Source organism: Dermacentor silvarum, chromosome 2, assembly GCF_013339745.2.
Source record: "Dermacentor silvarum isolate Dsil-2018 chromosome 2, BIME_Dsil_1.4, whole genome shotgun sequence".
NCBI lineage: Eukaryota > Metazoa > Arthropoda > Arachnida > Ixodida > Ixodidae > Dermacentor > Dermacentor silvarum.
In genome coordinates, this window is record NC_051155.1 from 159,561,851 (window position 1) to 159,633,939 (window position 72,089).

The 72,089-nt window shown below is 46.1% G+C and overlaps 1 protein-coding gene across 1 annotated transcript; it reads right to left on the reverse strand.

Annotated features, from left to right (window-relative positions):
- Nucleotides 1-7,100: 7,100 nt before the first annotated feature.
- LOC125943555 (uncharacterized) lies at nucleotides 7,101-19,857 on the reverse strand. The gene is made up of 6 exons (XM_049662949.1): nucleotides 19,392-19,857; nucleotides 15,747-15,958; nucleotides 12,825-12,936; nucleotides 8,616-8,700; nucleotides 8,216-8,307; nucleotides 7,101-7,303 (listed from the first exon to the last, which is right to left on the reverse strand). The coding sequence occupies exons 1-6, from the start codon at nucleotides 19,759-19,761 to the stop codon at nucleotides 7,101-7,103; spliced, it is 1,074 nt and encodes a 357-aa protein (XP_049518906.1). The 5' UTR covers nucleotides 19,762-19,857.
- Nucleotides 19,858-72,089: the final 52,232 nt, after the last annotated feature.

The window sequence follows — 72,089 nt, forward strand, 5'->3', positions numbered from 1 at the left end:
TCACTTTGACGTGATGAGTTTTCGCGATTTTGTGAGGTCGCGTGACAGACAGGCGAAGTGGGCGTAGCCAGAAAACATTGGACCAGTAGCAGAGGACTAATGGTGAAAAGGCGTCGATTCAGGAACGATTATTTTTCTTTTGTGCGGTTTAATCATGCATAATCAGTGTGTGCACGTTATATCAGATGGAGAGCTATCGTGGTTTTCGTGAGGGTCGCGTGACAGACAGGCGAAGTTGCGAGTGGCCCGAAAATGTTTTGACCAATCGTGGAGGCTGATTGAAGAAATTGGAATTCAAAACAGTTTTGAATCATTTTACGTTATAGCGCTCCAGGCCGTGCACCGTCGAGATCAATGTAGCATCCGCAACCGCATTCGCACCCTTTCCGTTTGTATTTCGACGACGTGGTGCTCTCTGTGCATGTTGGCGAGTGTCCATATGCATGCGCGTAACCCGCGTTCACGAAGTGAAACTCATGGTAACTTTTCGTGCCCTATGGTAAATGGCGGTGGTCCGGCATTCACTTTTTCAACTGCATGGCTTTGTCAACCTTGTCGCTTAGCCTCGGTTTCCCTGATCAATCTGCGCCGGCCTCGGGCGCCTCCGGCAGGGAAGCTGCAGCGTGCGCCCCACACACATCTGGACCACGAGTGGTCCGGATGCCTTGCTTCAGTGTGATAAGCGTTTCACTGGAGCTTCCTCGGCTGTCGTTCTGACAATTGACGGGGCATGTTTGCGCGTTGTGAGGGACGCGGTGCTTCGCTGCACAAGGCCCGCACCAGCATGTATTACCATGGCTACTATACGTGTGGGAAAACAACGACACAAGCCGGTAGAGCCTGCATACGCTGTGTAGCAATCCGTTCCAGCAAGCAAAGCTGTCTAGCCTAAGGTCTCAGAATACAGCTTATTTTGTGCACTTGTTGGGGTGATTGGAACGCGAGCACGCCTAGAAATGTTTTGCCACCTGGCGTTCAAGTTCTGATGCAATAGAAAACCCTACTTGTAATATGTGCAATGTTCTTCATAAAATGTAATAAAATTGAAGAAATCAGCATTTTTCTTTGCAATTATAGACGACTGAGAAATTGCGTGGAGTGTTCCAATAATTTAAAACCCAATAAAACATGCCAAGCGTTGTAACACAGCTGGATTGAACGCAACAATTTCTTAGGGAATGTCTATTCCGCCTACTAAGACATGCGCTCTAGGCCTAATGGTTATGACATCAGGGCTGCAATGCTAAGGGTTGTCTGTTAACATTACGGCAACCATGGGTGGATATCCAGTAGCTCATCATCATCCTCATCGCCCTATATTTATGTCCACTGTAGGATGAAGGCCTCTCCCTGCGATCTCCAATTACCCCTGTCTTGCACTAGCTGAGTCCAACTTGCGCCTGCAAATATCCTAACTTCATCACCCCACCTAGTTTTCTGCCGTCCTCGACTGCGCTTCCCTTCTCTCGGTATCCATTCTATAACTCTAATGGTCCACCGGTTATCCATCCTACGCATTACATGGCCTGCCCAGCTCCATTTTTTTCGCTTAATGTTATTTAGAATATCGGCTATCCCCGTTTGTTCTCTGATCCACACCGCTCTCTTCCTGTCTCTTAACGTTAGACCTAACACTTTTCGTTCATCGCTCTTTGTGCGGTCCTTAACTTGACTCACCAGAACAGGAATTGGCCTCCCTGGCGCAGTATTCGGCCACTACCTCCCTGATGACTCCTACAATTAACCGGTAGCACATACCGGCCCACACTTTTAGGTTGCACAACCTCCGGGATCACCGACGAAAGACGCTAGAAACATATCCGATGCAGAAAAGTTGGGGTAACTCGCTAAAGAAGACCTTGGGCGGAATTCAATAAGCTGTGCGATTGTTACGCACTTTCTTAGCGAAAAAGTTCTCACGCTAAGATAAGCGTGTCACCGAAGTGGCAGCGCAGTTAACTTACGACATCGTATGAGAGCGAGGAGGAAGCATAGCTCGAAATTAACGACGAGGAATGAAAGAAGCGTGGTTGCCCGATATCGCGTTTGCACATCACGCGTCTGTAGTTGAGGCTATGCTCTCCCGACAAATCACTGCACACTCCTATTCGACAGCTTCTTTTCCGGGCGTCTGCTACAACGTCGACAAGCTCAACCGCGCTCTCCCGTTCACCGCACCGCCGTCAAAAAAAAATCGCGGTGAAAGTGTTACGCATTCTGCTCCCATTTCTGCGAGACAGGACTGCTGGACACATGGCGACATATTTGGCGCAGAAAGAGACGCAGTCGGAGCAATTGGCGGCCAGGTCTGCCAGGCTCACTCCGCCTGTATACATCACCACCTCCACCACCCTATTACAAAGCTACTAAATGTATTTATTTCGAAATTAATAAAGGAATTAAAAACAAAAGTTCCATAATATGTGGTTCGTATGGCCTCAAGGCAAAGGGCCCACCACCCGTACGTTCATTAGTATGGTATGTGATCGCGCTGCACACTCTTGCAGGTGCAGTTCTACTACCGCGCATAGGCTCATATTATCAGCTACCTGGCCAGCCCGTACTGTCTAAGGGAAGGGACTGGTCGACGACGTTGTCAAGCGCCAACCGACGACGAAACGCGCGCTCCCTTCGCATAGAATCACTGTCGAGGCCACGGATAGCTATTAAAGTAGCCCTAAAAAAGAAATGCTGAAAGAAGCCGTGACTATCAATACTCCCAAGAAAAAAAAAACTGCCCTATATGCCATCCACACCTGCAAGCTTCCCTGCCTATCAATACTTTGTCATCGCTTCAGCGCTCATCGCTTCTTCTTAGCTTCTCCTGAGCTGATAAAACACGATAATGCCTCGCTCCAGGTCGAGAGTTGTTCTTGCCGGTTCAGCTGACCACATTAAGACCGAGGCGCAATGCACAAAATGGCGTACAAATCAATTTCGGAGATCGCTGATAAATCATAGGTTCGCGATGTCAGAACCTGGAGCCCTTAATTACACTGTCTGCCATAGCTCAAGTGGCCCCCTCATAGAAGTCGAGGCTAATCAGTCAACATCATCACGATGCCGAGTTACACTGTCTGCCATAGCCCAAGTGGCCCCTCATAAATGTCATGGCTAATCAGTCGAGATCATCACGATGCTCAGTTACACTGTCTGTCATAGCCCAAGTGGCCTCTCATAGAAGTGAAGGCTAATCAGTCAACATCACCACGATGCCCGGTTGCACTGTCTGCCATAGCCCAAGTGGCCCCTCATAGAAGTCAAGGCTCAACAGTCAACTTCATCACGATGCTGAGTGCCATCGTTGCCATAAATTTTCAAGTGCACTCCAGAATACTACACAGCACCGTACTCGAAGCACATAGCGGTTCCACATTCTAGCTGGTTTCCGATCAAATCGGTTCCACTCGTCGATCTTGCGACACTGGCGCACTTTGTTCAGAGCAGTCACTGCACATATAGTACGATGCCAAGGTGGTATGGTGTGTGCCGCTTGGGTGGTAACCATGCGGTGCCCGACGCCCTTCTCTAAACATGCGAACGCGGCCTCGCAGTACGAAGCGAAATGCGGCTCAAGAGCAACAATCCGTGAAAATTCCGCACACATTTTGTATGTTCTTAAACGTCATCAGCCTACTTTTATGTCTACTACACGGCAAAGGCCTCTCCCAGTGGTCTCTAATTACCCGTGACCTGTGCTAGCTGATTTGAAATTATGCCTGCAAATTTCCTGATTTTATTACTCCACCTAATTAAGCGGCCTTCCCAGCTCCGATTTGTCCTTTTAGTTTCTAGACTACCCCTGTTTGCTCTCTGATCCACAGTGCTCTCTTCCTCTCTCTTAGCGTTATATAGGCAAAACATTTTTCGTTTCATCGCTTGTTTGAGTGGTCCTTAACTTATTCTCACACTTCATAGTTGACCTCAAAGTTTCAGCCCCATATGATAGTGCTGGAAGAATGCAATGATTGTACGCTTTTCTTTTCAACGACAGCGGTGAGCTCCTGGTCACGATTTGGTAATGCGGGCCGTATGCACTCCGACCCATTTTCATTCTAATGTAAATTTCCGTCTCATGATCAGGTTTCACCATGAGTATTTTACCAATATAATCTTACTCCTCTACAGACTCTCTAGCCTGACTGTCGATCATGTATTCTTGTTCGCTTGGCAGGTTATTCAACATTACCTTTGTTAACCTAGTCTCACACTTTCTCGGTTAAGGTACTCAATCAATTGTTGCAATGTGTCCCCAGCGTTGCTGAACAGGACAATGTCATCGCCAAGCAGTAGGTTGTTGACATATTCGCCGTTGATCATCGCCCTCGACCCTCCCAAGTCTAATTCCTTGAATACTTCTTCTAGGCATTCAATTAATGTAACTGGAGACATTGTGTCTCCTTGCCTGACAATTTTCTCGATAAATCTTTTTCCACGTTTCTTGCGGCTAATTAAAACTCGTGAAGCCAAAACTATCACTGAGGCAGAGTCGAAGCCTGAGAAGTTGCGGATACGTGTGCTGTGTGATGGCAAATATGGAAGTTAAACATAAATGAAATAATTATGAGTTGTCAGCCGTATGCCGCAAGCATCTGGGCCTTTATGTGAAGTTCGTTCAGTCCTTCAGTACGATCCCTACGATATGCACTTACACCGCTAATTAAATAGAAATGTCGTAGCTTTGTCCAATCGCACTGAATTCAGTGATCGAACTGTGCGCCGCCGGGAGAGCGCATAAGGCAGCATAATTCGAGCGACGTCAATGCTGATCTTGCTGATACGACGCATTTTAGTGACCGCGCTTAGCGTCGGGCACGCTCCACGTTGTTCGCTTCACGATACCGGGCCACTGTGACCGGCTTTATCGCGCCGTCATGTTGACCTGACTACTGCGCAGCAGGCGCGGAGCATCGCAAGACTGTTGCCGCCTGAACGAAAATTCTTGCGCTGGATTCACAAACGCCTATCAAGGGTTTCTTAGGTAAGAGTAAGTGAGAGGAGGAAACTATGGAAAGAACATTGCACGAAGCGACTGAAAGACGTGAGTGACGTCATTTCACCCAGGACGGATGTGTCTGGGTTCTTTTTTTTTTCTTTTTTTTTTGTCATCGGCTTTTACCGTTGGCTGTTGCCTGTACTGGCTTTGTGTATGCAAAACAAAACGTCGTGGTGTCTTTATGAGCGTTATGCTGCACTCGTTTTTGCCAAAAACAGGTGTCTCCGGTTATGCGCCTCTTTGTGGTTATAAAAATAACCACAAAGTGGTTATGTGCGTGTGTGTGTGTGTGTGTGTGTGTGTGTGTGTGTGTGTGTGTGTGTGTGTGTGTGTGTGTGTGTGTGTGTGTGTGTGTGTGGTGTGTGTGTGTGTGTGTGTGTGTGTGTGCGTGTGTTTGTGTGTGTGTGTGTGTGTGTGTGTGTGTGTGTGGACGCACGCAACAATTATTCGCTTCGTTCGAGAGATGCATTTTATTTCACATCATCACAATGGTGGTGCGTCATTTTATGTGTCATTTCTTCTTTTTATATTTCATCGTATAGACACGGTCTCTCCACTGGGTCCTAGGTGGGAACCCAGCCCAGCAATCTGCCGGAAATAAATAAAGTTCTTCTCTCTCTCTATTGACGTCCCGCATCATATCCTAGACAGAATTGCCATCCGTCGTACACATACGTTGGTTCACACCATAGGCCACATAATGAGCAACACCATGGGCACCGACACCACGTCACTTCAACTTTGTCCTGAATTAAAGCTATGAGCTGTATACTAGGCACAATACAGAAGACGACAGCGAATTGTGCAGCAGCAACAAGTTTTGATAACGAGAAACGTTTAGGCGTTTTTTCATTGTTTCATCTCGCATGGAGAATGTTTCATCTCGCCTTCAAAACGTTGGAAAAAATAATCATCCGCAGCCCTATGAGCAAGGGAAAGCTCAAACTAGAAAAGAAAATACGATAGAATTGGGCTCCAAACACATCAGTGACAAACTTAACGGTTGTCAGGGACGGACACTGCACTTATTTTTGCTAACACCGAATAGAGTGTCATGACGACTATGAAAATTCAGGCTACTGCGCGCATACAGAAACACAGTCTATCAGACGTAAGGTAAGAGTAAGAGTAAGAGCAGCGCGTGGGCGGCTTCCTTATTCTTCGTAGCAAACTCGCCACACAGCATTAATGTTACTGCCTTCCACAGCAGCCCACGCTCAGTACAGTTATGCACTGAAACAGACCAATGCACTTTGGGATGACAAATCACAGTGCGCCCAAATAGATAAGCATGCGCCATCCTCAGCTATCAGTTGGGGCCTCGGGTCAATTAGCCGCAACAGCGCGTTCCAACGCTTGCCTGCGTCAGCACGAGCGGCGCAGAGAGACATAATGATGTTCGTAAGACTGCTGCACACCTGTCGTAGAAATCTCTTCTTAAGTCGCCACCTGCGACGGCTGTTTAGGTTTTGTGAATCGACTTACGCTTACCATTGGTGGAAGTACTCAAGTTGGCACCTGTGCTACCCTTACATAGATGCATTTTTTCGACTACAGCACTTGTCTTTGCAGCGGCGATCAGCTTACTGATCTTACGAACAGTTTTAGCTTTGTGAGTACGCTTTTTTCGACAGATTTTTCTTACGCCAAAATTTGCTCGTTAGTTCGCTTAGTGAATTACGCCACTTGTCTTTAGGAAGCGAAATTTCTGGCGTTTATTTGCTCCTCCCCTCGCTTACTGCTTCTAACGATGCTTTTCGGCTGCTTCAGCACGCGATCATTTTCGTCAAGCTCGTTTACGCAGAGCCCTATCATCAGCGGTCTAATACAGAAAATTTGTTTACTTCAGAATTGGGCTCATTACGGCATCATCCGGCTAGATATAAATTTATTAGGCGATAGTATGCGTAACAACACGCTTTCTTGCTCTGCAGATGCACTCGGGCGCATGTGCGCTTGTGGTCTCAGGAGCGCGAGCATTTCTTCAGCGAGGTTTCAGTCGTGTTACGATCGACAACCACCCCACTAGCAGTCTGCCTGGTCTGGCTAACGCCGGTATGAAGGTAAATAAACAAACAAAACCAGAAGAAAGAAGAAACAGAAGTCAGGCACGCATGACGTACTCACACCACGTGTCAGACATTACTGCGCCGCAGTGGCCGAGGGCAATGTGGACGATGGCGTAAAACCGCATGCCGTGCAGAAACTTCAGGGCGTAGTGGTCTGGCTTATTCTTGTCAGCAACCTTGAGCAGCACGCGTGTGTTGGACGTCGCCGAAAAGGCCGTGATGAATTCCAACAGAGCACCTGAAATGAAGTAGCACGCGCACCCTTCTGTCAGGTTGGTAACGAAATGCATCTATTAGAACGATCAGAGCGCTATAAAGGCTTGCACGAGCCGTTGAGTTACGGCAATAAAACAGGATTCACAAGACCAGGCGGCTCGCGCAATCAGTCCACAGAATGGCGTAACGAGCGGCAACGAATCCCGCCGCCAGCAGCGCGCGGGCGGCTTCCTTGCATGCGGCGTTATTCGGCGGCGCTGTAACTAGATGGTGCTCGTTCACATGACTGAGCGCTGTCGTGTGAACCCCGCTTAGTACCAGTGGGATGGATTAACAAACAAATGAATGGATGGATGGATGGACGAATGCATGACCTTAGGACTCCTATAGATATATTCTATCGGCTCTATTTATTAACCTATTCAGCGTCAATGACGTACCAGTACGTTTCCGCGTTTTGGTCCCGCCGTATTCCTTTAGACGTTCCTTTTCTCAGATAGGAATGTGATGACCAAGGGAGCACTTGCCAATATCCATGTCATACTTCTTTTTATTTCTGCACAACCAAATATAAACCCTTGTGTTTGTTATATGGTAAATCTACGTTGGTTATCTACAAATCTACGCGGGGGATGCGTCACCTCTGAAAAAAAAGAAAACTGACACTTAAAGGGGTAACCTGCACGCATCTCCCTTATTACGCCTCTCCTTTCTTCAAGGCATGACCTACAGCGCCACTAGTACAAACATAATCGATGGTTACATCGATGCGAACTGGCGTCGAATTGGACTGTGCTCTAATAACATTCTATCCAGCCGAGAACACTGCCTACAAGTACAAAGCACCAAGTCGAGCAACATGCTTCTCTAAATGTGTTTTTCACAGCCCTCCCTTTACGGTGTCGGGAAATATAGAAAAATACACTGTACGTACTGCGATTTTTCTCGCTCTTGGGCACTCGGTTCATGAAGCAGTCGACATAGGTACCAGCTGCGACGGCGATGAGCAGGAAACCTAAAAATATCCTGTAAGTCGGGGCACCGTATATTTAGTAAAGTGCTTCAAAAGCGACAGCTTTGTTCCTGTGCCAGCAAAATGATCAAATGTTCATATGTGAGCAAAAATGGTAAACCTTTATGCGGTGATAATGTAATAAAGTTCAAATAGATGAACTAAATAGTCGTGCGGTTATTATCTTATTGACAATGTACTTCATTGCCATTTCTTGAATTACGTCACAATTCAGAGTTGCCGACGGCCAAACAAGTTCCTATTAGGTATTGTGTGCTATCAGCACGTAGGCTCCACACAAAGTAAAGTTCAGTCGAGGTACCAAATTCCAATTTCTCTTCTGCTCCACGGTTCCGGTTCCCCCGTTACGCAGTCAGACACTTCGATGCGTATGAAAGGCGGCGTCACTGAAAAGGGAAAAAATGAAAAAAGTTATGGGGCAGTACGCACGCACTGCGAGAATTGATGTGCTCTGTGAAAAAAAGTCCCCTTCGTAGGGAAAAACACGCTATAATATACTGCCATCCTCCATCTCCGTAATTAGAAAACATAAGAGTTAGGACAACAGATAATCGGTGTTATGGAATGTCCTTTAATGTCGCCTAGCAACCGTATTCAGCAATACTGACTTATACCGTAATTTACAAGACAGACATGCGCGCAAGTCACTTTACTGCTTCGAAAGTTCATGGTTGTGACAAATACCGTTGTAACAGATCACACAGTTACAGATAACAACACTATACCGGGTTTTCGAAATTAAGCTTTACGGATTTTTTTAAATCGCCTGATAGCATTATTCTTATCGTTGAGCTAGGTTATTCGAAAAGGCGGACATTAGTAGCACGAGAAATTGAAACAAACATTCCAAAAATTAAAAAAAAAATTGTAATTCTCAGTTAACTACATTGCCACACATATGGCAATTTACGAATTGTACCGATCAGTAGAAATTGTTGCTGGGCGAATTGGTTGACATCTGAGGAAAGCATGGTTGCGCTAACAGGAAAATAAAGACTTGGAAAGAAACCTAGGAAATGATAGGTCAGTGGGTACTCATCGATAAGTACAAGCTCATCGATAGGTACCGATGAGCTTGTCAGGCGTAGTCATTGGAATGAATTTACAGAATGACAGCAGTTTGGAGATATGCGCCATCAAACTCGCCGTAAAAATGCACTGTTGTTCTACTTACTTTTTTACCAAAATGCTGTTTTATACATTGAATCACAAAAGTAAATGGAACGCCCATGTATTTTGTCCCACACTTTGGGAAATAATATCTCGAAACTGGTGTCATCCTGGAAATACGTGATAAACCTGTATCCTGTGAGAAACCTATGAGAAAGGTTTCTCGTGTCATCCTGTAAATACGTGAGAAACCTATGAGAAGCGAAGGACACACGTCACTTCCGGATACATACCAAGAGCCAACCCTACAAGTACATACAGCCATGCTCTGAGTGGTATTGACTGATCCACAATGCAGGTCGGCTTATTTTTCAAGAATTGAGGCTAATTGCCGGGTGCATATGAAATATGACTGCCTCGATCTACTTGCGTTGGGGTGATGTAGCTGCGCTCAGCCGTTAACTGAGGATAGTTGTGAAACAAAAGAGTCTTCGCAATAGAAGGGCGGAAAAGAGGGTTTATTACCCAGAGAGCCATTAACATACGTCCATATAGTAGCTGTTGAAATCAGTCGTAAATCGCGACGCACGAGCGCACCAGTTGCTCTCACGCGCTAGTCCACGTCGCGCTCTTCTTCCTCTAATATTTACTCATAGTAAAGAAACAAGCGAAAATGACCTCGATTCCAGTATTCACAGATGTCGACGTGAAACGGACATAAATTCCGTTTTCAGTTATACAGAGGGGCCCGTCCATGTAACCAACACATTTCTTATTCAGTTGAAATAATAACGGAGCAAACACCCCACGAATGCTTGAAGCGGAAACATTCCGTGCTTTTACACGTATTATGTATTTACTCACAACCGCCCCGCAGAAATTCAGCCATCCTTGCGGCTTAGGATGTAGAAGAAGGTAAATGGTCATGGTAGGAATTGAGACCCAGCACGGGGTAGAGGTGACGTCGACGCCGTCGCACGTCGTTAGACGGAGTGTATTCATTTAAAGTGGATAAGTATTGCAAACTCAGGTGCTGCAATTCGTAAATTGGAATTTGTGCCGTGAAGTAATTAAATAAGAAGATAATTAGTGAATTATGGTCTATTAGTTGAATATGTGTTTCCATTTCTCATGCTAGTAATGACCGCCTCTTCGAATAATCGAGCTCAAGAACAACAATAATGCTTTCTGCCAACGCCGATTTAAAAAAAAATCCAGATAGCTTAAACATGATCACCCTGTATAGGCAGTAAGGCGTATGAAATGCAGTTTTCTGGCGATCGACCTCAGACATCGGGGCCTGACAGAATGCAAATCTAAGGTTGACAAGAATTGTGCTCGTTGAAAACTTCAAGGCCATGGTCAAAGCGTGGCACAGGGTAGACGTCTTTCAAGATTATTTGTACAACGGTAATCGATGCAAAAGGAGCAAACCCATCTTGCGAACAAAAACGACAGTCGATGCTCAGGAAATGTTAAATGGTTGAATGACGCCGTGACAAAGGGGGAATATCGTCGAACTGATCGTCAATGACACGGCGCTCTTCGAAGAGCGGAGACATGCTACGGTCTTTGACGCAATGGCAGGTCTAAACCGGTGCTAACTTCGACGTGGTGTGCCCAGTCGCTGCTGAGAAATAACTCGAAGGGGTTTTGAACTTGTGGTAAAGGTGTAGCTCAGAACGTTGGGCACGGCACCTCCACCAACTGTTACTAGGCTCATCTGCAGCGTGATGTGGCAGCGACGCTAGGAATTGGAACGATGAGGCAGCGTGATGAACAGCCTCAAAGCGACACCAGCGATAAGAAGGGCGCGCAGCACGTTCGCGATGCAGCTGTCCTGGTTGCATCGTAAGTAAATCAGGTGTGCGCTCGTGTTCTTCCTTACACGCCCATCTCCAAAAAAAAGGAAATTTTCCATACGGAAATTCTCGTACACTTAACATGATACCCCATTTACGTGGGTCGAGCTTCTGTGGAAGCAACTCGGCGATGAAAACGACGCCGTCTCGGTCGAAGTGAAACAGGCTACAGAGCTGTGAATTACCGAACACGACCAAAGGTTGAGTACATTTCATAAATACATGCTCGCGTTGCAGAATCAGATGGATGCTCACAGAGAGAGAAGCCCCCTGTGGGAAATGTTCCGCCCACTGGGAGCGTGTGGACGGTTTCGTTTTGTCCCCATGCGTATGAGCAAGGGAGCCGCACAAGGTCACGTTGAGTGCCCAACGCGCGCTTGCCTGGAGGTGTCTGGAGGCAGCGTCGTTCCAACTTGCAAAGGCACGGAGTACCTTTTTTACTGATCAGTAAATATGCACATGGGTAAAACGATTTTTGCCAGCGGCTCCTGTTCTTTTTTTTTCTTTTTTTACAAACATTTGTTTTGTATACCAGAAATTTTGTGTTTCAGTGCATAATAAAAAAAATTCTAATGTTATCACGTCTCTAACATTGAAGACCTGTGTCAGCTCTGTATCATCATCCCAGCACTACCGTTGCCTTGAGAATAGCAGAATCCCTACGCTTGCAGAATAGCAGAATCCCTACGCTACGCTTGCTAATAGCAGAATCCCTACCCTGGCCTTGAAGGATTCACCAAAGACTTGACTGCTCAGGTCAGAATAATAGGCATGTATCTATAAGCTGTGAAATTGGGCAGTGCATTTCCCGTCGTGCCTTTTTTTCTTATCATGCACTTGCATAACTTGAACATGATATGGCAATGTGCAGTGCGGTGCACTGTTTCAGGGAACACACTGACTTCCAGCACATACAAATTTTACCCTCTGGTAAGTAAACAATCACCCATCCTTGCAGCAGCTGACTTATGGTTGGCGGCGCTTGTACCTTTCTACAGCCCCGGAGTAGCGCATGGACATATCTTGAACAGGCACTTGCCACTAGGCCGCCAACAGCGTAAGAGCTGTACATCAGAGTGTTCCATTTTACAGTGAACCACACTATATATATATATATATATATATATATATATATATATATATATGTATATATATATATATATATGTGTGTGTGGTGTGTGTGGTGTGTGTGTGTGTGTGTGTGTGTGTGTGTGTGGTGTGTGTGTGTGTGGTGTGTGTGTGTGTGTGTGTGTGTGTGGTGTGTGTGTGTGTGTGTGTGTGTGTGTGTGTGTGTGTGTGTGTCTGTGTGTGTGTGCTGTCTTTTTGTTTTTATTGTTGGCGATTTTCGGAACTATTGTATACCGCAGACTGCACTTCACCTTGTATGTGATAGAAAGTTACTTTGTGGCTTCCTTCAGCCATGTCTAAGACGCATTGTAGCAGTTGCTATGGACACTAAAAGAAATGCTAACGTTAAACACAACATTTTTCAGCACCCATTTCTAATCGCCGCGTAGAGGACTGCGTATTGTACGCACCCGTGGCCACCAAGGCTTGCATGTCTTGTTGGTTGCAGTCGTCTAAAGAGCATATTGCCAGGCGACCCATAGGAAGCTTCGTGTAGGTAAAATACTTCCTGAAATATTGTAGCTGAAAACAAAAGGCAGAAAATGATTGTGAGAAACAAGAACTCATACATGAAACCAGGGCCTTTGTGCGGCATGAAGGCACACTTCCCTATATTATAGCTTCACAAAGTAAGGGGCCTAATAATTTACCGACCACCTCTTAAGCAACCGTAACGATTGGAGAAACGATGGTAATGTTTTAGGTGAGTTATTTACGCTAATTTGTTAATCTTAGCTGAAAAGCTAGCTCCGACACTACATTTATTGGACTTAGCGTTATCAGCTAGCGCAACATTTTCACTGGTGCTACCGGCTTTCCACCAGCCTAGCGACGAAAAGTGTGACACGGCCACTCGTTGCCTGACATGTCGCCTGTCAAAATCCTGCTGACGTTGCTATTCCTAGGTTCTGTTTTTGATGTTGCTCTCCCGTAACCTCTCATGAGAAATTACTTGAAGTCCATCTACTGCTCCCTGCTTTACGGCGCTTCTTATATGTTTCAGAATGCAGCACTGTATACGAAGTGGAGCGGCAGCTCAGGGGTGGGAGCACGGCATGGCTTGCAGAAGTTTTCACGTGAGTCTTCGGTGCACTGTCACGCGTGATAACACAACCAAAAAGAAAAAAAAGTAAAACCATCAGTAAACCGCGCAGAGAAAGGCAAGTTATCTTTCTGCACAGAGTCCCTCGATCCGCGGATATGTTAGAGAATTGCCAGCTATTCACTGGCAGCTGGCACTTATGTAGCTGTTAGATGACAATGTTATTTGATCACAATGGCACGGCGGCTACGGCGTGATGTCAGTAATTTGATCACGGCTGTATGACAACGACGGTGTATGGACTATGGCGTGACAACAAAGGGATGACGAACGTGGAATCACGACGACGATGTGACGACAAAGATAGGATGATAATGGGTTAACGACAATGCAATCGCTACGACAAAATGACGACGCGCTATCGATGATGGCGTCACTATGATGGAACCATATGACAATGCAATGACTGCGGGAGAGTAACAGAGAGATATATATAAAAGGAAAACAGGCATGTTAATCAGTGAAGAGTCCAGTTGGCTGCCCGACGCCGGAGGAAGGGAGAAGGTGAATTGGAAGAAGGCAAGGAAATAGGGATATACAGAGACTTCAGAGATAGACAGACCTGCACGGACACCACTACAAAGTCAAAGGCGCTCGCACAAGCCAGACGTTCTCAGAAAGTATAAAAGTGCCTTCATTGCCTTCTGAGCCGATGATTGGTGGGTACGGTGTTCTACTCTTTTCTGTTCAGTCAAAAGACGATCACCTAACTTCCTAAATTCGTTGGACATAGATTGTATTAGTGCTCCAAATCGAGGACAGCGGCACAATAGGTGGTCAATGTTCTCCTCGTAAAAGCAGACGTCACAAGCAGGACTTTCAGCCATTCTAATTTCTGCTGAATTAGCTTTCGTGAAGGCAACTCCCAACCACCACTGACACAGAATAAACCTTTCCCGTCAGTGCAGTCCGACCGCAGGTCCGAATTGCGGCGAAGGGTTTATTCTGTTCATTCTGGTGCGCCTTGCATGGCCGGTGTTCCACTCGGCTCACGAGAGTGTGCGTGCTAGAATGCGAAGTTGTCTCGCAGCGTCTGTTCTTGAGATAGGAATGGGGACTCAGCTGTCTTCTCGGCTGGACGTCTGAACTTATCCTGCATTTTTTGCATAAGTATTCACATGTGCATTCTAATTACTGCACACGTTATAATCTTTTATTGTACTTTCCCCCCAATACGATGCATCTAGGGGTCTGTAAGGTATCTTTAAATTGAAATTCCTAAATGAATACGGCAAATTCCGGTCATGTGTTTTTTTGGCACATTATCCACATGAGGGGCCAAGGAAGTATTTCTGTCAATAACGACCCCCAGAAATCTGTTACATGTACTGTACGAGCTCAGCTGTCCGTCAACGTAGATCAGATATGAAGACATTGGTTTCCTCGTAAATGCCTGCATACGTTTCACGTGATATTTAAAGTCCTTGTTCCCGAAGGTAGGATGATGTACATGTGGCTCCCTTCTGAAGCCATGCGCGAAGCTGAAGTCGCGTCACAATCGCCGTCCAAATGCATATGTCGTCGGCATAGATGGAGAGCCAAACGGTGCACGGAAGGATGTCGACGACTCCAATAAGATGTTAGATTGAAGATTGAAGAGCATTGGGCTCATTATTTTGCCAAAGGCACCTCACGGTTAAAGTAACGCTGGGAGGTTGGGTAATCCTTGGTAAGTATGAAAAAGGATCTCGTTTGTAGGTAGCTAGTAATCCAGAAATAAATCTTGGCGTGAAGCCCTACTGCCTCTAACGTGCTGAAGATCGCTTCGTGTGTTACGTAAAATGGCGGACAGATGACGACGACATGACAATGAAAGTATGTCATGAAGCCGATGAAATGAGGACGACACAACGACGGCATGCTGCTGTTAAAACGCACGTCTACGCACATGTGCATCTCCTGCAGCCACGCACAGCCCTAATTCGCACTCTAATCGGTTTTATTTTGTGCCATGCCCGATGCTGGTCAATCGGGTCGCCCTAATTCATACTGTAACCGGTGTTTGTTTGCACTATGCCCGTTGGCTTTTCTAGCTTCCCTATCACTTGAATCGGCCGACATCTACCGGAGAAAATATTGGCCCGTCATTGCAAACTCATGACGGGCCAATACGGTCATTGACCTTGGCAACGACTAGACAAATAATTGCTTCGCATTCAAAATAAAACGCATTATTCCGTATAACGTGGGCCTCTGGAATATCACAGGAATAAAAGTCAGTCTCACTTACTCTTGGGTGCAAAACATCCGAGAATGAGCGAAAGATCTCCTCCACGGCTGAGCCGTTCGTGACATAAATCATCAGGTTGCAATACTGCCCTCGCGACAGCATGTTCCCATAGCTGTCGCGTACTACAGTGCGGAGGCACTCGTCGAATGCTCCCAAATCAGCGCGGGTGCCCTCGAACAGGCCCGTGGGGTACTTGCCGGACGCGTCGAACACTGCGCATTGAAAAATTACACTATCAGTGAGATGACAGAGTTGTCTGCAGGACTGGCTTGTATCGCTGACAGTGGCAAGTAAAAGAGGAGGGCGGTCACCAGTCCTGCCCATCACAACTCCAAAGTATTTGTATACATCCGTAAACTCTCCCAAGCCTGATAGAAAACAAAGTGGGAAGGGCTCCCCTTCTGCCCTAACCCCAGCACTACCAATGTTTCAGTAAGTGTGTGGGCACCGTTTGGCAGCCTTTTAACTGGCATTACTTGTTGGTAGGAGAGGTTCGTGGGCCAGAAGGCGTAGAGTGGCATCTGATCGAGAATGCTTTGCTCGTTGCTTCAAGCACTGTCCGCAGATGATTCATAAGACGTTAGTGCGGAGTCCTCAGCGGGGAACTTGCGTCCGTTCGCTGCTTTATCTAATCGTAACTGGCATGACCTGTGCCGCAACTTGAGCAACAATTATCGTCTCCTTTTAGCTCGTTACGATAAATATTTCTGCGGCTTTGTAGTACGAGATTAAACCGGACCCGCCGTGGTTGCTCAGTGGCTATGGTGTTGGGCTGCTGAGCAGGAGGTCGCGGGACCGAATCCCAGCCAGGGCGGCCGCATTTCGATGGGGGCGAAATGCGAAAACACCCGTGCACTTAGATTTAGGTGCACGTTAAAGAACCCCAGGTGGTCCAAATTTCCGGAGGCCCCCACTACGGCGCGCCTCATAATCAGATCGTGGTTTTGGCACGTAAAACCCCCTAATTAATTAGAGTAAACCGGCGCGGTATGCTGAGTGGCTACGGCATTACGCTGGTAAGCTCGAGGTCGCTGGTTCGATCCCTGCCGCGGCGGCCGCATTTCGATGTGGGCGTATGGCAAAAAAACATGTGTCACTTGGATTTAGGTGCCTAATAAAACCCAGCCGTCAATATTAATTCGAAGTCCTTCTCATCGGTCATGATCATATCGCACTTTGGGCACTTAAAACCCCTGAATTATAATTTTAGGGTGAGAGCACGATATAAATAGCTGCAACAATGTACCTTTAACCGTGCCTCGAATTTCACAACATTGAAAGCAGTTCATTCTGTTTGCAGATTTGAGCACGTTTAACTGGCGCAAAATGAAATTGGTGCATCAAAAGCAGTGCTACCAGGTCAGGATACAGAGGTCACGAGCAGTCGAATGTTATGGAGGTCCGTGAAGCCGGTAAACCGTTTCCGATCCTTTCCCGATGAGCACCCTACCTTGGTTGGGATTCCAATTTCCATTGCTAGATTTACAGAAGCAATCAGTGCATGTTACAGCGTGGGAATTAGTTTGCAGCGAAAAAAAAATACTGTGAAAACATTTAGAAACAAATCAATCAACAATGAATAAAGTAATCGCCGGAAAATAAATATAAATTCTGGGGTCATAAATGCCAGAACCATGCTCTGATTATGAGGCACATGGTTATGGGGATTCAGGATATATTTTGACTATCTGGGGCTCTGTAACGTGCAACCAATGCACGGTATACACGAACGCGTTTGCATTACGCCCCATTGAAATGCAGCCGCCGCGGCCAGGTTTTCATCCCGTGACCTCGTGCTTATCAGCAGTGCAACTCCGAAGCTACTAAGCAACCACGGCGGCTTAATCGCCAAAATTAAGACGGAGAAATCTCAGTACTGAAATAAATAAACGAACCAAAGAACAAGGGAACATTTTTGAAATTCTGAACAGGCACTGGAGTTATCCGTGTAGGAAATAGCAGTTCCGAAACGTATTCCGCCAACACTTCTACCTCAGCCGAAGGGAATTTGCTACACCACATCCCACACTCAAGAGACCACAAGCACTCACTTTGAGACTACTTCAAACCAATACATACCCCACACCCAAACGCCTACACTACTACATGGCGGAACGATTCCCCTGTATACAGTGCGCGAACTGTAATGAAACACTTGACCTCAAACATATGCTCTGGCCATGCGACCGAACTACCAATGCCAATTACACTCAGGACCTGGCCAGGTTCGAGGCTGCCATTCGCACTCCGGATCTGGTTGAACAACTTTGGGCAGTCCAGCAAGCCCACGACGCGGCCTCGAAGCTCAGTCTTCCGGTCCCGACGTGGGATTAGCCCTTCTATGGGTCACCCCATAGCCTTGCCGGACCAAATAAAGTTCTCCATCCATCCATCCATCCATCCACCAAGCAGTCTGACTCGCGCCGAATGCTTCTGCAAGGAAACTATACCATTTGTAGTACTTCTCCAAATAACAGTTCTACGCTAAAGTCGCAGGTCACTCTTTCATGGCATCAGTAATATAAATAAAGCTTTACGTTGGCCCAGTGAATATATCGAGAATTCGCAACGCAATGATGTGGTCTATTTCTCACACGCAGCGATATCCATCTGCTTCCTAGAAAAATACAATGCCTGTTATTTACAAGTTCCCATTTTCTAATACACGTGACATCCTTCCTCCTTCCTCAACGCTGACGCCATGGACATGTTTGCGGCTGCTTTTGACAATTGTAACACGTGCATATTTTGAGGAGTTACACATGCAGGTTGTTTTGTTATTCTTGCTAACATCCAACTTTTGTTGCCGACCATTTGAACATCTCTTATGCTCCGTATTAGAAAGGGTCTTTTTTTGTTCGGTTTTCTCAATTCGTGCCGTTTAAGGTATTGCCGTCATTCGTCCTTCTACCAAAACGGCCAGTTGGGCCAAATGGTAGCTTAACGTTGTTTAAAACAAACAGCGCGATGCAAAGAGAGTAATACAACTATTCAGGACGAGCACTTTTTGACTCCGTTCCAGCTGTCTAGTAAGTCCGTTCAGTTGAGTTTTTTTCCCATTTGCCACGTTTCGCCTGGCGAATGCAATAAACATTTAAGTCAATCAATTTCGTTCTCAATTCTCACCGGCAGGAGTCGTGCCTCCTTTTGGAGGTAGTTCTTATCTTCAGATAACCAACACTGCCGCCTAATAAGAACGAAGCACGAGAACCATAGTGAATATTATCGTTGAAATGACCAGGTTGCGCAAAAGGGTTCTGCGAATGCATTTAAATTCATGCACAATGGAGCAAGCATGCACGGTTAGGAGAAGGGAACGTGAAAACTGCGAGAGAGTGAATTTCTTGCTTCGCACTTAAAGAAGCCATCGGTGCCTGCTGGAGGCACTCATCGTGCAGAAACGTACAACTGTCTCCAAAAAGAATAGAAACACAACATTTTTCTTTTTTACGCATATCTATAGTGGCTAAACACAGATGCCCTCCATAAAAGTGTTCAACAAAACTCAAAGTTCATCAAGAAAACCTTGTTATGTATGAATTTGTTAAATTTGAGGCCAAGCATCACGCGTAATCGTCGTTCTTTAAAAAATTCGATGTTCCTTTTCATATTGAAGACGACTGTAGCGTTTCCGCAAGCACTCACATTTCAGCGCCCATGGTTCGAGGTTCTGGAATCCACGCACAGTCCGCAAGAGACCCACCGCGCACTCCAGCCGGACGTCGGCTTCTAGCAACTTTCTCCGAAGGGACGTCGGCACGTTGGCGATAACTCGGGCGATCAACTCGCGCGTCACTTGGGCGTAGTCACTCGCACCCTGATCCTCCGGAAAAGCCGTAGTCGACGTCGACATCACGGCCTCCACTCTGTCGACGCTCGAAACATCCGTTGTTGCATGCAGTGCTAACGCAGCTTGTGCCAACCATTTTGATGCTAACAGGAATAGCAAAGCGAGCATAAGTCCCTCGACTGACGTCTGCCGAAATCGAGTTTCGGAATACCGCCGAGAGAACATAGTAGGATGCAATACAGATTTGATAGGTGCTCGAACTGGATCACTCACACCACGCAGACAGCCTAGCCTGTCAGGTTGACATCGGCGCTCCTGGACAACAAAAGCATGTTTCTCTCTGCGCCTGAAACTAATGGGGACAATATTACGGGACGTCGCTGGACTAGACGTTTGCAGAGGACGCGTTCTTTTAACTCGGAAATAGGTATTCAGAAGGACTGTGGCGCAGGAGCATGCCAGCTTCTCCTTGGGGGCACAGCGAAGATCGTCACAAAAGAAGTGAACGCCAGGGGGAGGCGTGGAGCAACCTTTCTTTGAAAAAACAAAACTGCGCTCGATCAAGTCGCCTATAGAGACGAGATTGGTTCAAAGAAGCCTTTCGCATCTCAAAGAAAGAAAACAGAAGCGCCCTTGCCCTAATATCTCCGGTGCACAAGGACTCCCTAACCCTCTATTCGACTCGCGAACTCATTACTAACGGACAAAACAAAGAGAGTATCGAACAAAAAGAAAATCCTAAAGGGAAAGAACTACCGCCGGGTCAAGGATTGCACGTACTCTCACTCAAGTCTCCCCTACAACAATGCGGTAAAACCTGCTGCACGCAGAGTTTTGCTTTTTGTGCAGTGAAAAAGAGTCGTGCGGGGATGGCGCTCCAGAACAGTTGGTGACAAGCGCACACACGAGAAGCAGTTCAGGAAAAATATCTATGATGGGCATCTTGTTTCTCATAGACCCCATTACGTGTTGTAATTATTCTGGTAAATGTTACAAAATGCAGAATAGGACCACTCTGTGCAAACTGTGGAATAAACTCTTAATGGTGAAAGCTGTACTTTGTCGTTGACAGGATTGATAAATACAAGGGTATCAAAAGCAATCAAAGCAATTGTGACAAACTGCAAACAGTCACGAAACGCAAGAACACAATCACAGTGATGACAGAAATAGTTCGTTCGAAGCTATTTTTAGGCAATCGGTTCTATTCTATTATAGATCTAGGAAATAATTACTCTTGAATTTGACTGTCCTAGAAGAGATTCCCTTAATTTTAAGTATATGTATTTTATGCACAATGATATATAAGTTGGTTCAAACAAGCTTAAGCCATGGTTTAGGCGAGATTTACAATTAAATCGCTTATGCTGAAATCTAAGTCTACGCAGGTCCCTAGGATTCGCGAGTCCCTAGGCGCGCTCCTACGCTTGGCTTCTCCTGCAAAAGGTACCTGCACTTAGCAGGAGACACTGAATTTTTTCTAATTATTACTTACTTTTTCTAATTATTATGCACGACAGCACTCAAAAAATGAGGACGCTTAATCCATTCATCTTGATCATGCAGATGGTGCAGGACTTTTTCAGCTTGCTGCTTTCTGCCGACGACGGAAATGACATGCTGATCATGGATATATGGACTGCGCTGGCCTTCAGCGCACCGATCCCTCACGTGCCAAACACCCTGCCGTTCGCGACAGTGGAACCTGCGATACGTCACACATCAAGCACAAGTTGGGCGCATGAACTGCAAGCAGCGCCACCATTGAATACCACGACTAGAAAAGCGCACGCACCAGTCAAACATGCTATGGGCACGGCAGCACTCGAACAATTTGGACGCAATGGGGAGGGTGGTGAGGAATCAACATGGAACTTTTTTGTATTCGATCGAACAACCGTTTCTTGGTCGTGCTGCCGTGCGCGCAGCAGTTTTGTGGGATTGTGTCAGATTGTGCAGACATAAGAAAATTATTGCTTCTTGGGGACGATATTGAAACAAATCCTCGACCTGAGCTAACCCTAATGGCAGAATAGATAAAGCAAATTGCAGCCGACATAAAAGAGCTAAAAGAGAAGCGCTTGACTGATATTGCTAATAAGCTTGACGTAATATCGGAACTAGAAAAGAAGGTCGATTCCTATTAAGAAGAAATATTAAATATGAAGCACGTTATCGAAACTATGAAAAACAGAATAGGTGACCTCTAAAAGCGGAACCGCCGGCCCAATCTCATTGTTTACGGTTTAGTAGAATAGGAAGCAGAAACAAGCGAACGCCTGGAACAAGCCATAAACAATTATGTTATTGGACAAAAACTCGACCTTGAGCCAGTTGCGATTGAAAGTATACATCGATTGGGCTATGCTCAGCCAAACAAGACCAGGCCAGTTATTTTTAAACTATTGCCCTCCTGGGCAGTAGTTTAAAACGTTATGTTAAAAAATATTGCGGTTGTCATAATAAAAAATATTGCGAAAAGCGCAATATTAAACAAAGGTTACAAATTTAGGAATATTGGTCTGTCTATTGGTGAAGATTTTGCACGTAAAATTTGGGAAGTCAAGATAAAGCTTTTGAACAGCGCGAAACAAGACCGACAAAAACACGAGAAGGTATCACTCGCTTTTGACAAACTATGTATTAATGGCCAAGCCTTCGTATGGCTTGATGTGAAAAATGACCAAGTGCTTCTCCAAAAAAGGACGTCGCTAGACGCCGACCTTTCACTCGCCGAAACGCACAGCCAAAGAAATGCCTTAAATAAATATAAATGGCAGGAGTATCTTAAAATCGAAGCTCTCAAAAATCTTTTGCTTGAATATGAACCTGATATTGTGGTAAGTACTGAAACAAGGCTCACACCGGATATCTACCACCCCGAAATCGCGCCACCAAATTACTCCGGTTTTCGCAAGGGCCGTCTAACACGTGGCAAGGCGTTGCTACACTGGTAATTTTTTTTTCTTTCTTCGTTTTGCCATATGATTAAGAAGCAGAGGCTGTGTTTTGTAAACTTTCATGTGACTCAGGGACCGCGTTCATTGGATGTGTTTATCAAAGCCTGTCATCGGATCATCAAAGCATGTCCGCTATTCAAGAGTTCATGCAAAAGCACGTGCGAAATTCGAGAATATTGCTGATGGGTGATTTCAACCTTGCTGACATAGAGTTGTATACAATGGATCACTCATCATCAGCCTCAGATTCCCTATTTGACATCATGCTAGCAAATCGTCAATATAATCATCATCATCATTATCAGCCTATATGTATGTCCACTGCACGACGAAGGCGTCTCCCTGCGATCTCCAATCATGGTTATATGCTAGCATATAACCTTCAACAAATCGTGACTAAAGCTACACGTACACAGGGCACAGTAAAGAAACATCCTCGACCTTATTCTTGTCAGCCAACACTTCCAGATAAGAGGTATCAAATCAGATATTATTCAAGGCATCTCAGACCACGATATACCAGTATGCGATTTGCCACTTAGCAGCACAATAACGAATCATAGCTAAGTTTCTGTAATAATCAACTTTCACAAAGCTGATGACAGCAGTCTGCTAATCAAATGAGACCACGACTTTCATAGCTTTTCACAGCTGGCGTCTGACGCATCCTATGATATAAACACTCTTAGGATTACGTTGAAAGCGATTTTATTTTTTTGTATAGATAAGTTTATTCTCAAAAAAAGTAAAAAGACAGAGAACGTCAAACCCATGGATCACGCGAGAGGTTATTCAATCGACGCGTCGAGTTAATCGGCTTCGTAAAACAGCAAAGAATAATCCAAGGCAGTCGAGAACTTCGAAACTCGTGTACGCTATAGCACATCTCAGAAATAAAACCAAGGCAGAAAAGAATATTAGTTTAACGTAACTCTTCCAAACTTCCTTACAAATAATCACTACAGGTTCTGGAAGCACTTCAGTAGAAACCTAATAGAACCACAATCTGCAGAACAAAACCAAATGAAGGCTGATTCATTCAAGAATTTTTTTCCGGTCAGTATTTTTAGTGCAAATTGAGAGTATACCCCCGGGTAATCTGGGCATTACTATGAGCATCGATAACCTAAACATTACAGATGCAGGTATCTTGAACCTACTGTTGAACACTGATTCTAAGAAATCTAGTGGCCCCGATGGGATTACAAAGGACTTTCTTAAAAGGTACGCAGAATGGTGCTGCAGATATCTCGGCTTAATGTTCAGAAAATCATTCTAATTAGAAAAATTACCGTCAGACTGGAAAATAGCTCAAATTATACCAATACCGGAGATAAAGGTATGGCATAAAATAATGCGTCATATCTCTTACTCCTAGAGCATATTATTTTTAAACACATTACAGTTTTCAATCAACGAGTAAACTTTCTTTCTCCTAACCAGCATGGATTCTGAAATGGCTTATCAACTAGGACTAGGACACAATTGACTGAAGTTGTACACCGCCTTGCACTTAGCCTGAATAACCGTAGACAGACAGATATGGATCTACTAGGCCTATCGAAAGCACCTCATAGTGTATGCCATAACAAGCTAATGGCGAAAGTAGAAGGCGTTTTAGGTAACGGCCCACCACCTGTTGGATTAAAACTTTTTTGTTAAACCTGAAGCAATTTGTACTCATCGAGGCATCATGTCGTTCACCAAACGTTTTCTGCTCGTAACACAGGTTAGTTTTATTGCGATAGCAATTATATGGACACTCAAAAGCAGATTTCTGCCGTCGGCGTCGCCGTCGCCGTCGCCGTGAGGTTCCGTATGACGTCAATGGAGATGAAATCGTGACCGCGCGCTGCCGAACGCTGTATGTGCGAGTGAAAGGGCGCGAAGGACGCGCTCTTTCACGGGGAGTGAACGCACGGCGGAGAACAAACGCGCGTTCTGCGCCGTGCTTCCTTAAGGGCTGCAGAAGTAGGCGTCTCTTTCCTCCTTTACAATCACCATATATGTAGAGCAAACGCGCCTTCTTCCGATGCGCGAGACGCCGTGGGGGAGGGGGGGAAGGGGGAGGGAAGGGAGGCGACGTTTAGCTGCGGCACCAAGTGCCTATTTATATCACAGGCTCCGGCAACAGTCACCAACGCCGCACGCATTTTGAGCGAACGCGGGCAAAACGCCGACCGCGTCGACAACAGTTCTGCGCGTTGCCGGTGCTGCTGCATGTCCAAGTTTATACAGCTGATAAAGCTAATATCATTACTCCGTATAGCTCTCTACAAATTTGCTATCGCAATTGATGCTTCACCTTTCAGGTGAAACTGCGACAACTTTTTTTTCATCATTTAAAAGTTATGACCTGACTTTGTTAGTTGTGCTGTGCCCACGGACGTGTCTATTTATAGCGTACCATTTCCTTTGTGTCTGTAAACTGCTTGTTTTGCGGGGACATCGAACTAAACCCTGGTCCCTCTGTTGAGGAAATATCTGCATGACTTCAATCTGGACAAGCCACAATCTTATCAGAACCAGCAGACATTCGAGAACGTCTTTCAACTACGGAGCACACTGTGTCATCCTTAAATACTAAATGGATAAAATAAGTACTAAATGGATAAAATAATAAATAAAATACTAAATGGAAACTAAACTGTGCATCTGCACGGTTTAGTTTAATTGTGGTGGAAGGAATGTTCTACGGGATAATCTGTGGTGTTGTAGAATATGCGCGTATGTAAGCGGTATAGTCTCCACCTTGTCTGGGTTGGACTGGCCTTCCACAGGCGCCTGGAGGGTGAGGCCTCTGGCTGTCCCATGAACGTGATCATTGCCATGTAGAGACGCATGCCCAGGTGTCCAGACTAGGTTTACTAGTGGTGAACTATGTTGCTTCTTGTGTATAGCATTTTGTGAGTCATCCGGGAAATCCGCCCTTGTGCGTAGTTTCGACATGCTTGTTGGGAATCTGTAAGAATATTTATGGTCTTATCTGGAGATTGAACACTTTTTACAGCCTTTTTCAAGCAAAGTCTCCTTCTAGGCCATGCCACCGTAAAGCAACGTTCTCTTTGAGGACGCTGGCCTAATCAGCAGGAGACGTAGGGGTGCTCCCACAGGCACCTGCTTCTTTTGAATGGAGAGGAGCACATTAAACCTTGTACCCAATTTCCGGCCACATGGTATGGGCTTGCACAAGCACACCACAGCTCACACCCGTAACACACTCCACCACATGGCAATGGCAGGCAGCGCTGTACAGCTCCGACTCGACGAACCAGCTCAACCTAGTCAACCGAGCGAGATGGGCAGCTAATGCCGCAGGACTCCTAGACTGGAGGGGACCACCCACTGCACAGCCGAGGAGCTTCCTACGCTAGTGTGCTCCTTTGCATAAAGTTTATTCTCTCTCTCTGGTCACCGAGTTACATATTACTAGTGCGGTTTATATAATCTTCTACAGAGCACTAAATCATTCCATTAGCCGTTGTAGTATCTGCTGTCCCAAACGCGTAGGATGTAGAATTAGCAGCTTCGCTTACGTTAGCTGGCACACCCTGTATATATGTTCTATTTGCTCTGGCTAGTTGTCTAGGAAAGGTGACGGAGAGGATGGTGCTGACACTTCTAAAGTGGTACCTAAAGCGCTACGAGATACACCCTGACGCTATGGCAAGCTTCCGACGCTCCGACGCAGACGTTATAGACAACGTCATAGATCTTGTCTCGTCAGTTCAGCACGACAAAAACACCGCATATCCACGGGGTGAATGATGATGAGTGGGCGAAGCTCCGGAGGGAATCATCGATAAACCGTGAATCTTCCGTGTAATTCGCCCAGTCTCGCCGCACTAAATCGAACGATTGACTTCCACCAATGACACGCGCCATATGTGACGTCATTCCTATTTTATAACAGCACCCTTCATTATAATTGCACCATCTCCTGCTTTAGGGGACGCTAGCACAAACGCGTTAGAAACGTGCAGTACTCTCTAGTAAGGAGGAGAGGCCACAGCGTCTTACGCAGCCGTTTACACATGCCTTTAACGCGTTTTCGAACGCGCTGCCCAAGGCGGTGGCAAGTCAAGAGATAAGTGGTTCTTGAGGGAAAGGGAAAGGTTGGCGCTATCTTCTGCAGCCCTTGAGGGAGCACGGCTCAGCGCCAACAAGTCAAGTTCAAGTGATGATAAGTGGTTCTTGAGGGAAAGGGAAAGGTTGGCGCTATCTTCTGCAGCCCTTGAGGGAGCACGGCTCAGCGCCAAGTTCAAGTCGAGGAGCGTTTATGAATACGGGGGTTATACTCTCTCAGCAGTCATGTGATGGCGTCGGCAAACGCGGTGCACGTTCCGGCATGTGTAAACGGCTGCGTAAGACGCTGTGGCCTCTCCCCCTTACTAGAGAGTACTGCACGTTTCTAACGCGTTTGTGCTAGCGTCCCCTTAAGCGGGAGATGGTGCAATTATAATGAAGGGCGCTGTTATAAAATAGGAATGACGTCACATATGGCGCGTGTCATTGGTGGAAGTCAATCGTTCGATTTAGTGCGGTGAGACTGGGCGAATTACACGGAATATTCACGGTTTACCGATGATTCCCTCCGGAACTTCGCCCACTCATCATTATTCACCCCGTGGATATGCGGTGTTTTTTTTTTTTTTCATAAAAGTAGACGTGGCTACCTACTACGACGACGACGACTACTACTACACTCTTAGCACGGTAACGTTTACTAAAGGGGTATATTCTCACAAATTTGTGCACCTATAAATGAAAAGTTACATAGTAACCTTTATTTAAGTAACCTTTAATGAAGGGCACACTCTCACAAATTTGTAACCTATAAAATAAAAGGCTACGTGTACCTATAATAAAGGTTACTATATAGTAACCTTTAGCATAGGTACACGTAGCCTTTTTGTATGTAACCTTTCGTATAGGCATAGAGTCTTGCAAGGCTTCACACGTGCGTCCTTGCGCATGTCCATGAATTTAGGACATTGATTCTTCAGCCAACCACCAAACTTCAACGCAATGCACTAGCGTAACTCACTGAGCAGAACTTCATAAAAATTCTACTTCAAATAATCGGCCGAATATCTACAACTTTCGGTTACCAACGTCAGGAGGATGCACTTTTCTGAAAATATAGGCATGTAAGGCACTTAGTCATAACTTCTATGCTGCGTTATATTTGCGCTTTGGTCAAGGTTAAATCGCTGCTATAACTCGGCAGGCAATTTACGATTAAGCGCCGTAAAAGCTTATGTTATCGGAAAAAGGTATCCTTTTGACGTAGCCAACGGAAAGTTGTTGAAATTCGGCTGATCTTCCGAAATACAGTTTTCTGAAAACGCTGCTCAGTGAGTTACGCTAGTGCCCTGCAGTGAAGTTCAATGGATGGCTGAAGGAGCAATGCACAAAATTCATGTGCGTGCGCAGAAGGACGTGCAGGTGAAAACGTGCAAGACTGGATGCCTATACGAAAGATTACAGAAAAAAAGGTTCCTAAATCTGGCCGCAGGGGTTATGCCCTAATTTCTTAGACATGACTCATTGTCTAAAACCAAAAAGGTATTCAGGTTTTAAGACAAAATGACATTTTATTGCTGTGAAAACTTCATAGTGGCGACAGACAGCATTTGCGCGATACTCAATACATTTGGGAAGAAAATTTTACTAATTAGCTTTTTCATTTCTTTGGGAACATGTAATTGCACATTGAAGGCAGCTAGTACTGAAAGCATACCGATTTGCCATAATTGTGCCTGGCACCAAGTTCGAGAAATTGAATCTGCAATGAAGTGCGTTGCTGCTTCAGTTATTCTTTCTGCACAACCTGCAGCAAAATTCTGTAAATATCTCAGTTGGAACAGCAATGAATTTTATGGTATGTTTGCTGCAAAATTCTGTAAATATCTCAACTGGAACAGCAATGCATTTTATGGCATGTTCACAGTATGTGTTTTTGAGACTATCCTGTGGCAGAATGCTTCCAGCAACCGGATATGGCGTGCTGATTGGCCAGCTCTGCCGTTAACCACGATTGTTTATTTACATGCTAATCAGTCAAACATTGGCGCCATTCGTACTAATGCTTATTATTGAAATTATGTTGCGATTATAAAACTTGTTCAGCAGAAATCATAACCTCGCTACACCAAATAATATCCCAGGCAATGCCTGATAATTCCTCAAATGGCCCTGCTAAGCTAGCCTCAACATTTCGTCTCAAATTATCTTTTTTTTAATATTCATGGACAGACTGGTTAACAACGTATAAACCTTTGCCACCTTGCTATTTTACAGCGCAGCTCATTTACACAAGGCAGCTTGCAGGAATTAGTATAGAATGCACAATGTATCAAGAGTTGTACCTTTTGAAATAAGCTGGCACATAATTGGTAATTTTGGGTTAAATGTGCAAAACACAAAATAATTTATGAAATGCACGGTATGTTGCTTTTGTATACTGGTGAATGCATTGTATAAAGGTTCGTCCCGCAACATTTTTCTTTGCTGCGGACCATGTTAAAAGTTTTTTGCAAAAAGTATCATGTCGTCATCACATGATAATGAGATTTCTAGTAATTATATTTTGCACAAGTGGAAAGCACATCTGAAAAGGCGGCACAATTCAGAATGAATACGCATTTCTGCATGCAACATTTCTTGTATCGAAAAATATATATATAGGTATGAGACGGCAGCACCCACATTCTGGAAATGATGTGAGTAGCAGCTGTGAGAAGGCAAGCTGACACAAAACATTTAGTGAAAATGTCATGTTTATTTGCATATACAAAACAAGGTAACTCAAAGTTCTCCCTTCACAAGCAAAATTACATTTTTCCTTGGTCTGTTTTCTTCTCCACGGCCATGAAGCAGTAATGAAAAAACCTCTGAGTACAGCGCTGCCTGGCATCAGAAACTTCTACAGCATCATGAGGAATAGGGCAAAAAAAAAAAAAAGAGAAATGTTGAAGGTTCGTGTACAATATCTTCAAATACAAATACATATAAGTTTTAGACTTACACGTGGAGGCCGATCTCATCCCTCTTTCGAGCACAATCATGTCTCTTTGCTGTTAGTATGTCAGTTGCTAATTTTCAGGTCTCCTTGCTGTGTAGTGGAGCCTACAACGACAGAAAAGTAATCTTACAATCTCATAGTTATGTGTTAGCGTCGCCCTGCAAACAACAGCTATTAACATGTAATGAAAGAGGCATAAATAAACCACAAACAGATGAAAAACTACCACAGAAGAAATAATTAAACACGCCTAAGGCGAATATACTCTTCTGTCTAGGAAATGTCGGTAAGAATAAAAATTTAAGATTAAAAAAACTGAACGAAAATGAATTCTCAAGTCAGTTCGTACTCCCCTCCAGTACAAGTACAAAAAACAACACCGCAATAATGTGACAGTTTAACAGTCAAAATCCAATATCAAGTGATTACAAAATGAATATCAGCACAAAACAGCAGTTCCGCGCATGAGGTCAATGTACGTCCGCACAAAAGTGCAACATAAACTTCAGATTTAAGAATAGCCAACACGGTGACTGATAGTGATAAAAAATATTAAAACAACAGTGTTTATGAAGCAAGCAAGTAGTTCACTTAAATAAAACTGAACAGTGCGAGCATGAGCAAGAATTGACGGTGAAATATACGACAAACACACACCAGCAAATAGATAGTTGAACAGGAAGCATTGCTTACCTAGGTCGCATTTATTGCTGTCTTCGGCATTCATTACAGCAGTCACAACACAAACGATGCTCACCACTCTCAGGTAAGCGAAGAACCTTTACCATTGGCCATCGGCAATGCGTCTCGTCGCAGCGGCCACGCAGCACGCCAAACATGTCCGTGCTCCACGTCCGGCGTCACGGCTTCTTTTCAGCGGCGCGCGAGCCTTTAGGAGTCCTTTTGGTAACTGTACCACCCGTCACGAGTGACTCAGACACACAATACGCTTGGTAAGCGCACGCCACCAAATCGGAGAGCGTAAAAACGTGGTAAAGGGATGAAACAAAGCGCGACACGACCGTTTTAAAACGACACCACCGGCCATCCTCTTCCCAGCATGCATCACGAGAACTGCGCAATGCAGAGGAGATATGACGGCGCTCATGTGTGGCTGAAGCTGAAGCGCGTTTGATTACGCCACGCATCTAGCGCAACTAAATATAATAATCAAACTACAGTTCCGTCAAAGTATCACAGGACCATATATATCAAGATGCTAATATTTTAATGTTTCAGGATGTTGCTTTTCGTTTGTATTTGTATGTTTTCTCCCTGCTCATTTGGCCGGCCGCCATTGTGGCCTCCCACCGTGAGCGGACGTTCATCTCTCTACGAGACCTCACTGGAGCGGCTGTCGCCTGCTGTCATGTGAATGTAGGGGCGTGTTTCTCGCGTGTTAGTGAGCGGGCAAAATTGATGCGTGTCTGGCGTTCTCTAATGAACCCAACATTTGCTGTAATTTAGGAACCACTCCCTCTTATACATCAAAATACAAAAAAGAAAGAAAAGAAGGAAAAGAAAGCGCGGTGGCAAAACATTCAGTTGCAGTGTACCAGTAAGTCTGATTACGAAGCATCTTTCTCGCCCTGCAGATTAGTTATTCGGCCTGCTCGACGCTTTGATTCTGTCGGTCGTCGAGCTTTTACACTACTCTAGCGTGCGCCCACGTGCGGCCTTCAGTGTGCGCCCGCTGTTAGTGGGTGTCGCGTTCCAGGAGAATATAAAACAAACGCGAATATAAGGTGCATTGATACACAAGGGAAAAAAAAAGAATATTGGGTACAAATATATATTCAATCACCATAATGCATCTGCTTTTAGGTTTTGTGCAGGCCCACAAGTCTGTGTTTTATACCACAGCCTAAAATGTCTGTATCGGTAGCGGGGGGCTTTCCAACACATTGAAACGCGTAGTGATAATTCATGCCACAACATCGTTTGCCACAATATTCTCCGGTGTATGTTCACTGTTTCTGTGGCTTCCTTTTAGATTATAATGGCACATATGCAGTAGAGATCAGTGACGAATGAATAGCTGCTGTCTCTCTTGAGCATACGCTCGTGCAAGATTTAATTTTTTTTTACATTGCGAAACCGAAGAACCCTACTGGTATCAATAAAATGTTAATCTAGTCCAACCAGCCTCATTCCCTCGGGCGCACAACATATCGTATAGGTTAGTCCCGGCTAAAAACACCACATCAGGATAGCAATACGACACAATAATAAGTAAACTTCCAATCCATACAGTAGGTCCCCTAAGCCACGAATGGCAACTCCTTTAGAAGTTACAATCTAAAGGTTGCAAGACATTTGGCGTTGCAGTAACCTTTAAAATATACGCTTCGGCACATGTAACCTCTAGCCGCGACGGAAATTCACGAAAACACAAAGATCAAGTTTTTTTAGTCACCGAGTAACCTTTATGTTATACGTTACTTGCAGTTATAGGTTAAAATAAACGTTACCGTGCTAAGAGTGTAGTTACGGTTTCGTTCATTACATCTATGTTGTCTTCATCTTCCTGTTCTGAAGCTGCAGATTTCTTAGCAAGCACTAGCCTGAATTGGTCCGTTTTTCCGTTACTGTGTCTAGGTTGGCCTGTTTATTCTTTACTAATTTTACTCTTTCTCTCTTCTAATTGAGAGAAATCTAAGACCTCACTAACCTATGGCCACTATACTTTGCCCTACCTACCCCTTCTACATCCTGCAGTATGCTGGGGTCGGCAGAGAGTATGAAATCTATTTCATTCCATGTTTCTTCATTAGGGCTTTTCTAGGTCAACTTCCTGTTGCTGCTCTTCCTGAAAAAAGGTATTCATTATGCGGAGCCTGTTTATTTCCACGAATTCTACCAACAAATCTCTGCTAGCGTTCCTAGAATTGATGCCACAGATGCCAATTGCTTGCTCACGAGCCTGCTTTTTCCCAACTTTTCCATTGAAGACGGCCATGACCACAGTATACAGAGTTGCCACCTTTCTCATTGCTAATTCAAAATCTTGATAAAACTGTTCTATTTCTTCATCATCGTGACAAGAGGTTAGGGCGTAGGCTTGTAGTACCTTCATTGTATACCTCCTATTAATCTTTATTACGACGACTGCTACCCTCTCATTACTTCTGCAAGAATTAATCAATTTTGGCCGCTGTGTCCCTATGGACTAGAAATCCTACTCCAAATTCTCTCTTATCTGGAAGACCTCTGTAGCAGAGGACTTGGCCGTTAGTCAGCACTGTAGAATCCTCAGAAGTTCTAACTTCACTAAGGCCAGTAATATCCCAGGCAATGCCTGATAATTCCTCATATAGCTCTGCTAAGCTAGCCTCACTCGAAAGGGTGCGAGTGTTGAACGTTGCCAGGTTCAGTTTGCAGTGGTGACCTGTCTGGATCCAGAGATTCTTAGCACCCTCTGCCACGTCGCAGGTCTGACCGCCGCCTTGGTCAGGTGCTCCACAGCCGCCGGGGACTGAGGGCCATGGGTTAATTGTAGGAGTCCTGAAGGAGGTAGTGGCAGAGGCCAATTGATGTTCTGGTGAGACAGCGTCTTTGTTGAAGATTAGTAGGCCCTCCTAATTTGGTTTCGCCTGGAGTTTTATCGGTGAACTATACTAGATCTCGGCGCTATTTTTTTTTTTTTGCCGGCGTCAGGCGCCACTCCATGCCTCAAAATGTAGTATACTGGAGGAGGATTCGAACTTGAGGCCCAGATATTTAGACTGCACTTTCTTCAGGATCAGCCCCCGAAACCGGTCAGATAGACAGCCGGAAAGAAAAGTGGTCTCAAAATGCCAAGAATGCTATTCACATTTTTTTCTCCCACTGCGCCTCCTACTTGGCGTCACACTCACACTGCACATCGTGGAACGTTGGTGACAGCGTCCCTTGAACTCTGAGGAACAAAAGGGACGGCTAGCCTATCCAAAGTGCAACAGCAAAGAAGAAGCTGTTGGCAAGCTACATTTCCTTTGGAAGTGCACTGCCACATAAGCCATTCGAAGAATGCTTCATCCTCGAGGACTGATATCACCCACTCATTTGGAAGGCCTCCAGGCGTGGCTTCAAGACACCCATTTTAATTAACTTCTATCCTACATCATGAATTCCAGCCAGGCTTCCCTCCTATAAGGGGGACGAGACCAACCGAGGCCCGGAGGACAGTGTTCGATTTTTAAAATAAAGACGTTTTCAGCACGAAGGCGGGGACCCACCCCCTTCGCCTACACCCCACAGCGAGAAATGTACGTCTTTATGGGTATCACTCCTCAAATAGAACCTATACATTTCTCTGGTTCTCTGTGCCGGTATAAAACACACACACACACACACACACACACACACACACACACACACACATATATATATATATATATATATATATATTTGCATTTGGTAAGTTTGTCCGTTATCGTATTCGTAGGACCTTGTTCGCTTCCGAATGCGAAATAATTATCTTGCGGGAGCCTGTGGCGTCTGAAGGTTTAGGTGCCGTTAGCAGTGGGGGCGCTGTTTCACTGTTCACACTGGTTAAATATTTTAAACTTTCTGGTGCATGCTCTTGAAACATATTGTTATTCTATAGGTAACACACATTTCAGTGGCATATACTTGCAGAACTATTTACAACTACTCTCACTGTTCCTATCGCATTCAGAGGCCGCAGCTTCTACGGTAACCTGTACTGGCTCAGAAACCCAATAGTGCTCTTATTTTCAAAAGCTTAAGCATTTCTATGCTTACCCAATGAGAAAACTGTTCGCCAATCCATCCGTTCGTCCGTCCCTCGCGTAAGACGATCGCTTTCAAGATAGAGCCCGCACAGGCGAGCGACTTAACATTCGCGCTGCCTTTCGCTTCAACGCAAAGAAGGCGGCGAAAACACTGCACGCGAGCTATAAGCACACGGCACTCTTTGTCCGCTTCGAAGATCACTTTCAAGATACTGTCCGCGCCACCGTGCTAGAATACGTTCGATCTCTCTGTGCCGCCGCTGGAGTCCTTTGATCATGGTTCATAATGCTTCGACACGGATAGACAAAGCGCTAAAGATCGATAACGGCTTATGATCGGTACGTCATCAGCGCAGCAGGCGCCGCCACCTGCATTACTTTGCTTGCGTTATCAATGCACCTTGTGCCACAGTCCGCACCAGTTAGTGTCGCCGCAGCGCTATCGTTTGTACTGGCCGGTTCAAGTGTCATGAAACTGATAATGACACCGGGCTGCGTGGAGATGAGAAAGTGCCATAATGCTTATGCATACTTAGACAACCCCCGGAGGAGATTCTGCGTGGATATTTTTCTGCCCTTTCAGGATGAATTTCTAAAGTGATATTTATACGCGAGAGATGGATAATAAAGTTCATAATGATGGTCACGTCGTTCGGTTGTAATAAAAATATTACTTCGCCATTTCAAGCCGTAGTTTACCTGCAAGTCGTAGCGCAATCTCCAAAGTTTTATATGGGTACATGTGTACGTAGCCATACCATGTAAAGTGTGGTCTAGTCGCAACGCCCTATTAGTTATGAGAGTATACTATGACTACAGTGCACCATCATCTTCATTAGAAAAGAAAAAAAGCCTCTTGATATTACGGATTATGTATACCTAAATTAGTCAAACGGTTTACAAAGCTTCGTGGCAAACTTACCGTTGATAGTTCGGATATTCAAATTTTGTATTCATTTTAGCAGCAGACTATACTAAACATTGCTTCGACCTATCCGGTCACCGTCTGTAACAGGAAATGGCGCCGAGCTCTGTAAATCGAGCATCCACTTACGAAAGTCCGAGCGCTCTGGGCAGTGGCGGAAGCGTTCGGCCGTTCTGTGAATCCGCGGGGTGTCGGTCTATTCAGACGCTGCCTTCTGAGGAAATCCGGTTGCAGTCCCCTCGGAAGCCACACTTGTTTCCGGCTCCGCTGCTCTGATGCGTCACGCTTTTCCACTCGTGTTTCTTTTCCTTTGCTCGCGGTGCCATCAGCCAAGGAATGACCCTACACTTGGCCAGACTTCCATGTTTCTAAATGGTATAAGCATCCGTCTACCTATGTACGTACGAATAGTCATCACATTTAGGCGTCATTCCGTGCCCATTACTTATGTTTTGCGTGAATCTGCGAAAATGATACTTGTGCAAACGACATCTTTATTTATTATTGCGATAGCAATTATATGGACACTCAAAAGCAGATTTCTGCCGTCGCCGTCGCCGTCGCCGTGAGGTTCCGTATGACGTCATTTGGAGAAGAAATCGTCGCCGCGCGCCGAACGCTGTATGTGCGAGTGAAAGGGCGCGAGGGGCGCGTCTTTCACGGGGAGTGAACGCACGGCGGAGAACAAACGCGCGTTCTGCGCCGTGCTCGCTTAAGGGCTGCAGAAGTAGGCGTCTCTGTTCTCCTTCACAATCACCATGTATGTAGAGCAAACGCGCCTTCTTCCGACGAGCAAGAGGCCGTGGGGGAGGGGCAGGGAAGGGAGGCGACGTTTAGCTGCGGCACGCAGTGCCTATTATTGCGATAGCAATTATATGGACACTCAAAAGCAGATTTCTGCCATCGGCGTCGCCGTCGCCGTCGCCGTCGCCGTGAGGTTCCGTATGACGTCATTTGGAGATGAAATCGTCGCCGCGCGCCGAACGCTGTATGTGCGAGTGAAAGGGCGCGAGGGGCGCGTCTTTCACGGGGAGTGAACGCACGGCGGAGAACAAACGCGCGTTCTGCGCCGTGCTCGCTTAAGGGCTGCAGAAGTAGGCGTCTCTTTTCTCCTTTACAATGACCATATATGTACAGCAAACGCGCCTTCTTCAGACGCGCGTGAGTCCGTGGGGGAGGGGGAGGGAAGGGAGCCGACGTTTAGCTGCGGCACCAAGTGCCTATTTATATCAGAGGCTCCAGCAACAGTCACCAACGCCGCACGCATTTTGAGCTAACGCGGGCAAAACGCCGATGGCGTCGACAACAGTTCTGCGTGTTGTTGCTACCAAAGCCGCTCACCTTACTTCGTATGACATTGCTGTGTTGCTATCGCATTCATTGCTTCGCCCTTAGGGCGAAACTGTGACATTTTTATATCAGAGGCTCCGGCAACAATCACCAACGCCGCACGCATTTTGAGCGAACGCGGGCAAAACGCCGATGGCGTCGACAACAGTTCTGCGTGTTGCCGATGCTGCTGCATGTCCAAGTTTATACAGCTGATAAAGCTAATATCATTACTCCGTATAGCTCTCTACAAGTTTGCTATCGCAATTGATGCTTCGCCTTTCAGGTGAAACTGCGACAACTTTTTGATTCGCTTGCGAACGTCAAAGCATAAAAAAGTGCTATTTCTTTTCTGTTTTTTTTTTGTAGTATTTTTTGGTGCTCGTTTTCTTATTTCAGGTAAAGACGCGGTTTTCATTATTGTTTTCCTGATATAGCTTTGCGGGGTATAATCTCTGTCCTCGACCACTCATGAGTTTAGCTAGGGACTGAATGCATTGCGACAGTCTGAGTTGGAGACTGCGGAGTCGATCGGGGTGTTAAATTGTATGTTGTTGAGGTTCATACGAATTGTAAACGTGAAAGTAGCAGCTGCTAGTTTCTTCAAAATGCTCATTTGTTCACTTCGCAAAGACAAAAGTGAGTTTGGCAGTTTGCAACAGCAGTAATTTTCTATTTTTAGGAACTGGTTCAAGCGCACGGAAAACACGGGCGAAAGAGGGCACACATCCAAACACACATGGGCGCATTCAATTTTACTCAATTTTCTATATTTTTAAATTGATGCTATTTCAAGGTACAGGTAAGTTCAGGTGAAAAATAGTGCATAAGCTTCCTCGCCTTGTAAAATAACTGCTGGTGTGTAGTACACGTAAAATGCATTAGTACGAGCCTAGCTGTTCGCGCGCGAGCGTGACAAGAATAAAAAGTATTAAGGGGAGAAGAACTGTAAAATTACACAAGTCAGCTTTGTGTCCTGCTACTTCTCATAGAGTGACGGTGATGGAGAAAGCAAAATAGAGTGAGATAGGGATGATGATATAGTCCACCTATCTACAAAGAATATGATCTGCCATTGAATAATAAATACAGTGTTAACGTTCTAGCACAACATGGACAAGTGTATGATAAACTGAGCACAAGCACGCATGGTGAGCGCCGCTGGTGTTCTGAGTAGTGGCCACTAGCTGTCACGCTATCGGCAAATGAAGGAGCAAACCAAGCATGGTCGTGCATGATCCCCGAAGTCTTCTGAAAGTACGAAAAGAGGTGAGAAGGTTAAGAAGAATGATGAGTGTGGGGTTTGAGCCATCGACTGCAAGTTTGTATGCACGCCGCCGGCCATTTTCCAAAATAATATCAAGAAAGTACTGGCTGGGCGGAACCGTAGTTCTCGCATCGCGTTTGGCAATGTGTTGCAGAGGAAAGCAAACCTGGCAAGCCCATATTGGTTCATGCCTGTAATAACAGACAGCTCACAGACAAAAAGGGGAAGGAATGGTGCGTTGCATATATGACTTGGATCGTCTTCGTTTTCAGTGTGCTGTTTGTTGTTAGCCATGACCAATTTGTGATGTTTGGAGCAGGGAAAGGGAAAAGAAGGCAATCATGAACGCATCAAGAGCTTTTTCGGTGCCTACTTAGAAATACTAAAAACATTCTCATATATATTAGAAGATTCTGTATTGATATAAGATATTATACGCAAACATCTGCTAATTAATCTCCAGAAATGACTTCTTGTGTTTCAGGATCAACGTTGGAATAATCAGAATTAGGTCGGAATAGTTGACCACGATGTACAACTTCACATGAGCGCCTTCGCTCGACCCTAAGTCTATTGCTTCATTGCGATATCTGCTGCTCACGGTAGCTCCAAATACAACAGTACAATGTTGATCTCTACATTCTCGGAAGCATTGACTACTCAGCGTCGCATAGATTGAACATGGTATAATTTTTAATTTTGTATTACTGTGCTCCTGAACATTTTAGTTTTTTTTTTCTTCGTCTTAGTAGTCGTAACTGCAGTATTACGGCGTGCCTCCACAGCCGTATATCAGCCCTTTCGAACCACTGCAAACAAAAGCGCCAGTCGGGGGACTGTGTTGTTACAGGTGCTGAGGAATTCATGAACTGATAAGACGTTGGCTGAATCCTCGCCGACGTCGATCCGGTGGAACGAAGAGCTTTAGCTCGGGCTGTGGAGGGCAAGGCAAGTATCTTTTCCATCACGCGAAGAGGACACTGTGGGGAAGTCGCTGTTCCGAAGCACGGGTGACCCGGACCTCAGCCGAAGCTGTAGATGTATCCCCTGGGATTTAGTGACACCTACCCACTAAGAGCACGTTTGCCTAAGGTTCTATCAGGGTGACAGAGCACGCGAATGCATTCTTTCTTCTGAGCTCGCAATCATATTATCAGTGCACTCCAAACAAAGAGCTTAAGGGCGTTATTTTTCCTCCTTTACGAAGGCAAATAAATGGAGCTGAGCCTACATTCCGTGAGTTGTTCTGCACAGTTACATTTCGAGCCTCTGGAACGACTAGGAAGCTGTTGCTAAGATTTCTCCAGCAGAAGGTTTCCTAACATTTGGTTCTCAGGACGCATGACGACATGTAAGAGGAGTAAAAGAAGGAAGGAAAAACGGGGAGGTCCTCTAGACGCGTGTCCGGTTTGCTACACTACACGGGGGAAGGAGTTCAAAGGGATGAAAAGAAAGAAAGGATGACAGAGGGAAGGAGGTACTCTCAGTGTGAACACGTGCAGACGTCCGATGCTTCATTACATGTAATTTTGTTACTGTATCTATGAGACTCCAGGAACACTGCCACTGTGCGCTTGAGGGTGTGAGAAAATCTTGGACAGTGCAAGTTACGACAGTGCAAAGCACATAAGCTGAACATTAATATTACGCAGCCATGAATAACGGCGTCTTACAGGTAAAGTTCTTGAAGGAGACGTGTACCAAATTTCTGAGAGATGAGAAGTATATATTCTATGAAAGGCCGTCTCCTCACTAATTATTTACAAAAATTATCTTGAAATAGCTTTATATAAAAGGAATTATTCAAAATGAACTGCTACTGCTTCTACGGTGTTTATTTTCGTCGGTAGTTTTCATGTGAAACACGCTAACCATTGAAATCAACCCGCTTTGACATTTTTTTCTTTTTTGCAAAGCAAAATAATAACAATAATAATAATGGAATACCTGAAACACATTGGAATCATCTGGTGTTCCTTCTAGTGGCACTGTTTTAGCGCTGTTTTAGAATCACAAATATTTGACAAGTTCGACCAATGCATTTATGAAAGTTTCGTCCTAAAAATATTTCCCCTCATGACTGCAACCATAATTTTATGCTTACTGGCGACCGCAAGTATGCATGCTTAAAAACATTGGCTGCCATCCCGCCCTGCGAACGTGAATGTCCAGCGAAGCTGTATCAAACACCAGACAGGGTAGAGCATTGTATGCACGCTTTTCATATATATATATATATATATATATATATATATATATATAGGGTGTTTCAGCGAACACTTTCAAAATTTATGTAAGGTGGCCTGTGGCCGATAGCCTGATTCTGGTTAATGAGCTTGTCTACTCGAAGAGGCGGACATTACTTGCACAAGAAATTCAAATGCAGAATCGACAGATAAAAAAAATCACTCATTAACTTTTTAACTAATTACCTGATGGTCAATATTGTAATTTACAAATTGTAGCAGTGGAGTTCGCAAGGCGGATCCACTTAGAATTAATTCTCAGGATGGCACCGGTTTCGAGATATTAATTCCCTAACTTTGCGGAGAAATGCGTTGGCGTTCCAATTAATTTTGTGCTTCAATGCATAAAGCGATGTTTTGTTAAGAAACTAACTGGAACGCCAATGCATTTCTCCGCCAAGTTCGGGAATTATTATCTCGAAAGTGGTGTGATCCCGAGTATTCGTTCCAAGTGGATCCGCCTTGCGAACTCCCCGGCTACAATTTGTAATTTGCAATATGGGCCATCAGGTAATTATTTAAAAACTTAATAAGTGAATTTTTGTTAATTGTTCGATTATGCATGTCAATTTTTGGCGCAAGTAATGTCCACCTCTTCGAGTAGACCAGCTCATGGACTAGAATTGTGCTCTCTGCCACAGGCGACCTTTAGGAATTCTTGAAAGTGTTCGCTGAAACACCCTGTATATATATATATATATATATATATATATATATATATATATATATATATATATATATTGTAATACAGGAGACAAGACGACGACGAAGCAGTCAGTAAGCAAGCCACAGTGTTGGTGCTAACCACGCGCCCCGAGCTTGTGCTTTCCCGGATTTTGGCTGCTGGTCGCCTCGCCGCTTCTTGACGTCCGCCTGACGTTTCTCGCCTTCATTGACGTTTACACGTGAATAAATCGCATTTGGTGGAGGTGCGGGGTACCCACGCAGCCTCTGGGGGATAATCGCACTCTGGGGGATATGCTTACGATGTACACGGCGTCAGACCAGACCAATTGGGACACCGTCCTTCCAACACTGCTACGCACGCGACTACAGGATTCTCGCTGTTCTTTCTCTTGTACAGACGTGAGCCATCATGCACGCTGGACACTATGCTTCCCTGCATACCTGACTCATCTGAGTACACTGCCATTTCTGATGTCGCCAAGTACGCCGAAGATTGTCGCCAATTGGCCTGTTCATTGACAACCGAGGACCAATGTCACCAGAAGCTCAGGCACGACACTGACCGTTATCTCACTACTTTCGCGACCGGTTCCCTAGTTTGGCTTTGGATTCCTCCGAGTACGCCTGGCCTTTCGTCTAAATTACTGGCCCGATATCATGGGCCCTACCGCATCCTCGCTCGGACATCTCCAGTCAATTATGACGTTGAGCCTTTGACACCGTCCCAAGATTTACGTCGTCGCGGTCGAGAAATCTTTCACGTGAGTCGCCTCAAGCCCTATTATGACCCCTCTATACTGTCAACGCCTTAAGTCGCCAGGATGGCTATGCTATCCTGGCGGATGGCTATATATGTCGCCAGGATGGCTATATGGGCCATCAGGTAATTAGTTAAAAACTTAATAAGAGAACTTTTGTTAATTGTTCGTATATGCATGTCAATTTCTGGCGCAAGTAATGTCCGCCTCTTCGAGTAGACCAGCTCATGGACTAGAATTGTGCTCTCTGCCACAGGCGACCTTTAGGAATTCTTGAAAGTGTTCGCTGAAACACCCTGTATATATATATATATATATATATATATATATATATATATATATATATATATATATTGTAATAAAGGAGACAAGACGACGACGAAGCAGTCAGCAAGCAAGCCACAGTGTTGGTGGTAACCACGCACCCCGAGCTAGCGCTTTCCCGGATTTTGGCTGCTGGTCGCCTCGCCGCTTCTTGACGTTCGCCTGACGTTTCTCGCCTTCATCGACGTTTACACGTGAATAAATCACGTTGCAATATATATGCTGTATGCCTGATTGCACAGAAGGATATGCCGTTTGCCTTCAAGTGTTAACCTGGCGTTTTGTATTTACGCCGCGAAATTTTTCGACCCACGATAGGTATGCAGCTTCGTTGCAAAAATTATGCGTGGCTCCGCTACCGCAATCACCAGAGCCCAGCGGATCTGGGGAAAGCCTAGTAAAGCAGTGGCAAAATACACAATTAGTTTCATGGCGCTCAGGATTTCTTCGAGATGTTCTGCGTAGTATCGCGATGAATTCAAACGGCCCCGTTCACAAGCCTTCGGATCTTCATTTCTTCGCCTACCCGAACTCTCGGCTTCCCTCAGTCGAAACTCGGGATGTTCTCTTCTGCGACACTTGGTTTCAGCTTCCCTAGCTCTCGCTTCAGTCTTTCGGAAGCAACTAGTGTCTAGTTGTCCGGTCGAAACCTGCCGAGCCGCCACCAGAGGCATCGGTTGCAGTCCGGCGCGAACGGCGCGTCCGGCGCGAACGCGGGGAAACACGATCGGCGTCGGCAGTAGCTCTACGGGTTTCACTACTACATGCCGTCACTCCTCCTCCCCACCTCGCACATCCGCTATGCTGCGAGATGCTATATATACCATCGAGAACCGCTCCAAGGGCCCCCTGGCCTGGCGCCTCCTAAAGTCCCTGACCGGCAGGAAGGTCAACCGCCACCCCGTCCTCGCGGTGGCTATCTCGCTGGGCATCAGCGAGGCGGCCCTGGCGGAGTTGCTAGCGGACCACTTCGCCCCCCCGGCTGCCCTCGCTGCGGCCACCCTGCCGGTCGGACTTCCCCCTGCCAACCCGCCTACCTGCCTGCTGGAGCTGCATCCGGAGTGGGCGACCAGCCAGATCGCGGCCATCTGCCAGGACACACTGACTCTCCACGAGCTGCAGACGGCCCTGAGGAGGGGCAAGCGTCGCAGTGCACCGGGAGCAGACGGAGTGACACTCCAGATGCTCCGCAACCTGGCCACCAGTGAGCAACGACGCCTGCTCGACTGCTACAACAACATCTGGTGGTCAGGACAGGTGCCGGAGGCCTGGCGCACAGCCATCGTGGCCCCCATTCTGAAGAGCAATAAGCCGGCCAACGAGCTGTCCTCATACCGACCGGTCTCTCTCACCTCCGCTGCCTGCAAGGTGATGGAGGCCATTGCTCTGGCACGGCTCGAATGGGTGGCCCGCGCCTGCGGGTTCCTCGCGGACCAGCAGACAGGCTTCCGGCGCCGAAGGTGCACTGCGGACTCCATCGCAGACGTCGTCTCCACCCTGGAGGACGCCAGGGCCAGCGGAGACCTCGCCATGCTCCTCCTCATCGACGTCAAGGGGGCGTTCGATGGCCTCCCACATGTGGTCGTCCAGCAGGACCTCCTGGGCATTGGCGGCAACCTGCGGCGGTTCCTGTCATCGTTCCTGAACGACCGCACCCTCAGGGTCCGCGTGGGCCATGCAAGGAGCACTCCCCGTCCGGTCGCAGCAGGCGTACCACAAGGGTCAGTGGTGAGCCCGTTTCTCTTCAACCTCGCCCTGGCCCGGTTGCCTGCTGCACTGCCGACGGACCCTCACTACAAGGTGGAGTGCTCTATCTACGCGGATGACATCGCCCTGTGGGTGTGGGGACCGCCGCAGTCAAGCCGCCACGTGCGCCTGGCCCTCCAGAGAGCCCTGGACACCACGGCCGCCTACCTGGGAAGCATCGGACTCTCGGTTTCGACGGGGAAGACGGTGGCCCTCCTCGTCCACCCGAGAGCAGCGGCACGGCGCTCAGCTCCCCGGCTGCAGCTGGAAGGCGTGCGCATCCCATGGAGTACGACTGTGTCGTACCTTGGGCTGCGCATCGACCAGCGGCTAACCTGGCTACCTTCAGTCGGGGCCATGCAGACCCAGACCATCAGGGTCCGCAAGGCCGTGTCGCAGCTCCTTGCCCGTGGAGAGGGCTGCTCGGTGAAGTGGGCCCTGCGGCTCTACGAGGCGGCGGCCACATCACGCCTGCGGTACGCCCTCCCGCTGGTGGCGCTGCCGCCACGCCGCCTCGAAAAGTTGGAGCTGCAGCACCGGGCGGCCATCCGACTCTGCCTGGGCGTCCCCCGGAGCTCCCAGATTGCCGCTACCCTTGCGGAGGCTGGAGCATGGCCCCTGTCGCTCCTCTTCCTGCAGCAGGGGCTGAGGCACGTCGACCGCCTCCACCATGCTCCTGATGGCAGAGGCCTGCTGTGTCGCCTCCAGTCCCGGCCTTCCTCAAGGATGGGTCAGCTGTGCCGCCTCTACGAGGAGGTGGTTGGCAACCCACCGCCGAATGCGGTACAGCTGCCCCCACCGCAGAGGCCTCCTGTCCCCATCGCCACGGAGCTGCCCGGGATTTCGAAGAGGCGCTCGCCCGCTTGCGCCCTGCAGCAGACGGCCGCCTGCCTCCTGGACGAGACCCTCGGAGACCACCTCCTGGTGTACGTCGACGGTTCGGTGGTACCGGACACCGGCTCTGCCACGGCGGCCTGCACGGCACCAGCCCTGCAGAAGAGCAGGCAGTGTCGACTGCCCAGACACGCCAGCTCGACTGCAGCGGAGGTGGCAGGCCTCCACCTGGCCGTCGACCTACTCTCCGAGGAGCTTCCTGGGGTACCAGCGGCCATCCTCTGCGACTCCAAGGCAGCCCTCCTCGGCCTGCAGAGGCCAGAAAGCGCCAGCCTTGGAGTCGCACTGCTGTCTACCCGGCTGACAGCGCTGCAGGACGCAGGCCACCCGGTGTCCCTGCACTGGATCCCGGCCCACGTAGGGATGCCGGGCAACGAGGCAGCCGACACCCTGGCGAAGGACGCCCACCACACCACTGTGCCCCTCAGTCGGGCCGTGACGGAGGGCGACTTCACAGGACTGAGGCTGCGGCGACACCTGGCGACCCACCACCCAGACAAACGGGTGGCACTGGGATGCCCCCCACGACCACTCCCCCAGCGAGGCCTGGCTCGCAGGGAGACCTCGCTCCTTCTCCGGCTCCGCATCGGCTGCAGCTGGACGGCAGCACGCAGCTACCGACTGGGACGAGCGACGTCCCCGGCATGCAGCTCCTGCGGGGAGCCGGAGACGATCGAACATCTCCTGCTGGCCTGCCCGGCGTACCTCCAGCAGCGGGGCCCACTCCTGCAGGAGTTCCGCCGCCTGGGCCTCCCCTCTGGCAAGGAGGAAGATCTCCTCTTCCCCGGCCGACACCACCTTTCTGCACTTCGAGGCGTCGTGGAGTTCTTTGACTCGTCAGGGCTCTCCGCACGCCTTCTAAGGACATTTCTACAAGCGGGAAGGCCTCACGGCCTCCCACCCCACCCCGGGCCTGACCGGCCTGGCACAACACCCCTGCAGACTCTGCAGCACACCAAGGCCTTCCATCTCGGCCTGATACGTGCCGCCTATGCCTGCCGGTTTTGCTTCGCCCAGCCATGGCGACCCCACTCTATCCCTTCTTTCGCTCCCACTTACCCCTCCCCGTTGGCGCTGAGCCGTGCTCCCTCAAGGGCTGCAGAAGATAGCGCCAACCTTTCTCTTTCCCTCAAGAACCACTTATCATCATCAGATGCTATTTATATTAGCTGCTTTCACTTTCTCTCAGCTGTCTCAGCTCTCTCTCCCCCAGCTCCGCGATGGATGGATGGATAGAAACTGTTACTGAGCGATGGTAAGATTCGCGAAGAGTCTTCGAGGATCGGAGGCTCTTGGTCTCGCGGTGGGAGGGCCCTCAGTCCAGGGCTCCGCTCGCCGTCGCCGACCTGCGTGCCCTGTCAATCAGGCTAAGCTGATCGTCCAAGGCCTCACTGGCCAACAGCGACTCCCACCGCTCCGCGCTCAGGTGTTGGATGGGGGGTAAGGCAGCAATTGCACGACACGCCCATGTAATGTGGAATAGAGTGGCTTTCTCGGAACACCACGGGCAGCGTGAAGGGTATGCCGTGGGGTGGATTTTGCTGAGGAGGTGGAGGTTGGGGTAGGTACCTGCCTGGATAAGTCTCCAGCTGGTAGCCTCCTCTTTGGTGAGTGAGCGATGGGGGGGAGAGTATTTTCTTCGGGTACCCTTATAATAATTTAGAATGGACGAATAGTCACACGGTACTGGAACGGGAGCCTCAGGGGCTGGGTGATTGGGTGCTCGGCTTGTATACCCTCGAGCGACCCTGTCCGCCGCCTGGTTTCCCTCCAGCCCCGCGTGGCCAGGTGTCCATATGATCTTATGCCTCATTGGAGGTGTTCGAATGTGCAGCTGTTCGCCAGCGTCATGTGCCCTTAGGAGGAAGCTATCGCCGAGCTGGTATGCTGGTATGGGGTATGGAGATTTGTGTTTACGCCACGAAATTTTCCGACCAACGAGAGGTATACAGATTCGCTGTAAAAGGTGTTGGTGTGACGTGTCGGAGTGACATCATGAGTGAGGCAATTACTTGACTTAGGCTGCGCAGTAAACGTGTAACCCTGGCAGCTACTACACGCGTTTGAAACACTGGCGTGATGAGAACTCGCCGCCACCGGTAACTACGGACATCGCGTTTTGAAAGTGCACGGCATGAGACCGAAAACAAACTTTCGGTTTACTGTGTGTTCCGCTGCTCCGCCCGCTGTATGAACCGCGTTGGTGTTACGACTGCCCTGGAACGCGAGAGCACTAGCGTCCAGCGCGTCCGCGGTCGAGTGTGCTATATGCGCACGCCATCAGCGCAAAGCAGAACGCTGCCCAGGCTCCGCTGCTGGGCCTATTGAGCGGAGCGTTGTCGGTGCGTCCCACGGTGTAAGACATATACTCAAGAGCATACTCAAGAGCATCTTACCGCACATTGCCGCACAAAGAGCGATGGAACGAAAAATCTTACGACTAACGTTAAGAGACAGGAAGAGACCGGTGTGGATCAGAGAACAAACGGGGATAGCCGATATTCTAGTTGACATTAGGCGGAAGAAATGGAGCTGGGCAGGCCATGTAATGCGTAGGATGGATAACCGGTGGACCATTAGGGTTACAGAATGAATACCAAGAGAAGGGAAGCGCAGTCGAGGTCGGCAGAGAACCAGATGGGATGATGAAGTTAGGAAATTTGGAGGCGCAAGTTGGAATACGCTAGCGCAAGACAGGGGTAATTGGAGATCGCAGGGAGAGGCCTTCGTCCTGCAGTGGACATAAAATAGAATGATGATGATGATGATGATGATGATTATGATGATGATGATGATGATGATGATGATATATCTTACACCGTGGTGCGTCCTCTGCCATTTTTATAGTCAAACGCCTTGCGAGTCTCTGGAGACCTAGCCCTCCACACGCTGGCTGTACATACGCTTTCTATATTTAGAAACGACAACAGCGCCAACGCCGACGGAGGGAGTGCTTCGAGTGTCGGTGAAATTGTTGCAGCGATAAAACACTAAAGCCATTCTTTGTGGGACCTTTCAAACGCGTTTCAAATGCCGAAAACCTATTTCAGTGTGGCGTCTCAAGTCGGGAACTTCATTTCAGAACTTTATCTTGTTAAAAAAAATCTTGTTATTTCATCGTCTGAATAACCACAGTGATAGCCAATTTTAGATCCTGTTATACATTATTTGCACATAGACTATAGCCGAATCTAGCAGCAATTGGCTAGAAAAATAAACACACAACAAAACTAGCGCACTCATTAAAGCCACGTGGTACACAAGTAAACCGAGCCTTCCACCTTCAAATAAATTTGTTTTAGCACTCGTTTTTCTTCCCCGTCCTTCGCTGCTCTGACATCGCTGCTTGGAAATTCAAAACTTTGAGATTTCCAGGCGACCGCGTTCACACTTTGAACCCGGAAACCATGCTACATGAAGCACGATAACTTACAGAGGGGCCATGCTCGAGCGCGTGGACTGGTTTTGTGCTGCCTGCTTGCTTTCAGAGTAAAAAAAAAAAAAAAAAGCGCTCGAAGATGGGCTGAGACTTCTCGCTTCCGCGTCACCTCGCGTTATTTACATTGGTTTGGCAAACATCGAGCCCACGTGTATCTCCGGCCCTGAGATGCCGTCGCATCAGAGTTATTTCATGCGTGACGCCGAGAGTCGTCCGCCATGCACGGCGGAGTCACTATACTTACACGTGGACACTTCGTGGTTGCTGCACAACACTCGGCTTGTTGGCGAACAACTTCCCCTTTCGCCTCCCTCATCATCGCAGAAAAAACTAAAATACGTCTTTGAATGCTTTAGGCACATGTTAAAAAAGGTGAAAAGTGGGCAGGTGCCCTTTGGTGGGATGCTAATATTGTTCACGGTGTCGAATGCTTGTGCGCCCTTCTGCCGCGTGGATGGTTGAAAAGCGGAAACAGATTCCACGGAGACCTCCTAGACTGCTTTAAGATAAAGTAGTGCTCAGGATCAAGAAGGAGGAAAACGACAGGAGAAAGGCAGAGAGGTTAAACAGATTAAGTGTCCGGTTGGCTATTCTGCATAGGGAGATGGGGTAAGGGTAGAAGATGTAAGAAAACAAGAGAAGATTAAGAAAACAAAAAAGAACGCATCAATTCGCCCATTCTATAATTTATACTGAGTTCGGTTTCTTTTAAAAAGAACACTAGGCGCTTTCAAAGCAGTTCGTGCCGACGTCGGCTGGGACCAGGGTCCAAGAATTCTGGCTTCGTAAGAGGAGTGTTGTCAATCTTGTCGAGCGTTGTGCGGAGGACTTTTCTTTGAGCACTTAAGTGACGACCATCTCACAGAAGGTGCGCTATCGTCTCTTTGCAGCCGCGAACTTGTGGCCGTTCCGATAAGGTAGGAGTACGCATTGGCAAAAGCTACTCCAAGCCATAGGCGACAAATGACAGCTACCTTCCTCTGTGGTAATCCGTGTGGAAGGCGGAGCTTCAGATCAGGATCCAGGGATCGAAGGCTCTGGTTTTTAGAGTCTGGCGTATTTCATTGGGCTAACGTAAGCTCGCGAGCAAGCCCACAGAGATTTCCCGCTGCGTCTGTTCGGGGCATAGGGATAGCCAGGCAATCGGTCAAGCGGCTGCGCCTGCTTGCTCGTTTCCAAGGATACCACAATGACTTGGCAACCATTCAAATACGATGTCATCATCGAAATACAACTTGAATATACTGGCATAGTCAATCTTCAGGATTTATACTGCTAGCAGTTTATTTTTCATCTGCTTACAGTCACGGGATAACACCGCTATGAAGCTTACCTCGAACGCTAGGAGCGACTGGTGGTTGAAAAAAATAAACGACATAAATTCACGTATTTTTAGGTGAAGCGTTGCATGGCTAGGCGAAATCGCCTGTCCACAGAAAACTATCATCAACAGCATTACCTCGAGCATCGTCGTCTTCTTCCGCAGCTGGCTCCTTGGCTCGTTGCCACTACTTTCGCGTTCGTCGGCGTCGTCGTCTGCTTCCACAGCTGGCTGCGCTTCCGCTAATCATTCTAGCGTAGAATTTCACTTCTCTTCAGTCGTCGTAATAGGAAGCCCGCGTTTACGGGGGTATGAGCCATTGCCTAAAGGGGTATGAGGCATTCATAGTTTTACATAACGGAAAGATTTAATTTTGAAGCAATTTAATTTTGAAGAATCGCAAGCGGCAATGGCGGGCGAATGCTGATAACCACGCCGCCGAGCAAAATAGAGACATCGAACACTAGTGACAACGGTGGACTGCGGGCATACAGTCAGTGACGTCGTTCTCTCCGTCGCAGCCGAACGTGTGTGTAACCTCAGAATTCAGAAATACTTTAATGAAGCATCGGGATTAAACCAGTGATAAACACCGTGGCCGCACGTTTCAGATTTGCTGGTTAACCATCTTCACGAAGTGGAAGGGCCGACAATTTTTTTAAGGATTTCTTTAACACTACATGATTCTTTTCGACAACACTTAACATAGATAGAAAGTACCCAATCGATGAAATGTTCAAGTCTCAAAATTCTCATGATTGAGTGCCACTCCTCGCAATCAAAAAAGCCATGCCTTCCATGTGTTCGGCTTGTCGTGATTCCCTTCTCAGACACACTTGGCAGTGTTATTTGAAGCCTTCATAATTCAAGCCACCACGCGGTAGACCGCCATAAAGTGCTGCTCTCGCTTTGCATACCACCGAAGCAGCCTGCGCAACCTAACTCATTTAATATCTACTTACAACATTTCGACACGCCGTTAATGTTGGTGTTATATTTAGTGAATTATTTAGTATTGGTAATATTTTTCAATGCTTTTTTGATTAGCTCCTTCATTCGCCCGCAAATCACAGTGGAAGTTAAGAAATTACTAACAGTACCTGCAAGATGCGTCATGGTAGAACAAAAGTGGGCATCAAGAAACAAACAACGAGGGAGAGTGAATCAACCAATCGCACAAGTAGTACTCTTATTGTCGTAAACCACTCCAAGGGCATCACTTAATTCGCTTTGTTAGGCTCTGTAACCTGCCACAGTGAGTAACCTAGCAGGAGTGTGGTGAATGGCCGAGTGGTTAGTTATGATGTGTGATGCGAAGCATGAACATTTGCGAAATATCAGGGAAAACAAAAGTTTTCCTGTGGTACCAAACTGACAAGTTCGGTAGTTACAGTTACTGACGCTGATATTTCACGTTTTATTCCTAATTTTTGTTTTTCTTCATGTCCTATATTAGTTGTAATGCGTTATACAATTCCTTCTGGAATTATTGGACCACAAATGGTTCAGAATTCAAGAGGTTAACTTCTGCCAATTATTCGCATGAAGCCGAATGCATACGCCACACTCTAACGAATAAATGCTATTAGCGAATGCATGTAAAAACACGCGGACACAAAGAACGCAGCGTCTAAATAGAACAGAATTCGCTGGTTCGGTGTGTACGTGTCTTTGCAGACCTAGTTTTTTTGCACTTGTTTGTCTTTGCCCAGAATTATGTGTTAGACGGAACACCTCTAGCGACAGGTTTTGCACTTGTTGGCACTCTCAGTTCTGGCGTGGACTCAATTTTTGAGTAACACGATTGCTATAATCCAAGGCACCTATGTACCTGTTTGAACTTCATATCTATATGGGGTAAACAAAGATAATATTGTTTAAAATTATGGGGTTTTACGTGCCAAAACCACGATCTGATTATGAGGCACGCCGTAGAGGGGGACTCCGGAAATTTAGACCACCTGGGGTTCTTTAACGTGCACCTAAATTTAAGTACACGGGTGTAAAGATAATATTGTTTGAATAGTTGCAAAACAACAATAAGCAATACAATGCCGCTCAGATTTTTGTTTTTCATTCAGCAACCAAATTATCACTGTCAGACGTAACTATACTACACGTAAATTACAAGGAAAGTGGACAGTTTGACAAGTTGGGGCCTATTGGTTGCTTGCCTTCTGCGAGCCTCTTTTCAAAAAAAAGATTTGAAGAAAGCGAACCTGTTACTAATGGAGTGAAAGACGTACTCCCTTGTGAGTCAAGCATTGATCAGTGTTGCCTTCTTCATTCCTAATTCTTCGTTCTAAAGCGCACAAAGTTTCCTTTCCTAGCATGTGCGCATAAATGTGCACCAAATTGGTCGCAGCAACACATCGTGAGGATGAGTCAACAAACCTAAGCCGTCAGCTTCATTCCAAGAAAGACCTGTCGAAGAAAGCTCGGCGCACTTGTATTGTCACTTGAGCATTTACGTTGTTTTCTTTTCGTATTCTGCAGCGTTTAAAGTGAAGTAAAAACAAGGCGCAATTCTTGTGTAAACTCTTCCTTTCGGTTTCATGCTTTCTCAAGCGAGAAACTGGCTAGTGGAGCAATCCAAAAATAAAAACGAACCAAGGTGTTGTACTTCTGCTCGAAATGCGCCTTTTCCCGACGGTGACCCATCTTTAGCAAGTGTGCACTTTGACCTGCACTCATTTCGCTGTTTTGAGCAAAGCCCTGTAGCCTACTACTTGATGGCATTTTCCTTTCGCTTTGAAATTTGAAGGAACTTGTTGACGTCAAGCCTTGTTATTTACGTCCCATTATCCACTTTCCCGGAGAGACAAAACAGACGATGTACTTCCTTGGTTCACTGATGCACGGAAATTCCAACGGTCTCTGACGGGCACCCGGGTAAGGAGTCAGCGTGCGGCGCACCAGGCGTGCGTTAGGAGCGCTCTTAACTCGAAAAATTTCTTCCGTGTTTCATCTGCTGCTTAGGTGACGCTAAAATAACACAACGGTTTTCGACAGATTGTTCTCAGTTTTTCCATGTTTACATGTAGCCGCCATCTGTAGTGGTGCATCTTGGTTTTATTTTTGCTTTTCAGCAGGATTCAATACCGCCGCCAGCTTGAAGTTCCAGAAACCTCTTTAGAAAAAGCTCTATCCCTTCCTATACTTCATTTTGCTTGAAACATGGGCCGGTTGTTCGCAGTTCTATACGGGGTGTTCTTAATAAAGACTGCACAGAATCGCCTGTGGCGCATAGCTTAATTGTAATCCTTGAAGTTAATTACTTGAACCGGCGGACGTTGAATTTAGTTGAATTCTGGGGTTTTGCGTGCCCAAATCGCGATTGGACTATGAGGCACGCAGTAGAGGGGGAACCCGATTAATTTTTACCGCCAGAGGATCTTTAACGTGCCTGCAATTAACGGGAGACCGGAGTTTCCTTTCAGGCGTTAGGAACTCTGAGAAAAATCATAACTTGGGGTAATGCTTCGGTCACGAAAAGTCCGGAATTGTTTCCGGTCTTTCAGGTAAATTGAAGCACGAAGTCCAAGAATATGTATCTTTGCAGCAAGAACAAATATCACAGTTTTGCAAACTGTGTTTATTATAGCATCTAAAGCGGACAATATTGATATGGGAATTTACAGACCATGTGAGATGGTTAACATGTTTTAAATGCTGTTGCAATAGTCCTCCTCACAAATTCGCTGTATATTTCAGAGCGGCGTGTACTGCATCAATTTTGTCCGCTTCAGATGCTGCAGTTTACATAATTGTGATATTTTGTTTATGGCCGAGTTATACTTGATCCCCAAGTTCAACACTTGGTCCCCGACGTTCTTGGTGTTTATTTTTGTAGCAATATTAACCATTTTTTGAAAAAACGGACGCCTTAAATAAAATATCTGATCAGTACAGTTATTAGAATGGAACGTTTTCTGTTAAATGCCTAAGCGTCATTATATCGGTGCAGTAGTTGCCAAGAAAAAAGATTTCTCTTTTACAAGTAATTAAGATGCGAGCTCTGCATCTCAAGCTTCGTATTAAGGTGGAAGCTCTCCTGTCAGACTCAAGACGATGTAAATTTGAAGCAAATTATAGGTTTACTGTGGTGCGGAAAAAGTCGCGCAGAAGCGGGAGGCCCTCCTTGTGTGCTGTTTTGCGTGACTTCATGTATTTTCTCGTGATGCTCGGAGCTTGGGATAAATTTTAACCCGTAAAGGTCCAAGCAAATTGATCTAAAGTCCATTTGAACTTCGGTTAGTCATAAATATAATGACTCTCACACCGCTTCTAGACATAATTTTTTTACTAACCTCTGAGGAAGCTCGCCGTTTTCCCGGTTACCTACAAACAGATAACGTGTTTGCCACTGTCAAAAGTAAATCGAAGACTTTGACGGAGATTGATGATGCATCCGGTATGAATACGCTGATCGGCCGAGCACAGCTTTCGCAGGAACTTTCATCACGTGAAATCGTGTCCTCCTGCAGGCGTACCATTCCGCGCTCGGAAAACCTTTCTGAGGAGCGTACTTATTTAGAATTGGGCACGGATGAGCGTGTGCGCGTACGGTATACAGGGCGGCAGCAGGATGTGATATGTGAAGTCATTTGCACCGAGCCTGCTTGTAATAAGAGTGCAGTGTGCGGAACAAATAGCGTAGGATAGGAGGGCGTATGGAAGTGAACAGACACACGCCTTCGGTGTGGCCACGTGAACACGAAGAAAAGTAAAATGAATGCGACCTAATTTACGTCGATGCGAAGGCGAGGTACAAGCTTGATACACGAGTTCCTCTTGCACAGAATATAGGTGCAAATGACATGCACATTTGTTCTTTATTTTTCTTTCGCAAACGTCAGTGGTTTGTTTGATGTCGCTCCCCCTTCCTCTCTTTTGTCTCTTAGTAGTTGTTTTTTGATTTTCGCCGCATATTTCTAGCAAGGAAATACAAAAAAGAGGGCGTTGAGCTTGATCATGTAGACGAGCACTTATTAGGCCAAGTTCCGTGTTAAGCAGATGCAGAGTGATCCGTTTTTTCCACATTTTCTTTTCATTTTTCGCTTTATTATGTTACTACTCGGGCTGCTCGAGGATACCACATTTGAACCCAGCCTTGCGCGAAGTAGAAAATGTGATATAATTAAGTTACTGGTTGCTTTTACCGCAAAGACAGTTGCTAAAGTCATTGAAATCAGATGAATATGGTTATGTGCATTTTTGATGAGCCTTACTTTAACGAAACAACAGGCATTCACACAATTCCGCGTTTACTGCATGAGAATCATCATGGAGTGGAAATAAAATGTTAATGTTTGACTCGGCTTCACAACAAAAAAGTCCACATAGAAGAGACCACAATTTGTTGCGGCTTCTTCTGCTGTGAAAAGGGAGAGGAAGTAAATGCAACGTCAAAGAATTGGCTTGAATTAGTGCTAGCAGCGGCGAGGCAGATTTGTGACAGTGTTCGAATGTTTGACGAACATTGTAGAAGTATCCAATGGTTACTTATGTGGACCATAGTGTAGGGTGAATGCTCGAATGAAATAAATATTGTCCACGGAATATGCTAGTGATGCCATTGCTATAGCAGAGAAGGCAAATCAGATTTGCCCGTCTTTGCTTTTTATTTCTGCGTCGCAGACACGCCAGAAAATGTTGAACGACATTCACCACCAGGACGCCCATTTTAGTGTGGGTGACCTTGTTGGTCTCTGGTCCGCGTCTCGCCGCGTTAGCTTTTCTGGAAACATACTTTCAAGATACTCTGGTTCTTACCGTGTCCTGCGACAAGTCACCGACATTACTTATGAAACGAGGACGCGTACAGACGAGCATGTCTTTGTGTGACGTCGTCTGTATGAGCTACAATATCACTCCAGGCTGCCATACGAACAAGCCCGCATAACAACAACGGTTGGCTGCCATCACGCCTTCACTGGCGTGTTTGCATTTACTGACGTCGCGCCACCACATTTATGCGCTTATACGTCATTTGCTGCGAAACACGGAAGGACGCGGCTATTTTTTTCGACTTGTATTGTCATCTCAGAAAAAAAATAGGAAAAAAAAAAACACTGAAGCCGTGGTTGCAATCCCTGGAACTGCAAAACCCGTGGACTTATCCATACGATGTTTGTTTTCGGGCAACATTCTGCTGTAGTAAGGTAAACATCACAGGCAGTGAGATACAGGCGTACCACCAACTTACGATGACAGGCAGCCAAGTACTGACATTTCGACCAACGTCACCGGAGGTTTGTCAGCGCCCGAGAATTGAAGCTCCGCTCGACACTTCAGCTGTCATCCGCCCTTAAGGGCTGCCAGTGTAACTGGTTTTGCTGCTAATACTGAAACTGTCTCGAGCTGTCGTCCCCTCTCCGGTTATTGCAGGACGCCTGGATGTTGAAGGAAACGAACATTGACGTTAGAAAAGATTGGCGGCTTTGGGGGACTCGGACTAGCAGGTAGCTGTCGCGATGGCAAGCAGACATACGTACACTTCTGTTTACAGCAGCTCGCTTGTGTTCAACCCTCAAACGTGAAGGCCGAAAATCGAAAAAAAAGGAGGCTGTTGATACGATGCTCATAGTTATTGAAGCGCTACACGCAGATAGATTAGTCGCCTGCCCATCAGATCAACGCCGCTTCGTCGGCAGGGCTCCCTGCTCCCTCCTAGCACATTAGAATGGGAGAAGAAAACTTCTGACAGAACTTATCTACCAATGCCTGTCAATGGCTGCCAATGACTGCCAAAGATAGGTCCATCTATGGAAACGTTCTAAAGGGAAAATGAGACATCCACCCAAATGTAGCCATTGCTACAAAGGAAACGTTGGGCAGCCTTTGTGCGGCTCGTTATCCCTGTTTATTGAACTTCCATACGAAAGTGTCGAGGCAAAGCATTTAAATCACACGTCCGATTTCGCACCCATAAACTGTCGCAGAAATCGCATGCGTTCCCCAACTCATCGTCTATGAAACGCGTTCGAAGAAACTCGCTGACACCCCAAGTGGTCTTGTTCACTTGTTTTCGACTTCACTCGTCACTGTCGTCACGGTCGTCACTGTCTTGCATGCCTAATCATGCCAACGGCAATTAAACTTCGCTGTTCCATATCTCAAAGCACGGATACGCTAAAGAATTCTGCCAAGTGGAACTCTGTAGAAACACGACTGCCTCTTACTTTTCAATACAAACGTGCCTGCTTAGTGCAGCCACTGAAAAGTTAATTATTCGATTTCTGGTAATTGCACGGATAACAGCCACAATTATCACCTCACATTGTGTCCCCCTCACCACATAAGCCTACTGTAGAGGTCGTCCTCACGTACGCCTAAGCGCCTATTTAAAAAAAAAAGCCTGTCAACTTAACTTTAATCACCCTGTATAGCGGCGAAAAACACAATATTGTCAATCATATCATTTAAACTCATGCTCAGCAGCAAAAATAGCGCTGTTTCTGTTCTTTTGAGGGAAGCAGTTCTTGCTAAAATAATTTATGAACGGCTCTATTTTCTATAACTTCTCTCTGTTTTCCTTGGCTTTCTTCTTGGAGTTGGGAAAACGGCCGCTTCCAGAAAGTGCATTTCGCGTCCAATGCTTCTGGAATCGAGCTACACACGTGCACTTTTGGAGATAAATGTAGAACCGTTCTCCAAGAAATTACCACATCAGAGGCACCACTTTCGAACTTTTCTCAAGTAGTTTCAAACATATTAGTGTGTCTTTACTTGAAACATTTTCACTTGATTGCGAAGCAATGAAGAGCGCACTCAGCATTGGCAAATACAACTCAGCGAGGCGAGAAAAACGCTTAGTAATATATAAGAAGGCGGTGAGTACTTCCTCAGCAACGTAAACGCGCAATGCATGGCTCTCTTTAAAAAAATGCACCCATTTTCGACAACGAATTCGGACACGACACAAGGTTACAGTTGCGTCCCGTGACCTTTGGGAAGCCTCTCCAGAGCATTCGCGTTCATCGAACACCTGCAATACTGGAAGTAGCGAGCGTTTTTTCACGGCTGTCCGCGCACTTTAGACAAAAAGAAAGAACAGCAACTTCAGCTTCATTGCAAAATTGTGTCAACTAGGCTCGCACAGTTTCACAATATGGCTCTTTATAGCAAGTACAAAAGCTTTGTGTATAGCTCTAGGCTTTACATTTTTACTGACTGCATCAATGCATCATGCACTGATGCAGTCAGTAGTCAGTGCATGGATGCAGTCCGCAGTGATTACTGCATCAATATAGACTGCATCAAGCAGCATCAATTGTGCAAAATCAATGTAGCAAATATTTAGCATTTTATCTCTATGTGACGCTCATCGGGACACCCAAATAAGTTTAGCACCGGCGCATTATTACATTATTACAAAAACGTGTGTAATAAAGGTGGCTTTTCACCAGCCTATCATAAAAAGATGTTTCAGAAAAGGAATTCGACATTCCTTTGAAATATTTGAGATGCGAAAGTTAGGCGATCTCCTGGAGATGGCTTTTTCCAGGTTATAATAAGAAAAAAAAACAATTACGACAAAGTAGGCTAATTAGGTTTTTAATTGAATGAGCCTGGTAACTGATCGTCATGTTGGACTTCAAACACGTCATTCAAAGAGTTCTTAATGTTTCAAGACATGCAAAACGTTGATGCTACTAATTTTTACGGCACAATAAATTCCGGCCAATTTCACCCACAAGACCGAAACTCAACTGCAGAAGAGCGCAACTCTCTTGCCTTTAGAATACGGCCTTGAGTGACTTGACCGTTTACGCGTCACCTTAGGCTGAGTATGAGACGAGCATGAAGAGCCGATCCCGCTATCTTTATGCGCAGTCGATGTGAAACGCTTGAGTAGCGACGTGTGTTGAAGGCGTGAGGGTTGCGTTCTTTTGCAGTTCAGTATATGGACGAAATTTGCAATGTTAGATTACGCCGTAGAAGTTAGTTGCGCCCACATTCTGACCCTATAGTGCCCAAACTTTGTTACCCTAGTGCCCAAACACCCGCTGCAAAACAAATGGGCCCACTACGAATAGGGAGCGAACATGAAAGCACAATTAGACGGCAAAACCACCCTAGCTATAACGTAAGTTAGCCATGCTACCTTTCTAATGCGTGAATAAATGTAACTTGCGCGTTTGATTATGCAGTTTCCATACACCCTCTCCGGCACGCACAAGATGGTTCACGTATCTCACTGGAGACGCATCTCTCAAACATTCTAGCAGATTTTTGTGTATCTGGAAACGGTTGTGAACTACTTCAATGACACGAGTTTCACATGTTTCATTAGGATCAATCGTCCGGCTTTTACGGTTAAAAACTTCTGAGTTTCTTGAGCAGTCAGCTAGGTATTAGTCCACACGCGGTTATTTTATTCGCCCGATGTAAAGTAAAATGTAACCATGCAATAGGGTTTATAGACAGTCGGCTACTAAATCAAATTGTTTTTATGGTCAGCTTTCAGTAACGCAGCCACGTGCATTTCTTCGGAGTAGTACGTAGAAAATATTATTGTTCGCTTCAGTACACGCAAAATGCTGAATTTCAATAAAACAGAGATAACGTACTTTTTGAGCTGGCTACTCTCGCTCCGTGGAATATGCGTCTACTGACTGAAACCTTCAATCATGACTCTGGACGTCATTGGCTAAATTCCATATTTCTCTTCTCGCCAGCAGAAAAGCGAACCAAAGGTGGGCAGTATGGGTCATTCGTACAGTGAAAGTAGTAAGTTAAGAAAAACCACCAGAAATGGATTTACATATGGAATGCTTTAGTTGGCACAAATAAAAACGTTAACCAGCTGCGAAGCTAATCAGTGAGTCATACTGACGAGACCTCTAGATCTGCCAGTGTACGTCATAAATGCCCGAGTATATATTGACTTCCACTATACTTCTACTCGTAAATGTAGGCGACCTAGGCTACGAGTGGCTTCCATTTACCTTAGGTTTGAAAGCACCAGGTTGCAAATAAGGTATACTGGGACGTTCCTTCTTTTTCTTCATGGGGTTTTACGTGCCAAAACCAGTTCTGGACGTTGCTGGTCTTGTATTGATATATAAGCAAATTGAAGTTGGAAATGATTCCAGGTAATCTGTCATTACGTCAATGAAATCATTTACATACTGGTTGGATGTTGAAACCCGCCTGATTTGTGCTGATTTATCTTTATTTATTTAAAGAAAGGAAATACGTTCAACTAGCTTCTCGTCTTTCAAGACAGCGCGTTTCTTTTCAAGGAACAAGCCTGACACGAACATTTACTATATATCCATGTTGCTGTCTTTTTTCTATTTCTTTATTTGTATATATATTGCTACGAGAGAGACATTCAGCCTGGGGCAGACGACGACGAAGACGGTTCTCTCTGGTGCTGGTGGCTGTCCACCATATCTTGTCTACTGTGTCTCTTCCATACTGTAAATACAGTGTCAGTAGTCCCGCCTTGTGTCGTTTTACGTAACATCTTTTTGGTGGAAGTGCTGGGTAGTTCCCTGTTGCAATCACGGAGCTCCGCAACGGCCGCCTCATCACGCTTGCGAACATGTCAGTCGGTGCAGGCACATCGTCTTCACCCCCTGCCCCTCCCGTGGCTCCGACCTACATCGTTCTGCCTCCTGCTCGTGATCCTGCCGTATTTTCCGGCCAGGATGGGGTTGACGTCGACAAATGGCTCAACCTTTACAAACGGATCAGCGCCGGCTACTGATGGGACCCGACCCTTATGCTCACCAACGTGCTTTTTTACCTCGATGGCCCACCACGGGTGGGGTTCGAGACGCACGAGATGGACATTACTAGCTGGGACTCTTTTAAAGAGAAGATCCGCGACCTTTTCGGTGACAGCACTGGTCGGCAGCTTGCTGCGCGGAATGAACTTGCGACTCGTGCACATACATCCTCCGAGTCATACGTCTCGTAGCAATATTTTGAGAGCGCCAAATGTCTTTATTCGCAGAAACGCAACAACAACGCAATATGTACGGCAAAGTGACAGATCTCTTCTTGCCATAAAAAAATCAGGCTCAATAGTATAGACACAACAGTTCTTTTTATTCAACATTTTGCCCTGCACCCTAAAGTGTGTGATGTGTGCATGTTATAGGTACATAACTTTATAAATGGTTGTACTCAACGAAACCCAACAGGGATCTATGGTGCGGACCAGATATTCACAGGTGATAACCAGGTGGGCAGCTTTAATGTGGAATAGCGGGTACATATAAGCCCTACGGGGAATAAAAGACTTGGTAGGACGAAGTAAGAAAGAACAGAGCGAGCGCTAAACTTCAATTGTTTATTCGTAGAGCGAAGTCATAGGAATACATAACTTGCACATACGTGCAGCAGTCACGTTAACAAAAAAAAAAGTCATCGCGTTCTGTAAAACAGTTGGAACTCGTTTCCGAAGACGTAAACAGAGCAATCGCTAGTGCAGTTCGTGCCTCGTTAAATATGGAAAGCCTCCAACAATTCTCGTGCCAATGTGTCACTACATTTTCTCAGTATTTTTATCTCCCTAAACAACGGCTCACACTTGTAGGCAATGTAGTGTGCAGGTAAGTGCACGTTGCCTTTGTCATTTAATTATAGTTAATGCCTCCTTACTCAGTCGTTGACACAGTTTGACCTACATAGGTCTTTCCACACGATAGCAGTATTTCATATACAACGCCAGTCGCATGCACCCCCTAGACTTGAACCACCTCACCTAGCAATATATTCTACCTAAATGTGGTACTTCTCGTAATACAAGTCATTTCTATTTCTCTTCCTTCTTGTGAGCCGCTGAGAACCGTCAATCCCACACCTGCTATCAGGTTTCGTTTTCACTTCTGGTAAGTCTCATAAAAGTAGGGTCAATTTTCTCTCTATATACCCTTTCGCGATTTCCTGCTGTCGTATTTTTATTGCAAATCAGTGGAGTGGTACTGTTTTTACCTTGAGAGAGTGAGTGCATAAATAAGCCAGATGGTACATGAGAGTTCATTGAGGCTCGTTCATATACGATATACCTTCGCGCTTAGTCAAGAGCAGATCAAATACTTTTTTTCGTTAATGCATGACCACTTGATCTTGGCAACAGCCTTGAATGCTGACATAAAAAATACAAGTCTCATCTGGTGGGCAGGCCGGTAATAACGGTGAACTGTACAAGAGAGTGGCTCCTCCGAATTGTTCTCGTCATACACTTGTAATATTACCGTGAGGTACTTTATTACGTCTCTATCTTTGCAATTATCGGCAATTTATTTATCATTTAGGGGCTACGCAATGTTATTAGAATCTTAATCAGGTGTTGCCACAGAATGAATGTCTGTAATAGCGGGAACCGAAACAACGTACATTCACAACGCGTTCTTGTACCTTCATTTATGCCAAGTTGAATTCGGCGCACAGAAAACACAGGTGTTAAGGAATCATATACAGGGTGTTGATTTCCCACAATGCAGATTGTTAATAAAAAGGTTATTGGCGCTGCGGACGGGGGCGTTTTATCAGAGGTGTTCTAGGCAAGGTGAACGTTCTTTGTAACTAATAACGAGAGGTTCAGAAGAATATAAAAATATTAATAACTTTTTATAGGTGCTTTGGGGGCCGCTGTTTAAATGGCAAAATTGAAAGCCGTCACGTTTTAATGCACCCTCATTTGAAAAAAAACATTAGTTGGCTCTTCCACTCTGTGAAGACCAGTGAAGCTGAAACATGCGGCCCCGGTATTTATCACTGGGTCAATTCCAACGGTTCATTAAAGTATTTCTCAATTAGGAGGTTACGCACACATTCGGCTGCGATGGAGAGAACGACTTCACTGACGGTATGCCCGCAGTCCGCCGTTGTCACTTGCGTTCGATGTCTCGAGTTTGGCGGCGTGGTTAGCAGCATTCGCCCGCCATTGCCGCTTGCGATTCTTCGAAATTAAATTGCTTCAAAATTAGATCTTCATTAGGGACAATGAATGGCTCATACTCTCTTAAGCAATGGCTCATACCGCCGTAAGCGCGGCCTCCCCATAACGACGACCGAAGAGAAATGAAAGTCTACACTGGAATGACGAGCGGCAACGCAGCCAGCTGTGGACGAAGACGACGACGACGAACGCCAGAGCACTTGCCCGAGTGCATGCAGAGAACGAGCACGAGCGCAACCCGAGGAGCGTCAACGAGCCAGCTGCGGAAGAAGACGACGACGCTCGAACCAATGCTGCTGATGATGATTTTTCTGTGGACAGGCGACTAACAGACGGTTTTTTCGTTTCGCCTAGCCATATAAAGCTTTCGTTTAAAAAATCTTAGAAGTCGCATCTAATTCGAGATATCTAAAATTGAATTTCTAGGGTAAATCCAAGCAATATCAAAACCGAGCACCGCGGGAGCACAGGAAAGACCGCCCCGCCATCGTATCATACCGAAGAGCCCCGTGACGACAAACGCAAGGCAGTTTGAAGCCCAGCGTCTCGGCCAGTCGCGGCAGCTACTGATACGGAATGCTTTGCCTGGCGAGAATATGCGGCACTCTGTCGAGCCAGGATTTGCCACGGTATGCTATAATTCCGCGGATTTGCCGCGGATGCTATCATTCAAAGTTCGCCATACACTTCCTTACGGGGTGTTGCCATCTGACGCGTGGTGGGACGCGCCAAGTCTCGACGTTGTCTCGATTGAGCTTTGGAATTAGATGATGAATATCTGGAACAATATGCGGTTTTCACGATTTGAAAAAGAACAATGCATAAAAATGTCACTGCCTCCAAGTTTGCCAATTATGCAACTGCCACCAAGGCACTAACGAAAGCAATTATTATTAAATTTTTTAGTTGGGATTCGAAGTTCACGTCATTAGAGGCAAAGTATGTCCGCCTAGCTCAGAAACTCGCCTGCAAAAACGCCACGTTCGTTGCGTTATTACTTTTTTTTGTAAAAAAATATCTCTATGGTCTAAAAACACCCTGTATTTGATAAATAATCTAGTGGTTTAGTGACACTGTTATATTCACCGTATTAATCATTGAGTGTCAAGAAATATAAATGTCAAAAAGCCTATCAACGTAAATTTGTAACTGTTGTAATCTGATTGCACGTATGTGATCATGTGTATATTTAGCGTATATGAGTTGCAGGTGAAGCCAGCTACATAGTATTGGGGATGTTGAATGAATACTGAAATTTATAAAGACATTCCCGAAAGATGGCGAGTATCTACAATGTTAGTTCAAGTGAATGCCCTTGCGCATTACGTGAAGGCTACCGTTTTAGAATATTGTGGTTGTCTTAACTGCCTCGGGCTAGCATCTTATCTTGGCGCGTACACATTCAGCGGTAAGCAAGTCAAAGTCGTTCTTCATATCTCACAATTATGTTCAACTAATGTTGCAAGTATTCTGAGGCAAGTTCCAGAAAGAAACTGTACTTGCGTTAGACGATACAATACACGAACATAGGTTCTGTGACGTCATGCCGAGCCAACAGACGCCTGTGTTGCCAAACACTGATGACGAAAGCGGGAACGCAATAACCGTCTCGCCTAGCGTGCGGAGTCCACAGCAGATATTATGGCCGCCTCTCAAGCTTTCATGACATTAGGACACGGACGGCATACATGTGTTATCAAGGAAACTGTGCCAAGAGACGGAAGTTTTTTTTTTTTTCCTCCTGGTTGAAGACATCCCGCTATCAAACTTGGCTGCGAAGACCCGTGCCTTCAAGTTTGTTATCGGCTTCCAACACGGAACAGAAAACGGGGCCAAGAAATGGCCGCTGTTAGTTAAGATCGTTTTATTCAAGTGATTCCTTGGTAATAAAGATTGCGGCATTCAAGCTTTCGTTGTATAAACATTTCCTTATATTTTTAGGGCCTAAACAATCAGCGCGGCACGAAACCGAACGACGCACTTGTTTGAACGACGTACTTGTTTTCAAGGCATGCAGTTTGACCATTTACCATGCGGACAATATAGTTAATGAAGTATGAAGAAATAGAACAGTTTGCGAAGATGGTGAATTAGCGATGAGAAAGGTGCAAACTCAGTATATTGTAGTCATGGGCGACTTCAATGCAAAAGTGGCGAAAAAGTAGGGTGGTGAACAAGCAATCGGCAACTACGGCATCGATTCTAGCAACACTAGACGAGAGCTGTTCGAAGAATTCGCGGAAGGGAATAGGCTCCGAAAAGGCGGCAGATCCCACGCCCTGTGGGAATCGATGTTATGCGAAACGGCCATGAGATCGCCAAGGGGTAGGCGGCTGATTCCTTGCCTACATGACACGCATGTCATGACATTCATGTCATGAGTTCCTCAGGAGTCCCTTTAGCTTGTCCTAAGATACCTTAAGGTTTCCTTAAATCTTAGTCGTGCTCTTGAGTATGACTTCGACCATCAACCTTAAGTCTTTTCCTTCACTTAGTACCGACGTCAGAACCCCATTTCTGTGGGTTCTGAGCGTGAATGTTTTCTTGTTGAGCCATTGTCATTGCTGATGAGTCATGTTCATGACTATGGCTTCTACCACCATCCTTTAATATTTCCTTCACTTAGTATCCACGTGCGAAACCATTTCAGTAGTTTTTGAGTGTTATTGTTTTGCTGAGTCATTGTAATTTTCGCTGAGTCATGCTCATGACTATGACTTCTACGATCATCGTTTAGCGTGTCCCTCACTTAGTACCCACGTCAGAACTCCTTTGAGTGGTTTTTGAGTGTTAATGTTTTTTTCACTAAGTCATTGTCATTTTAGGCGGCTGTTTCATGACTTACATGACACTCACGTCATGACCTATCATTTATGTTTGTCATGAACTGTTGTCATACTACGCCAATTTTGGTACCGAGCAAGTTAACGAAACGGTCATGAGAGTACCAAGATATAGGCAGCTGCATCATGACATACATTACACACCTGTCATGATATTCATGTCATGCCTATCATACACGTTCGTCATGCACTCTTGTCATACCAAGCCAATTTTGGTAATTACCAAGTTAACGAAACGACCATGAGAGCACCAACACGTAGGTGGCTTGATAGATACTGTCAAAGTTGCAAATGTTCGCCAAGAAAAGCTTCGCATTTAATAATGAATGCCTTCTTCAGGAAGCATAGGAACTGGAAGTGTACTTGGAAAAGCCCTAATAGGGAAACAAGAAATGAAATAGAGTTCATACTCTCGGCCAATCCCAGCATAGTGCAGGATGTAGAAGTGTTGGGTAAGCTAAAGTGCAGTGACCATAGGTTAGTGAGGGGTAGGATTTCTCAAATTTAGAAGAGAGAAAGAGTAAAATTAGTCAAGAAGAAAGAGGCCAACCAAGACACAGTAAGGGTAAAAGCAGACCAATTCAGGCTGGTGCTCGCAAACAAATATTCAGCGTTAAAACAGAAAGATGACGATAACACAAAGAAAATGAATGAAACCGTAACTAGACTGATCTCAGAAGGAGCAATTGAAGTGGGAGGCAAGGCACCAAGGCAACCAGTGAGTAAGCTCTTCCAAGTAACAAAGGACCAAACGAAAAAAGAAACGACAAAGCATAAAAGTGTCAAATTCAAGAGATCACATAGAATTCGCTGAACTGCGAAAACTGATCAACAAAAAGAAAGTAAGGGATATTCGAAATAAAAACGTGGAAAAGGTTGAGGAAGCCGTAAAATATGGACGCATCATGAAATCAGTAAGAAGAAAACTTGGCATAGGACAAGGCAAGAAGTATGCATTGAAAGATAAGCAGAGTAATATGACCAGCAATTTCGATGACATAGTAACAGCAGCGGAAGAATTCTACACCGAGCTGTATAGTACTCAGAGCAGCCAATCTACTTTCATTCGTAGTAGTGATGAACAGGACACAGAGGCTGCTTCTATAACTAGCGATGAAGTTAGAAGGGCCTTGTAAGACATGACCCGGGGAAAAGTGGCTTGAGAAGATGGAATAACAGTCGATTTAATAAAAGATGAAGGAGATAGCATGCTTGATAAGCTTCCGACCCTTTACACGGAATGCCTCATGACTTCAAGTGTACCAGAGAGCTGGAATAATGCCAACATCAAACTAATCCATGCATAAGAAGGGAGGCGTTAGAGAATTTAAAAATAATAGGCCCATTAGCTTGCTTTCAGTACTGTATCAAATAGATTGAGGGCAGCACTTCAATCAACCAAGAGAGCAGGCATTACTACGAATGATTGAAGGACATTAATCGATGAAGTGTAAGAGTGGGCTTGAAGATTAATATGCCGAAAACAATGGTAATGGTAAATGGCCTGGCAAGGGAACAATAATTCTGGATCGCCAGTCAGCCTCGAGAGTCTCTAAAGGAGTGCGTTCATCTAGGTAAATTACTAATAGGCGACCCTGATCATGATAAATAAAATTTACAGAAGAATAAAAATGGGTTGGAGTGCATACTGCAGGAATTACCAAATCCTGACTGGGAGCTTACCACTGTCGTTATAAAGAAAAGTGTACAATCATTGTGTGCTACCGGTGCTAACGTATGGGGCAGAAACTTGGAGGTTAACAAAGAAGCTGGAGACCAAGTTAAGGACCGCTAAAGGAGTTATGCAATGAAAAAGGCTAGGCCTAACATTAAGAGACGGGAAGAGAGCGGTGTGGATAAGAGAGCAAACGGGGTAGCCGATATTCTAGCTGACGTTGAGAGAAAGAAATGGAGCTGGCCAGGCAATGTAATGCGTAGGGTAGATAACCGGTGAACCATTAGAGTTACAGAATGGGTGCCAAGAGAAGGGAAGCGCAGTCGAGAACGGCTGAATACTAGTTGCGGTGAGGAAGTTAGGAAATTTGCAGGCCTGAGTTGGAATCAGCTAGCGCAAGACAGGGGTAATTGGAGATCACAGGGAGAGGCCTTGGTCCTGCAGTGGACATAAACATAGGCTGGTGATCATGATGATAGTTAAGGTTATTTTATCTGCTTGGAAAATTTGAAAACACACATTGTGCGCAAGTATACCTAATATTTTAATGCGTTTATTTCTCATTGTCTCTGTGGCACACCACAACTTTTTAACACGAAAGTGTTTTATGCCGGGGTCCACCAAGACTTCACTGACGTATTTCCGTCACGGAAGTACGTCAGTGAAATACGACGTATTTCCGTCACGGAAATACGTCATAGAACATAATACAAAGAAAGAAACCAGAAGAAAAAGTTCCACAAACATGCAAAATTTGGAAATCGAACCCACGACCTCTCGGTCCGCGACGATAGATCGCCGAGCGTTTAACCCATTGCGCCACAAACGCATTTGCAGAGAGCTACACAGACGCGCCTTATATATCTAACACTCCTCCGTGTACCCGCGCTCTTGCTCGGGGCGGTGCCGCCGCCTACGAGCAGAAAAGAGAAGTACTGCATTATGACACTAACGCGCACCGACAGTGAACGCTTCGGTGGTCTCAGCACTACGACGCCTCGATGCCAGCATTCGAAGGGACGCTGGCATCAAGAAGCACTACCAACGCCACCTAGGTGGCGTTCACCGTACTCAGCACAGCGGAGCGTGGCCTCCGCAATTAGCTCTGAAAATGTTTCTGAAGTTGATCGCGGAGGCTGCAATTACGACGCGCTGTACGCGCTGATTTGACTCGGTGACGATTCAGTTACGTGCTTTGTCTTGCGCGTTGTATTAGTGTGTCAGTTACGTGCTTCGTCTTTCGCGTTGTGCTAGCGTGTGCAGCGTAGTGCAGCTTCCATATGCACGACGGTTGCTCATGGTCATCGACGTTGGTAGTCGTGATGGAGGAGACGTGCCACCAGGCGTCAGCGTGGGTGCATCAACGCCTAAGGGCGCTTTAGCCACAAAACACCAATAGATATTATATATCAATGTGCAATAAACATTACACTACTTCTGTGAAGACACGTTTCACTTTCGTGTTCTATACCGATTCCTATATAAGAGGGATCAACCACCTTTTTTGCGTAATGAAGTTCGCTCTACTATTTTCAATGTAATGACAGGTGCACCACCTGGGCGCTATAACGTAAAGCTATTCCAAACTTTTTGTTCCAATCTCTTGACGTCAAATTTACGTAACCACCGACCCAAGCATCGGGCGGTGACCCACAGCGTGGTCTGAACAACCCAATCAAACAAGTACTCTCCTCGTTTCTATGAGGTCACCTTTGTTCGATTTCAGAACGAATAACATTGCTTGAACTGAGAGGTCTTTTTATGTAATTGGCTGACGAGAGGCAAAGAGCACGCTCTAGTGGACAGGGTTTCGATGGGGCCGAGCCTGCACAGTGAAAATAGATAACCGCATGAAGAGGGTGGCGCCGGCTTCTCCAACTGGTCTGCTTCGGATTACTTAGCTTGCGGTGGCTGGTCGAAAATCGCGGCGGCGTGCAACGGAAGGATAAGAATGCCGCAAAAACGGATCCTCAACAAGGAAGAGTTGGCAGAGCGATGTCGTATACGTGCTGAAAGGGCTCGATAACGCTTTACTGCCACGCTAAAAGGTTTATGATGCGCAAATAAATACATGCTCACAGGCAGGTGCGAGTAGCGAGGGCCTGAGCAATCGGCGAGCAGCCATCTTCTATTGCTTTCGGAACAGGGCAGTCTCTGGCTATTCAGAAAATTTTTCACTTTTGTTCGGCATATAATTGCATTTTTTTGCGTAGGCGTCACTTTGACGCAGTGAGTTTTCATGGTTTTATGAGGTCGCGTGACAGACAGGCGAAGTGGGCGCAGCCTGAAAACATTGGACCAATAGCAGAGGGCTAATGGTGAAAAGACGTCGAATCAGGAATAATTATTTTGCTTCTGTGTGGTTTAAACATGCATAATCAGTGTGTACACGTTCTATCATATGGAGAGCTATCACTGTTTTCGTGGCGTAGGGTGACGGAGAGGCGAAGTTGGGAGTGGCCCGAAAATGTTTTGGCCAATCGTGGTGCGCTGATTGCAGAATTGGAATAGAAAAGTTTGGAATAGCTTTACGCTATAGTGCCCCTGTATTGTTTTTGCCGCAGGGCTTTGGAAGTTGATGTGCGCCTGCCGATCTTGGCATCCTAATCATTGGTATGATCTATTTTTTATTCTACATCCTAATAACGGCAAAAGCTGAGTGGCCGTGTGATCATTCAAAGTACTTATTGTTTTGTAGAAACGCACCATGATGTTTCAAGGTGCATCATAAAGGTATCCAAACACAAAATACAAAACATAACCCGGAACGTGCCTTGCCATTCTTTTCTTTATTCTCTATGCCTCTTTTATTTTTCAATTTCATACTGAGCCTTTAGATTTGAGATAACTAAAGTGACTTTTTTTCTAGAAGACAAAGTTAGAGTAGCGTCATTTTCACTCTTAAGGTATGTTGCCAAAGGGCGTCTGCCATTTCATTAGATTCTGATACATTTACATCACACGTTGAATTGCCTGAGCTACATTTCCGTAGCTACTAAAGACTAAAAATTTTAAAGATGTAATATGCCCTTCTAACAAGTACTTCTCGAAAAGCACAATAAGAAAAGCGTCAAAATAACCAGCGATGTATTTGGACTCTTGTTGGCATTGGCTGCCCACATAGCAGTGTTTATGTTTGCCTAGTGATCAATGAAATTCCCATCGGACGTGGCATACTCACCAAGATGCATATTATAGTATAACAGAATACATCATGCAGCACCGTCCACAGCATTTCTGGGCCGACGTAAACGATGGATAAACAAGCGAATTGTGTTTCACCATAAAGAAAATAAAGAACTTCTTGAGTATATTTATATAGCACTCTGTTGCAGAAAAACAATAGCGATATTTACTTCCCAATGAAACCAGTAACCAAAATAAAGGTCGGCTAGTGTACAAGTGTTGTATTGGCAGCTCTGCGCGCTTTAGTGATACCTATGAGCCTACGATCTACGATAAATTATTAGTTAATGATTTGCTTCATTACACACAACAGAAACGCACTCACTGGCACCACAATTTGGGTCAAAAAGCTGTTTTATATGACCCAGTGTGCTCGTGTTTGGATTATCTCAAAGAGGGAGCGACGTAAAGTCACTCACGCAACTTTACACTTGCGTAGAATGCCAATGTTGTGAATGTTTTTTTTTATGTGAGCACGAAAAATGTGAACGGGAACGTTCATGTGAACATGAAACATGTGAACGTTTTTTCGATGCGGAAGCATCAAGTGGCCCATTGAGTGAAAAAGCCAGTGGCGTCTGTAGTAGCGGAACTAAATTCCCCATGGATGCGACGCCACGTCATCAGCGCGCTTCGACGGAGCAGAGCCGGCGAAAGGGCCCACCTGCTGCAGCGATATCGTGCGAGGTGTTGCCTGAGGGAAGCGGACATCACCGCGACGCCATGTCACCCTCGCTCTGGCTCTCGGACGCCGGTGCGCCCGTCCCTATCTCTCTCTCTTTTACTCCAACTGGGCTTGGTGGCTGCTGCTGCTTCCTGGGTCTCTCGTCGCGCAGGACGTCGGTGGCAGGCGGCGTTGGCAACGCAGGCTGCTGCTGCTTGCTCGGGCATCACGTACCACCGCTATATGGTACATTACTCGCAGCACAAAACTCGAAGGACGTTCAGCAGCGTTCAATCAGGCAGTAATGCTTTCCGATTCGCAACCCATACGCAGTGCTTAGGTGCCCTCGGATCTTTTTTTTTTTTTGCCCTTATGAGCTAGGAAGCCGAGGATTAGGAGGCTTGTGGCCAGACCACGGCATAATAATGTCGATGATGACAGTGGTCATCGTCAGAGTAACGGAATGGACCGAAGGATGGACAAAGACAACCCAGTTGCAAGATCTTAAAGGATGTTTAAAACAAAATAAGAAAAAAGGTAGTTGATCCCTCTTATATAGGAATCGGTATAGTACACGAAAGTGAAACGTGTCTTCACAGAAGTAGTGTAATGTTTATTGCACATTGATATATAATGTCTATTGGTGTTTTGTGGCTAAAGCGCCCTTAGGCGTTGATGCACCCACGCTGACGCCTGGTGGCACGTCTCCTCCATCACGACTACCAACGTCGATGACCATGAGCAACCGTCGTGCATATGGAAGCTGCACTACGCTGCACACGCTAGCACAACGCGAAAGACGAAGCACGTAACTGACACACTAATACAACGCGCAAGACAAAGCACGTAACTGAATCGTCACCGAGTCAAATCAGCGCGTACAGCGCGTCGTAATTGCAGCCTCCGCGATCAACTTCAGAAACATTTCAGAGCTAATTGCGGAGGCCACGCTCCGCTGTGCTGAGTACGGTGAACGCCACCTAGGTGGCGTTGGTAGTGCTTCTTGATGCCAGCGTCCCTTCGAATGCTGGCATCGAGGCGTCGTAGTGCTGAGACCACCGAAGCGTTCACTGTCGGTGCGCGTTAGTGTCATAATGCAGTACTTCTCTTTTCTGCTCGTAGGCGGCGGCACCGCCCCGAGCAAGAGCGCGGGTACACGGAGGAGTGTTAGATATATAAGGCGCGTCTGTGTAGCTCTCTGCAAATGCGTTTGTGGCGCAATGGGTTAAACGCTCGGCGATCTATCGTCGCGGACCGAGAGGTCGTGGGTTTTATTTCCAAATTTTGCATGTTTGTGGAACTTTTTCTTCTGGTTTCTTTCTTTGTATTATGTTCTCTAAAGACAACAGAAATAGCAACCAAGACAATGCAGCATGCACTCGACACATTGACGGATTACTTGAAAGGAACAGGCATGCAGCTGTCTCCGGAAAAAACAAAGTACATCCTCCCCGGTGGCAAGGTACAAGAAAAGGAGAAAGTCGAGCTGTACCTAGCTGGCCAGAAGCTTGAGAGAGCTCCACAACACCACGTCAAGATACTCGGCATTCCAATTCACGAGGACGGCGGAGCGGCTACCTGGCTCAAAGAACTAGAACCTACGT

Coding starts and splice junctions, on each gene's coding strand:
- LOC125943555 (XM_049662949.1), bottom strand. CDS start 19,761: ATGTTCTCTCGGCGGTATTCCGAAACTCGATTTCGGCAGACGTCAGTC. Junction 15,959..19,391: donor CGAACCATGGGCGCTGAAAT/GTGAGTGCTTGC, acceptor TTCAATGCGCAG/TGTTCGACGCGTCCGGCAAG. Junction 8,701..12,824: donor GCAAGCCTTGGTGGCCACGG/GTGCGTACAATA, acceptor TTCCCTTTTCAG/TGACGCCGCCTTTCATACGC.